This window comes from Pongo abelii, chromosome 5 (assembly GCF_028885655.2).
Source record: "Pongo abelii isolate AG06213 chromosome 5, NHGRI_mPonAbe1-v2.0_pri, whole genome shotgun sequence".
NCBI lineage: Eukaryota > Metazoa > Chordata > Mammalia > Primates > Hominidae > Pongo > Pongo abelii.
Window position 1 is genome coordinate 18,913,162 of NC_071990.2, and position 72,089 is coordinate 18,985,250.

Consider the following 72,089-nt stretch of genomic DNA (forward strand, 5'->3'; position numbering starts at 1 on the left):
GTATAATTTGAAGTCAGGTAATGTGATTCCTCTAGTTTTGTTATTTTTGCTCAGGATGGCTTTGGCTATTCTGGGTCTTTTGTTGTTCTGTATACCTTATAGGATTGGTTTTCCTATTTCTGTGAAGAATGTCATTGGTATTGTGATAGGAATTGCATTGAATCTGTAGATTGCTTTGGGTAGTATGGTTATTTTAACAATATTGAATCTTCCAACCCATGAACATGGAATATCTTTTCATTTTTTGTGTTCTCTTTAATTTCTTGCATCAATGTTTTATAGTTTTTATTGTAGAGATCTTTTACTTATTTGGTTAAGTTTATTCCTAGGTGTTTTAATTTATTTGTAGCTATTGTAAATGAAGTTACTTTCTTGATTTCTTTTTCAAATTGTTCACTGTTAGCATACAGAATTTTTGCTAATTAGTGTATATTGATTTTGTATCCTGCAAATTTACTGAATTTGTTTATCAATTCCAATAGTTTTTGATGGAGTCATTAGATTTTTCTAAATATAGGACTATATCATCTCCAAACAGGGATAATTTGACTTCTTCTTTTCCATTTTGGATGCCCTTTGTTTCTTTCTCTTGTGTGATTGCTCTAGCTAGGACTTCCAGTATTATGTTGAATAACCATGGTGAAAGTGGGCATGTTTGTCTGAACCCAGATCATAGAGTAAAGGCTTTCGGTTTTTCCCCATTCAGTAGGACACAAGCTATGGGTCTGTTGTATATGGCTTTTATTGTGTTGAGGTATGTTTCTTCTATACTCAATTTTTCCCAGGGCTTTTGTCATGAAGAGATGTAGGATTGTATCCAATGCTTTTTCAGCATCAGTTGAAATGATCACATTGTTTTTGTCCTTCATTCTGTTGATATGATGTATCACATTGATATTGAACCATTCTTGCATTCCTGGGATAAATGACACTTGGTCATGATAAATTATCATTTTAATATGATGTTGAATTCAGTTTGCTAGTATTTTGTTGAGATTTTTACATCAATATTCATCAGGGATATTGGCCTGCAGTTTTCTTTTTTTAATGTGTCTTTGGTTTTGGTATTAGGGTAATACTGTTCTCGTAGAATGAATTTAGAAGTATTCCATCCTCCTCTCTCTCTCTCTCTTTTTTTTAATACCTTGAGTAGGATCATATTAATTCTTTAAATGTTTGGCAAAATTCAGCAGTGAAGCCATTGAGTCCTGAACTTTTCTTTGCTGGGAGACCTTATTACTGCTTTGATCTCATTACTTGTTATTGGTCTGTTCAGGTTTTGAATTTCTTCATGGGTTAATATTGATAGATTGTATGTGTCTAGGAATTTATTCACCTCTTATAATGTTTTGACCTATAGTTGCTCGTAGTAGTCTCTAATGATCCTTTGAATTTCTGCAGTATTGGTTGTAATGTCTCTTTTTTTCATCTCTGATTTTATTTGTGTCTTTTCTCTTTTTTCTTATTTAGCCTGGCTCTAGTTTTGCCAATTTTATTTATCTTTCCAAAAAACCCACTTTTTGTTTCATTAAATTTTTGTGTTGTCTTTTTTGTTTCAATTTCATTTATTTCTGCTATGATCTTTATTATTTCTTTTCTTCTACTAATTTTGGGTTTGTTTTGCCCTTGATTTTCTAATTCTTCAAGATATATTGTTAGGTTGATTATTTCAAGTTTTCCTACTATTTTGGTGTAGGTACTTCTTGCTATAGACTTTCGTCTTAGTACTGCTTTTGTGGAACCCCATAGGTTTTGGTATGTTGTGTTTCCATTTTCATTTAAGTAATTTTTAAATTTCCTTCTTAATTACTTCATTGATCCATTGGTCATTCAGGAGCCTATTGTTTCATTTTCATATGTTTGTATAATTTCCAAAATTCCTCTGATTGTTGATTTCTAGTTTTATTCTGTTGTTGTCAGAGAAGATACTTGATATGATTTCTAATTTTTTGAAAATTTTAAGACTTGTTTTATGACCTAAAATATGGTCTATCCTTGAGAATAATACATATGCAGAGGAGAAGAATGTGTATTCTGCAGCTGTTGGATTAAATGTTCTATAAGCATCTACTAGATCCATTTGATCTATAATGCAGATTAAGTCCGATATATCTTTGTTGATTTTCTGTCTGTATGATCTATCCAATGCTGGCAGTTGGATGTTGAAGTCTCCAGCTATTATCATATTGGGGTTGAGCTCTCTCCTTAGCTCTATTAATATTTGCTTTAAATATATGGGTGCTGCAATGTTGGGTGTACATATTTACGATTGTTATACCCTCTTGCTGAATTGACCCCTTTATCATTATATAATAACCTTCTTTGTCTCTTTTTATAGTTTTTGTCTTGAAATCTATTTTGTCTGATATAAGTATGGATACTCCTGTTCTTTTTTGATTTTTGCATGCCTAGGATATCTTTTTTCATCTCTTTATTTTATTTCTATGTGTGTCTTTATAACTGAAGTGTGTTTACTATATGCAAGAGATTGCTGGGTCTCTTTTTATACATTCAGCCATTCTGTGTTTTCATTGGACAGTTTAGTGCATTTATATCAATGTTATTATTGATAAGTAAAGACTTACTTCTGGCATTTTGTTGTTTTCTCGTTGTTGTGTGGTCTTCTCTTCCTTCTTTCCTTCCTGTCTTACTTTTAGTGAAGGTGATTTTCTGAGGTAATGTATTTTAATTTCTTGCTCTTTATTTTTTGTGTATTTGTTGTAGATTTTTATTTGAGGTTGCCACAAGGCTTGCAAATAATATCTTATAATCCATTACTTTAAACCGATGAAGACTTAACACTGATTGTGTAAGGAAACAAACAGATAAGCAAAGAGAAAACTAATAAAAACTCTGCACTTATACTTCATCCCCCTGCTTCTAAACTTTTTATTGTTTCTATTTATATCTTATTATATTGTCTATGTCTTTAAAAGTTGTTGTAGTTATAATTTTTGATTAGTTCATCTTTTAGTGTTTCTACTCAACATACGAGTATTTTATGCACCACAATTACAATGTAATAATATTCTGTGTTTTTCTGTGTACTATTACTGGTGAGTTTTGTATCTTCAGATAATTTTTTTGTTGCTCATTTAATGTCCTTTTCTTTCAGATTGAGTAACTCCCTTTAGCATTTCTTGTAAGAAAGGTCTAGTATTGATGATATCCCTCAGCTTTTGTTTGTCTAGGAAGTATTTCTCCTGCATGTTCTGAAGGATATTTTTGCTGGATGTACTATTTCAGGAGAAAAGTTTTTTTCCTTCAGCACTTTAAATATGTCATGCCAGCTCTCCTGGCCTGTAAGGTTTCCACTGAGAAGTCTGCGGCCAGACAGTTTTGAGCTTTTTTGTATGTTATTTGTTTCCTTTCTCTTGCTGCTTTACCATCCTTTCTTTATCCTTGACTTTTGGGAATTTGATTATTTAATATCTTGAGATGGTCTTCTTTGGGTTAAGTCTGTTTGGTGTTCCATAACTTTCTTGTACTTGAATACTGATATCTTTCTCCAGGTTTGGGGAATTCTCTGTTATAATTCTCTGAATTATCCCTTTGATGGTTTATTTTGGCCATCTTGCTCTGCGTTTCTCTCACTAAGTCCTCAATATTAAGTAATATTCTGTCTATATTCAAGTTTCTTGCATTAGCCTTAAAATAGCTTTTAGTGTTGGTGTGTTCAAAGCAAGATCCAGTTCAGGTTCGCCCATACCATTTGGTTGTTGTCTCTTAATAGTTTTACACTGGGAATCCATACACCCTACCTTCCCCTTTCCTTCCATGCTATGTACTTGTTGAGCTGACCCAAGTCATTATCCTGTGGAAATTTCTACCCTCTAGATTTCTCAGATTGCTTTTTTGCTTAACTTGTTTCTCTGATGGCTGCTGTTCCTGTCAACTGGAAGCTAGGTCTACAATCTCAATGAGGTTCAAGTGAGGCATTTTTAGAATCCTTCGTCATAGGTAAGTCACAAGGAACAGAGGTCTGATTGGTCCACCCTTAGTGATGCTGATATTAATAACAATATGAAGGTGATTGGCATTTGCTTGTACTATATTTTTTGCAGTATTCATACTTCATAATTAGTTTTACTTAATTCTGGACTCGAACTTGAACACATATACTCATCAAATTTTAGAAGTCACCTCTTACTTACATATGTATACATGTGCCATGTTGGTGTGCTGCACCCAGTAACTCGTCATTTAACATTAGGTATATCTCCAAATGCTATCCCTCCCCCCTCCCCCCACCCCACAACAGGCCCTGGTGTGTGATGTTCCCCTTCCTGTGTCCATGTGTTCTAATTGTTCAATTCCCACCTATGAGTGAGAACATGCAGTGTTTGGTTTTTTGTCCTTGCGATAGTTTGCTGAGAATGATGGTTTCCAGCTTCATCCATGTCCCTACAAATGACATGAACTCATCATTTTTTATGGCTGCATAGTATTCCATGGTGTATATGTGCCACATTTTCTTAATCCAGTCTATCATTGTTGGACATTTGGGTTGGTTCCAAGTCTTTGCTATTGTGAATAGTGCCGCAATAAACATATGTGTGCATGTGTCTTTATAGCAGCATGATTTATAATCCTAACCTGCACATTGTGCACATGTACCCTAAAACTTAAAGTATAATAAAAAAAAGAACTCTTAAAGCTAGAAAAAAAAAAAGAAGTCACCTCTTACTTTAGGACGTTGCTTGGGTTGTGTAGAATATGGTATATAAGTGTTTAACCATTATGAAAAGAAACATGCTCTGGAGAGTGTATTTAATTTATCTTTCAAGTCAAACTGAAATTACTATCATTTTCTAATGAGATGTTTTTGATGAAAGAAGAAATAGCCACATCTGGACCACTACTTTTCATTCATGTTTTTCTCCCCTTCAGTGACCATCTATTTTTTTGGCAAACCATATTCCTTTAGCAGCTTCGCATGTGAGCTCTGCCTTACAAACACTTTAGAGTTCACAAGAGCAAATGCAAACTTTAAAGTTTTCTTTTATTCTCTTCATTTTTCTCCAGCACACACATACATATACATATACATATACATATATATACATATACATATACATATATATATACATATATGGAGAAAGAGAATTGAAAAAAAGTAACTAATTTACTGAATTTTATGACATGCTTTTCACCTTATAATGATAATCAGGTTAGGACTCACTATTAATGTGTACATTGGTGTGTGCGTGTGTATATTCATATGCGCATATGTACACACACATATACCTGTAAATATACACATATGTATACCCATATACACACATATACACATGGTCGTACACATATATACATATTTATGTCTGTCTGTCTACCTATCTATCTATCTATCTATCTATCTATCTATTTATCTCCAAAAGCTAATTTGAATCTAAGGTATGCTTTGCAATGGATTACATCTTAGAATCAAGGTAATATGTGAGAAAACCTGGATTAGCTCAATTAAGATGTTTAAAGAGAAATCTCTTTGCTCTATATTCTGTATACTCACATACTCTTCTACATAGTGGTCCTGACATGTTAATAATTTTTAAAGGAGTTTTGCTTTCACTGAGAGTAGCACTTTTACAGCTCTTTGGTGGAGGGACATGTGGCCTGGCTTCACTGATCTGCAAACAACTCCCCCTCTGAGTACTATTATCATCCAGACGGTTTTCTTACTGAGCAGTTATGAAGGTTTATGACCAAGTTATAAACAGGAGAAAGAAGCTTATGTTAATGAGGTCAACACTGTTTCTGTTATGTCTTTGACTTATTAAGCAGTCTCCCAAAGGGAATACCTTTTCCAAATGGGCTAAACAGAGAAAGTTTTACCAGCTGAAGACTTAAACTGCAACTGTGCTTAATTATGTGGAACTGCATCTTCATCTACATGTAACCATACAGTGATACCTACTTTAATACAACTATTATGTTAATATTTATTTATGTATTTGTACATACAATACTTTATATAACGGTATCTTTGTATCAGTCATCTTGGGCTGCCACAACAAAATACTGCAGACTGGGTGGCTTAAACAACAAAAATTTTTCTCACTGTTCTAGAGGCTGAAAGCCCAAGATCAAGGCGACTACTGATTCAGTTTCTACATAGGACTCTTTTTGGCTGCCTTCCTCACATGAGACAGAGAGAGAGACAGATATTGAACAAGCTCTCTGATGTTTCTTCTTATAAGGACACTAATCCTATTGTGAGGGCCCTGCCCTCATGACCTCTTCTAACCCTACAAAATAGGGATCAGGGCATCAGCATATGAATTTTGGGGAGACACAAACATTCACCCTATAATAATCTTTCTATTGAGAGTGAGTGAATGAAAGGAAATACTTATCTCTATTTTGTTGGGTTGATTGGTTTACAAATCATCCTGTGAAGATTTGGATTGTATGTGTCTTATTCTCCAGCCGCTGGCTTCTGTATCAGAGAAGGTGCTTCAGTTATGGTAAGGTTGACACCTGATTAGCTGAGAATGTGCACACCATTGAGTCAGAGTAAGGGCAGGCATTACAGAAAAGTTCAAATATTGAGTGTATGGTTGATTGTCAAAATAGATTAGTTTATCTCAGCACAATGAATAAGAGTCCGCTGGTTGCAATTTTGTGGTCAATGTGTCAATGCTTTATCAATTGGCAATTACAGTCTTAGTCCACGATGTATATAACCTTTGATGGGGAAGTCACCAGCTTGCTACTGGGTGGGATAGATAACCAGACAGCTGCTCATGCATACCAATGAAGGTTTTGTGAATGCAATTTTGGAGAGCCCTTGTAACAATTTAACCCTAAGTGTCTACTTTTAGCTTCTGTTTGATATGTGATATGAGACCACTTAATCAGCAAGTTTACCTCTAATTTTTGCTTCACTTGAATTAAAGCTGGCATGATATTGCATACTGTCACAGATATTAGCAACTTTAAAGAGCAGAAAGAAAGAATCTGAAATTAGATGCAGTCCAAGGGAAGAATCACAAGAAAGTCACTGGTGGTTTTGTGTTGTTTTCAAAATTTCACAAATCTCTGATGAATATTCTGATAAAAGAAATAATTTGCTTCTTCACGGAACACATTTTTAATGCCATTTATTTCCTACTTTGGCAGCTTAAGACAATCTGCCTACATACAAAGGAAGCAAAACAAAACAAAACAAGCTGTTTGGGGAATTGATTCTCCAGCAAATCCCTCTTGAATGAGCCAGTGTCCCCAGTAAAGAGGAAGAATGCTTTACATCCCCTACTTACCACTCGAATGCCTGACCATTGGGCAGCTGAAAGGTTTCATCAACCAAGACGGCTGAAAAATCATTGTTGTACCATTTTGTTCTGGATATGTGGCCAGCCCAGGGGTATGAGCTTTGTTCTTTGTGTGAAGAGAAAGAGAATGCAAGCTTCTCATCTCCCATGTTAGATTATTGAAGAAGTGATTGCTCCATGTATAAACGTAACATTGCTGCTTCCTCTCTGTAAGTCTGGCAGGACTGAATTCATCTGCAGCCCCAATAATGTTGATATCCACATGCCAGTAAAGCAAATTGAGACTTACTCGAAGCAAAGATAGCTGCTTCAGGAGGACGACAAATAGGAAAAGGGATAGTTTCAGTTACATAACAACAACAACAACGACAACAACAACAACAACAGAAAACCCAGAAAATAGCCTATAATTAGGGAAGGCTACCTCTGCAGGAATTTATGGTAATAAGTGATCAAACAAATATTCATTTTGTGCTGGGAAGCATTATAAGATTTAAAGACCTAAAGATGTTAAGGTATTGTCTCTACCTTCAAGGGACTGGCAGAGAGGGAGATCAACATGAAGATAAATGAAAGTGTTATGCAAGATGTAATACATGTTTGTACCATTCACAGGAGAAACTCTTAGGAGAGAGCCAGGCCCCTTCCTGAGGAGGTCAGGAAAGGCTTCAAAAGAGAGGTAAGACATGAAATGTTGAAGGGGATAAAACTTACAATAAATATCACTAGATAGTATATGGTAAATTAACATGAAGGCAGCAAAGATCCTACTTAATAAGAGCTTAGAGAAGGAAAATTACTTCCACTGGAGAAAGATAACATATAGAGGAACATATAGAGGAAGAAACTGAAGTGAGTCTTGAGTTTCTTGTGTAGTTTGAAGGTGAAAGAAATCTTAAAGCTGAACTATGCTTACATTGCCTTGGTCCCTTCTTGTGTACAATCTTTGGGGGTCCAGATCTAGTGATTCTAAGATATTTTGGGGTAACAGAAAGTTGTTCCCTTTTGGATATGTATGGAAATAGGAAACATAAGGCTAAGTCATCCCAAGCTGGCTTTGAAGTAACCATATGCTTTCTTTTTTAACATAGTGCCTTTTGTTTTTGTTTTTAAACATGTGCAGAAATGCGTACAGAACTAGCTTGTCCTTCATTGCAAAATAGCTCCCAGTGAAACAGCAAGAGGTAAAAGTTATATAGCAGGCAACAACATTATAATACTAGAGAAGGAGAAAGGTGAAGTTCATTTCCTTTAAACATAAATTCAGGAGGGAAAAAAAATCTCAGTTTTCATTTTGAATTTGACTCTGTGCCTCTTAGAATATTCTCAAGAATTTTTTAAGTAAATGAATCATTTAGTACATCTTTTAGTCCTCGAATTCCTGAGTGGATCACTTTCCCTCTATGTGTTAAGTGAGATATCCTTACAACTGTGTAAAGAATGGATTCTTGGTTGGGCAGACTATGTGATCATTAATGATCACTGAGGATCAGTTCTCAGTTTGACATGAGATGGGAATAGGTTTGTCAGCTTTCTTCAAAGATGTGTCTTTCCAATTGAGGAAATTTCTCATGCTTAGGCAACCAGCCACCCACACATGCAAGCCCCAGATAGTAATTTCTGAATATGAGTGTCTGTAACTCCTGGATGTGTGTGGCTTTCTGTGGAAAACAAACACCCTGTAAACGGTTTGATGGATTAAATAGAGACTTAAATCGGTATACGACATTGGTTACATTTTCGTTAACTCTTCCCTTTCAATTTTGAAATAATTCTTTCTCATACAACAGTGCATGAAACCATTGTGAGAAGGTTTTATGGTGTGGTAGAAAGACCCTAGGACTGTAGAAGTAGTTGGATGAAGCCCTCATTTCTTAGTTGTGCCTTGAATTACCCTCTGAGACCACAGCTTTATTTCAGGAGCCTTTGTCTTCTTTCTTTATAAATACATGGGAGTGAGCTAAATTAATGATATAAACAAATCCTCCATATTCACTATTCTATGATTCTGGGAATTCTGTAAATAAATTGGAGTGACCTTAGTTTCAGAAATGTGACTTTTAGAAATACCTCTGAAATTCCATCTTTAGGAATACTTACATCTTTGGGTTCCTACAGTGTCTAATTCAACTTGACTACCAGGACACACCTCCCTATCACATCGTCATGAGACTGATAGAGAGTTTGGTAATATTGTTTGGATTTTGCATTGAGTCACTTAGAACACAGATAGGAAGAGATGATTTACATAAGGTCATATTTGTCATGTGCGTAACAAAACCTGTTTCAAGATAAAGCCACCTTTCTCTGCAGCTCTTAGCTGCCTCAGAGAAGCTTTACTTCTGCCATTATTTCTATTATCTGAGTTTATCCTATGATGACAGAAAAATTAATAGGTGATTATGCCCCTTTGGTAATTTCTGGTAGCTCTATTGTGTAATGGTAGGGAGGCTGTCAGGTTGAACCAAGACTTTTTATATGTAATCTTGTGGGAAACCAATTTGCAAGATTCGTCCCATTAGTACTTTGCTTAATTTTCTGTGTATTTAGCCAGTGATATCAACAATTATTTTCACCTTAAAGCATTAATTACTTGCCATTATATGCAAGGGAGTGTTTTAAGCTCTATGGAAAACACAAGAATGGCCCTTTTCTTCAAAAAGAAAAAAGAAAATCTAGTGAGGATGATTCAGTATATGGTATGTATTTATTAATTATTATTGAAAAACATAACTATGTTATGCTTTTTATTCTATTGATATGGTAAAATAATACCTAAGAGACACAGAACAAAATTATAAAGATGTTTGGGTTTTTTATTTATAAGTGATGTTAAATTGTGTGATAGGGAATGACTAGTTATGTTCAGAAACCTAATCTACTTCAGGCCTAAAGGATAAACTTCCACGTGACCCCTGAAAAATTCTTGCATATTAGAGCTACTTTTTTCATTTGATAGAAAGTGAATAATTTAATTTTTTCCAACTTGAAATATATAGGAAAATGATAGTACACTAATTTACTTATTAAGAAACTATAATTATTTGGCTTGCATGATGCTCTGTCATTTAAAATGCTTTCACTCTGTAGCTTCTTAGTTTTTCTAGTCCAATTTCAAGTCGTAGTTTGTAGATATTGATACTTTTGATATTGATATTTCAATTAAAGCTTAGGATGTGGAAAATGATAAGTCAGAAGTATAATTCTCTTTTACTTATAAATGTAGAATATATTTGAACCTCTTTCCAGAGTTTAAAGATGATGACAGGAGATTAAAATTCCTTGTCTTCTAAGAGTAAAGCCTGCAGGACCATGGGCCAAATAAACCTCTTTTCTTTATAAATTACCCAGCTTCAAGTATTCCTTTATTGCAATACAAATGGACTAAGGCATCTGTTTGGGGGAAGATGAAATTGGAAAAAAAAAGAGTCTATACATAGGAACACATTTCAGAATACTGAATGAAACTGATAGCTATGTCTATGTCAGGTCTTCTCATAGTCATTCATCTGCTAATGCTCATTATGAATATCCTGGTAGGGGATACTGTGGGCATGGTCTTCTAAGCTTATTTGACCAGGAACCACCTTTCTGTTAGACATCTATTAAATATGGAAGAAGTAAAATTTTGAGGAGAAGAGTATGGACAATGCTGCCTTAGCAGCCACAGAATTTCCTCCTTAGGTGAGGAGGCTCGCATGCGAAGAAAGATCTGGAAGGCTCTAATGGTGTCAGCAGACAGGTGCTTCTTCCTTTCCTGCTGTAAAGCCTCTGCAGCACTCAGCTCCAGCCTCTTGCAACTACATCAACACTCTCTCCTGCCTCCCTTATCTCCTTTGTTCCAAAAAGAAACTTTCTTTGCCTCCATGAATTTGCTCCAAACTTGCTGGCTTTCTGTCTTTTGGCTCACCTCAACACTATCTGAAGATGGAGTCTCCATGCATGTGGGCATCTCTAGCGTCACTTTCCTAGGATAGTCTTTCTTCCATTCACCTCTCATTTTTAGTCTTGTCTTTGGGAATCTTCTTGCCAGAGATATTTTTAGTGACTTTTAAAAATAGCATTTAAAACCCTTATCTGAATTCATTAAAACAGTTGTTATATTCTGTAGGATTTTTGTGTGTCTATGTTTGCAATAACACCTGTTTTGAACATTTGTCTCCTTTCTTTTGATGCCAGTTTATGAAGTACAGAGCAGCAAATATTAGTCCATGCTTACTGTATTATGGATGCTCATGAATGTGCAGCAAGCTAAGAACAAGAATGGAATTCTGTTATTTTTTTCTCAAAGTATAAGTATGAAAATGCAGTGTCTAGTTTGTCTCTAGGATTCTGCCCCTAACTAGGTCTGTAACTTTGTGGAATGTAACCACTCTGTGCTTAGCATCTTCACGTGAAAAGTAAGAGTAATTGGAAAGATTAGATGAGAAAGCACATACAAAACAGAGGAAGTTGCCTGGTATTCCACAGTTGGTGTTTGTACTTCTCTCATTGTTTTTGCCTGCCTTGTTCACTGATATGGTTTGGCTGTGTCCCCACCCAAATCTCATCTTGAATTGAGGTTCCCATAATCCCCACATGTCATGAGAGGGACCTGGTGGGAAGTAATTTAATAATGAGGGCAGTTATCCTCATGCTGTTCTTGTGATAGTGAGTTCTCATGAGATCTGATGGTTTTATAAGGGGCTTTTCCCTCTCTTCACTCAGCACTTCTCCTTTCTGCCATCATATTAAGAGGGACATGTTTGCTTCCCCTTCCACCATGATTGTAAGTTTCCTGAGGCCTCCCAGCCATGCTGAACTGTGAGTCAATTAAACCTGTTTGCTTTATAAATTACCCAGTCTCAGGTATGTCTTTATTAGCAGCATGAGAATCCACTGATACATTGACCTTGCAATTGATTGGGTTCAGATGACGCCCCGAGTGCTCTGCTGGGAGAATTCAGTTGGTTTCAAAGTCAGATCAGTGCAGTTGGGCTATAGGAAGAAAGCCAATTTCTGGTTGTCTGCTCTAAGACTTCTTTGTGAGTAAAGGCTTCTGTGTGACATGGTTAGTCCAGAGCATGGCTCCCAGTGACAGAGTATTGCAACATGAATCAGCAGAGACATCTCTGAGAGGGACAGCAGTGTTGGAACTATATTTGAAGGTCATAATAACTGGTAGGTACTGGGGTACTGACCGCAGACTAAGGATTCAGGCATAGGCCCATACGTTTCACTGCCTGGTGCAAAGCTGTTGCATAGTAAAATGCTCTTTCACTGCAAAAATGGAAAGCAGCCATTTGAACATAAAGGTGTAGATCAGACAAATTCAAGACCAGCCGGAGGGCCCAGGCTACTTCCTCTCAGTGTTCATAAAGGAATATAACTTTTCATTTCTTTTCATCTACTTAGAAAGTAAGATATCTCAGAGTTTCTGAGATTTAATGGAAGTATCCACCAAATTAACACAGGTAACCAATATATACAAGTTTGTTCTCCAATAGGTTTAGTTTGCTCTCTCTCTCTCTCTCTCTCTCTCTCTCTCTGTGTGTGTGTGTGTGTGTGTGTGTGTCTGTTCCTTTGTGTCTGTCTTTCTGCCTGTTTGGCTACCCTCTCTTTGTGCCTCTGTTTCTACCTTTCTTCATCTCATCTCTCTCTGTCTCTTACTCTCTCCTCTTTCTCCGTCTCTTAGCACATAGAAATGCTGCTTAAAAATCTTTTCTCCAACACCATTTGAAAGAAAATATTCTTTTTTAAATATGCTTTTACCTGTAATTGTTACACACTAAATATCACAAAGCAAGTGATACTTTTCTTTGCCCTAGAGGAAATATCTAATATTTTGGAAATAACAAATTTTTTTGAAAATAATAATTTTCACTTCTGTGGTATTCCTGTATAATTTACAGAGAACATCTACATACCTAATCTCATTTAATCCTTGCTGATATTGTTATCATCTCCACATCGTAAATGTGAAAAATTTAGGGATTTTCAGACAGCTGAATGAAGCAATTTATGTGAAATACCTTAATAAGAGTCTGGAATGTGGTAGGTGGCCCGAATTTCCTTTGTCTTTCTTTCTTAGATAACAGTTCCAGTTTCAATTAACAATTTTCTTACAACAAAGGACAAACTCTTTCCACATTAAACCATAGCCTGTAAGATAAAGCAGTTAGTTGAACTACATACTTCTGGAATAGAAGAAAGAGGAGGTCAGCTATGTGATTTTTTTTCTACTTCCTTGTGTCTGCTGTCTGAAAGCATTTCTCTGTAGATGTAAAAGGATAAAGCCCATGAGTGGGCAATTTGGTAAGAGAAAGAAAATGTATACGCTTTTGATTTGTTTGTAAACTTGAAATGTCAGTACACACATCTGTAGAAAGAAACAGTTTTCTATTTTATTTGCTTTCCCCCATCTATTCATTTAGGTGGACTGCCATGCAGAAAACACAATAAAATACCCTGCCCTGCAGAGCCCTGAATTTGAGACACACTTGGGGATATGAGAGCCATACACACGAATACAATATAAGCGGTGGCACAGAACAGTGAGCGCCAAGTGGTCATTTTTGTTGGAATGCTTCACAGAACAGATGGACTTTTATGAGTTTTCTGAAGTTTGTTATTATAAATCTAAACTGTTGTTCTGAGGATTCTTTTCTTCTATATACATTTCAATATCTCTCCTTGTATTTTGTGCATATGAAATGCAAAGACAGTTCCTCCTTGGAACTGAGCATCTCAAGGCAGAATAAACTTCCCTTGCTAGTCTCTCCAGTAGTATTCACTCCATATATTCAAGCTGTTTGGTTGGGGGAAAAGACTTGGTAGTAGAGTCTGTGACCACACCTTAGGTATTAGTTAGCAGATCTCATAGTACACCCAAAGTTTATCTTTTCTTCATGCATTCTAATCCAAGTTATAGAGGTGCAGGATAGGGGTTGGGGATGGCACTCTCCTCCACATGGTCAATCAGGGATCCAGGCTGACAGAGGTTTCAACATTGCCAGATGAGGCTTCAGGGTTTGCTAGAGCAAGAAAAGAAAGGACCTGGAGAATCATGAACAGAATATCCATTGCCATAGCTCATGCATCATTTCTTCCCAAATTTCACTGGCCAGAAGTAGTCACCTGACCTTGTCTGTGAGCAAAGGGATTGGAAAGTATAGTTTTCTGTAAGTTAAAAAGGAGGAATAGAAAATAGAATTTGATGAACACTGATCTTTTTCTCAGCCTTATTTGATGTTAGGAGAAATAGAAAGTTCAGCATTATTGGGGATTTTGCCATAGGCACACACTTTGCAGCCTTCTCCTTTATTCAGAACAGAAATACATGTAAAGAGGACAATCATATAATTAAAAACATCTATATTTGCCTTAAATTAAAATGACAATTATAAAATAACTAAAATTTCTACATGACAGTCACATTTTGATGGTTATTTTCTTACATTCTCTAAGTACACATTAATGATTGAGCCAGGAAAGACTCTAATTTTCTGGGTGGCCAGGACAGGCCAAGCTGGCATAAACTAGATGTGTCTTTAATATTAGGCTCTTGACATTTAAAAATTTAATGAGATGGGATTTGAAATCAGAATTTTTGCTATTTTCTTTGCTGCTTCAGGCTGAGAAGGGCACTTCTTAGTAGTTTTTTTAATGCATATTTTCACCTACTTTTAAAAATAGAAAAAAATTAAAGGCAAAGTCCAAAAATCTGAAGGTGAAAGGAATTCACTTGTCTCATGCATTTCTGGTAGCATTATAAATTAGTAACTCCTTTGGGAAAATAATTCAGTAAAACATATCAAAAGCTTTGCAAGTGCAGTATTGCTACCAATATGTCAAGAGTCATAAAAATGCTCATAACCTCACTAATCCCACCTCTGGGAACCTAACTCCAAGAAACACAGTAATCCCTTATCAACCATCTCAGGTAACATTCATGAAAAGCAGTGTGGTTGGCCACTACTCCAAAAAACTACTTAGGTTAAGTTGTGACTTGATTAAAATTAATGGATTAGGGATACAGAAAATATGGCATTATATAGATTTTTTCAAAATTGAGTAAATAAACATTCTCGAAAGCATCTATTAGCCAAAATGAACTAGCCTATTTGGCATAGACACTGTTTCTTCCTTTTTTTTTTTTTTTTGCAAGCTGACAATTGACTTTTTAAGTTCCTGTGGCAGACTTACCCAGTTTTCTTTTCTATAGACTGTATCTCTCCATTTTTTTTGAGATGGAGTTTTTCGCTCCTGTGGTCCAGGTTGGAGTGCAATGGTGCGATCTCGGCTCACTGCAACCTCCACCTCCTGGGTTCAAGCAAATCTCCTGCCTCAGCCTCCAGAGTAGCTGGGACCACAGGCGCACACCACCACACCCAGCTAATTTTTTTTTTTTTTTTTTTTTGTATTTTTAGTAGTGGGGTTTCACCATGTCAGGCAGGCTGGTCTTGAACTCCTGACCTCAGATGATCCACCTGCCTAGGCCTCCCAAAGTGCTGGGATTACAGGTGTGAGCCACCGTGCCCAGCCTTATCTCTCCGGTTTTTAAAATAAACTTGTGCTGGTTGGAAATCTAAAGTGTTTTTTGCTTGTGTTCTTGTGTGTTTTATGTCTTAAGTTTTAACTAAGAGGCCTTATGCTCCATATTGGCACATTTTTCTAGGTGAAGTCTCCCATTCGTATATTAAATAAACTTACTGTCTTCATGTTGTGTCTATATTCTGTCACATAAAGAGCAGAAATTATGCTGGGGTTTTTGGCTGTGTTTTGTTGTGTTTTGTTTTGTTTTAGGGGACCAGTTTGAATGGGCTATTTGTACAGTGCCAGGTTAAATTTTTGTTTATCCCTAAACTCTAGTTTGTAAGAAATTACCATTTCATAATTTGGGCAGTAAAGGCTATTTGCCTAAAGAACATTTTATATTTATTTCAGCATTATTTATTTCAAAGGAAATAAGTACCCTTAAATAATAAAAAATACAAAATAATAAATGATCTACTATTAGTATATGAACTGTTATGAAACCAAAATAATTGTTATGATGACGATGACTCACCCCATTAGAATGTAAATTCTAAAGAATAAAAATAACAGCTATTTTCTATTGTCTTTTACTCCGTGCCAACTATGCTGTCTCTTACCCCACCCTCACCCTAATGTAAACATTTATCCTGGAGGAAATTCACTGTTAGATTGACAGAGGGATCTAAGGTGAATATAGCCAGGCTTTGGGCAGCATCTTTCCCTGCCTCCTGAGCATTTCTAAGCCACTCCCCATTTCAGAGTCTCTGGATTCTGGAAAGCTTGGGTACATAGCGAATCCGCCACAGGATAGGACAAATTCTGCTTTCACCTTTTTCAAAGCCCCTAACCCCAAGTCTAACCTGGAGGCCATATCACTAAGAGACCATGATGTTATGGCTTGCTGAACAGCTGAGCAGAAATTTGTTCTACTGTTTTACTAGATACTGTGAGCAGTACGAGACTGAATGTGTAGGTTTACATTGAGGGAAGATCTAATACAAAACAGGAGCTGCAATAATGAAAAAGGGCTGCAATACAAGAGTTATGAGTAACCCAAATTTATTGAATAGCCTGTGATGTTAACAGACATGACAAAATTCAGATTTTTTAACACAAAGACGAACTGTAAGCTAACTGCTTGAAAACACATACAAACCAAAAGCCAGAAGAGGCTTTCTTCTGTAAGTATTCAGAGATCCCTTTGGTTTTTCTGGATTTGGCTTCTTAAGAGATCCCATGAAGCTTCTGAACACAATCTTGCATAAATTTTCTTTCACCACTCTCGAAAGCATCCATAAAAAAACTCACTAATGTTTGAGAATCTCGCTTTATAATGTCCTGATCCTTAATAAGGTTTATTTCTCTTAGTAAAAATCAGTGGAAATCCTGGTTTCCCATTGATTTCATTTTTAACGAAGGTTTAAGCACCTGCATCACATATCTCATACAAGATAGCTAAGGATTTCTCACTTGGGAGCTAAAATGGAGGTTCAGACTCAATGATTCTTTTAAGCCCGGTAATTCCGGTGGTTTCATTTAACAATGAGGAAGACATTGAGCTGTAACACTTGTCACGGTTCTATAGAGCTCTTTCTAAGTTCACATACCTAAATGATTTGATTCAAACATATTTATCATGAGATATGTAAAAATATTGACAACATTTCTTTTGATAATTTTCCCAGAAAGAAACTGTCTCTCCCTCTTATGATCCCAGAACTATCACAAACTCTGTCAAGAATGTCCCATTTAATTATTTACTTGGAATATTTTTGCCTTTCTATAAAGCAAGCACCTTGTTATCTCATCTCCCTATAATTACATTTCCATGAAGCTTTGGTCTAAAAGGATGTATGACAGGCACCACAGAGTCCTAGTGTTTTTTGTTTGTTTGTTTTTTAAGACAGAGTCTCGCTCTGTCACCCAGGCTGGAGTGCAGTGGTTTGATCTCGACTCACTGAAACCTCTGCCTCCTGGGTTCAAGGGATTTTCCTACCTCAGCCTCTGGAGCAGTTGGGATTACAGGCACCCGCCACCAAACCTAGCTAATTTTTGTATTTTAGGTAGAGATGGGGTTTATCCATGTTGGCCAGGCTGGTCTCGAACTCCTGACCTTGGGTGATCCGTCCGCCTCGGCCTCCCAAAGTGTTGGGATTACAGGTGTGAGCCACTGCACCCAAGTCTTAGTGTTCTTATAATAGTAAGCTGAAGGAGCAAGTCTGTTAAATTAATTCCATTTCTATTAGAAAACAGAGAGAGAAAACAATTTTTTTAACGGAGAAGCTGCAAAACTATAATTTGAAAGTGAAGTTACTTATTTGAAACCTCAGTGCCTAGATAAGTGGCAGACACCTTAAAAACATTTAATTTCTGTTTGTTGAACAAATGAATTAATATATGCCCTAAAGAGTCATTGCATGGCATTGATCACCACAGGTGTGAAGGATGCTAGACACAGCAAAGTAGTTATAATCAGTGCAGCTGTATATTTCCATTATTTTATATTTTTGTTTTTTATTTTTTTCCTAAAAAATAAAATATCACCATCCATATTTCTCATGTAATTTTAAATGCCTTTATAAATTGGTATTTGTAGCTATATTTAAGCAAATAGTGAAAGTAATTTTTAATGGATCAAAAAGTAACATATGTAATACAGTGAAAAATCTTCCTTTCTTTCCAAGTAGTTAAGTGAAAAAGAGGAAACTAAAACTAATCACGTGTGTGTGTTATTGGTGTGTGTATGCACTCTCTTCCACTCTGTTGTTGTCCCACGAACATTCACATATTTAATCCTTTCCATAACATGCTGAGGCAGTTACTCTGCTTATTTTCATTTTACAGTTTTTTACAGAAAACCGAGACTAAGATTATTTAAGTAACTTACCTCAAATTATATAACTGAGTACTGGTAGAACTGAGGTTTTAAATCAAACAGTGATTTTGGGACCCATGCTTTTAGCTACTATTCTACATTCTCTTTCTACTAGAATAGTAACACTTCCATAGGTTCTTGGCTAGAATATTACAATTTTAATACTGCGTAGGAAGCTCAGGAATTAAAAAAAAAAAAACAGGGAAACAAAAACTGTAAAAATGGATTTCACTGTGACTCACTGAATTCAGAAATAGTTTCCCAGAAATGTGACTACTGGAATTTATCTTTGGGAAATAAATAATAATCTTTCTCTTTTTTTCCATTTTGCATCCTTAAAAACTCTATTTCAATGTGTTCTCTGAATGTTCTAGTATCTCTGTGCTTTAATTAGCAGCTGTTTCCAAGTGTGATAGGTGATTCATGCTAGTCTTAATATTGTATATAATTGGATCTCTAAGGCAAATTTATCTGTCAGAGTAAAATTGATCTACAAGTAGCTCCCTCTAGCTAATACCTAAATTAGTTTCACCTGGACTCTGCCCTTTGATTCTTTCTGAATTATACCCAAGGAAGGAAAGATAACAGCTGGTGTAGGAAGCAGCAATTTTGTCCTAAAGATTCTAAGGTGAGTCCAAAATGATTATAAAAGGAACAAGAAGACTAAACATATTTATAGGCCAACTTTGGAAAATCAAGCTTACAACCCATTATGTCTTAGAATATTTAGAACCCACTATTCAGAATGGACACTTTGAAGAGTACTGGCCAAGACTCTTACATCAGTGAACAGAAGAAAATTATGACTAGGGGTTTTGGATTCCATTATACCTTTTTTTATGGTGTAAACATAGACCCTAAGTATTTGTCTGTTCCTCATGTTTTCTTCTTAGTATTAAGTAACTCCAAACCTACTTACCCTACTTGGGCAAAGTGCACAATGGTCTCTCATTAAACAGATAATCAGTGAGGCTTACTCAGAGGTAGAATAAATAATGGTTTATTTGTCATGGTTAGAAAAGGCCCTTTCATTCCCAAGTTGTATTATAAGGAGTCCCTTACTTCACCAGGCTGGTGCCCCTGAGCTCTGTGCAAAATTTGTCACCTGGGCTCCATGTCTTTTCTCCTCCCATCACCTGCAGAACCTCCCCATAATAGTCATCTTTCTTACAACAGATATCTCAGTGTCGTTATTGCCTAGAACTGGTCCTGCTAGGTTATAAGTTATCTTAAATTCTCTTTTTTAAATATCTAACTCCCCAAGCAATGATCTCCCAAAAAGGTGAGAATTTTGTCATTACTATTTAATAGAAAGAATGCTAAAGAAGAAATTGCAAGATCCCAACTTTGGAAATTGCATTTGCTCTCTCTGATCATCAGTATATTCTTCTGTCACATGTAAGATATTGGCCTCACTAGTTTTTCCCAATGTGTTTTCTGAAGAATACTAATTTTGTTAGATATTCTGCAAACAAAATGATCTTGCTCTCAAAAAATTTGGAAAATACTCATGTGTTCCTCTTAGACATCAATGACATATGGGAAAGACTCTCAGAAATCCTGTAGTTAAAAAATAATACAAACAGGGATTAGGTTTGTTTCATACATGATTTCCCCCAAATTGTAGACCTCTTTTAAGAAAACATATTAGTATCTTATAACACCAGGATTTCAAGAGAGAATGTTAGGGACAATCAATCTGCAAAATCTCTTCCAACACAAAACCTTCGAAGATTATGATCACTGTGTACCATCCATCAGCATATCACTGTTGAAGTCAAAATATACCTGTGGAGGTAAAATATTAATTGGTTGCCTACTATTAACCTTGCATTTATATTCACCTGAAAAACAAGTTGTTCCATAACCATTATGTAGTAAAAATGATATTAGAACCCAGCAATAAGCAGATGAAATTAGTAGTACTTTACCAAAAGAAGTTTAGATGTAGAAGGAGGAGACCAAAGTGTAAAATGTAAGAAAAGGCCAGGAGTGGTGGCTCATGCCTGTAATCTTATCACTTTGGGAGGCAGGAGGATGGCTCAAGTCCAGCAGTTCCAGACCAGCCGGGACAACATAGCGAGGACCCCTTTCTACAGAAAAAAATGAAAATGAAAATGAAAATGAAAAAATAAAAAAAAATTAGCCAGGCGTGGTGGCAGACTTATTTAGTCCCAGCAAATTGGAAGGCTTTGCTTGAGCCCAGGAGTTCAAGGCTACATTGAGCTATGATTGAGCCATTGCATTCCAGCCTGGTTGACAGAGTGAGATCCTATCTCCCTAGATTTAATAACAGTAAGTATTCTGATGGAACTATATATGGAGTACAATGGAGATACAAGGAATGTTTGGCTAAGTGGGGAATAAACTGACTACAACAATATAAGAAGGTGTGTCTTGAGATGAGCATTAAGAAGGAGCCAGGATTTATCAGTGAAGAACAAATGATTTTCTCAGAATACGATCATCCTCAGGATGGAGGAAGCAAGATGAGATGGAAAAAGAAGCAGCGGTGAAGCATCAGAAAACTGCTGATGGGAGGGGAGAAAAATTCAGGGCATTGCCTACAGGGGATATATGGGGCTGAGATTCTCCTGTTAGGCAGCCTAAAAGGGAGTTGAGAAAGTATGGAAGACACAGACACATTTTCCCTGAAACCTTGGCTGTGATAAAAAACAAAACCTATGTAACAAATTCAGATTTCTAACTTTAAATATCCAGAAGGCTTGCTTTATATGATTTATTATAACAGGGTGACATTTCATTCAGCTGCTTCATAAAAATAGAAAATTACCTTTTGTTTTCTTCTAGGCTTATATATACCTTGAGGGTATCCAAAGTGTTTCAGAGTAGGCTGTATAATATGTTGCCCTGAGGTAGATAAATCCAAAGATGAAGCAAAACGTAACCAGCACAGAGTTACTGCCCTGATTTTAAGAACTATTTTCTAGGGAAAGGGAATGTAATTCATAATATACATTTCTGGGGAGATAGCATTCCCAGCAAAGAGACCTATATTATTGTAAATATCAAGCAAGCCCAATCCTCTGCTTTCTCCTTACAATTTATCCACCTCAGGTTGATAATAATAATAATGCACTCACTTCTACAGCATCTCAAATCCAAGGATTTCCGAGTGCTTTGTAAATGTGAATCATTTCTTAAGACACTCCTGTGAGGCAGGTAAAAACTCTTACTAATATTTTATAGAGAAAGTAATATATGAGAGACTTAACAAGTTCTCCATCATTTATTTCTTGGTGCCTGAGATTCTGAGATGAAAATATGCATGCCTGTGTACACACATACACATACACAGAGTGGGCCCTGACATCTGTGGGGCCACAGGATAGAAAGAGGCATGTGTTTAAAAAAATCGTCGTGATAAAATAGAAGGTGAGTTACAGAATGCAGCCATGACTCCAAGGATGCCATGATCACCGTTGCTTGCAGAAATTAGCATGAGCTTCAAAGGGAACACGCTGTTTGGTCACACTCATGAAGGATGATGAGGTGTTCAAGGCACAGGAGGTGAAGGAGGCAGAAGATACATTGTATAAAAAGCCGTGAAGACATGAAACTGCATGATATATATAAAGAACTGAAAGGAGTCTTGTATGGCTAGAGCAAGGGGCCACAAACTCACATGGCTACCAGCCTAGGCAAATCATGTAAATGGTAAGTATCTGCATGGAGAGTCTGGTGACCCGTAAATCATGTCTTTGCCACAGAAGACAGGGGCTGCTACTCATTTCTACTGGATTGTTGCCCTATAGGACTGGAGGCTCAGTGGTGTCATACTTTCTGCTTTTGCAAGATGAGCCAGACATCAGAATTTTGAAATCCTCCTAGAGTGAGGAGGATGGTATGGTCCCTCCAATTCCACAGTGTGAGATGTTAGGGTCTTGCCTCTCATCGCAACTCACGCAGTGAGGAAGGGTGTTCAGTGCTAGGTGGCTCAAAATGAAAATTTTTTACCCAGCATATATTGAGATGGTGGTATAGACAGTACTCTCATCTTGGCTTAGAAAGATTACTTCTTGTGTGCTTGAAGGCAAGTCACTTAACCTCTCATCTTAGTTTCCATATCTATAAAACTAAAGGGTATGGGCCAGAGGAGCTCTAATAGTCCCCTAAAACTCTCTAATGTAATTGTTTTCATTGGCATTTCCACACATACAAAAAAGTCCACAAACGAGACACAGCTTCCGTGAAATTTCCACAGTTCATAGTCGTTATTAAGATAATATACAAGAATACAAAAAGGGAAGGTTGGAAAGACAAAAAGAATGAACACACAGAAAACATAAAGTAGTATACCTAATTTTAATCACATTACAAACTACATAAAATATTAATGAATTATGCATGCTAATTAAAAGACAAAAATAGAGTAGATAAAATGTAAGACTAACTCTATGCTGTAAGCAAGAGATACAACTTAATATAAAGTCTTGTATAGCCTGAAAGTGCATGGGAAAAAATATATCAAGAATAAATATAAGAAGACTGGAATGTCTATATTAATATCAAGTAAAATAAATGTCAAAACAGTGAATATTACCAAAAGATAAAAAGAAGCATTTAATAATGATAAAAGGGCTAATGAATTAGGAAGAACTAATGACCATATGTATGTATCTACTTAATAAGAGATCCTAAAAATATTGAAAGCAAAAATTGACAGAAATGCAAGGAGAAATGAAGATTTCCACAAGACCACAGGGGGAGATTTCAACTCCCAATTCTCTGAACTAGACAAAGATACCAAGAACATACATTAGGGAAAGGACAGTCTCTTCAATAAACAGTATTGAGAAAACTGGATATCCATTTGCAAAAGGATGAAACTATACCCTTATCTCTTTGTGCTTAACAGGACAACCAGACAAAACAATCAGTAAAGACCTACATGATCGGACAGCACTATCAGCTAACTTGACAAGAAACTACAAAACATATCTTTTTCAAGTGCACATGATACATGATACACTGTCCAAGATGTACTATTTATGGGGTCATGAAACAAGACTCAGTACATTTAAAAGAATTGAAATCATGCAGAGCATGTCCTTTTACACTGATTGCATTAAAATAAAAATTAATAAAAATGAGTTATCTAGGAAACCTTCAAACATTTAGAAATTAATACATTTTAAGTGATCTATGGGTCAAATAGGAAATTATATGCATTTAAAAAATATTCTGAAAATAATAAATATTAAAACAACATATCAAAATTTATGAGATGCAGTTAATGTAGTGATTTAAAAAATGTATAGCTTTAAATGATTATACTAGAAGTGAGGTCTAAAATTACTTGAGATGATCATATGGATTTTGTCCTTCATTCTGTTAATATAATGTATTTTGCTTATTGATTTGTGTATGTTGAATCATTCTTGCATTGCAGGAATGAATCCCACTTGATCATTTTGAATGATCTTTTTGAGGTGCTGTTGGATTGGGCTTGCTAGTATTTTGTTGAGAATTTTTGCATCTGTGTTCATCATGGATATCAGCCTATAGCTTTTTGTTGTTGTTGTGTCTTTTTCTGGTTTTGGTATCATCGTAATGCTTACTTCTTGCAAGGTGTTTGGAAGAATTCTCTCCAATGTTTTTGTAATAGTTTGAAAAGAATTGGTATTAGTTCATCTTTAAATATTTGATAGAATTCAGCTGTGAAGTCTTGGATCCTTGGCTTTTTCTTTTTAGTTTAATTGTTGTGGGTACATATTAGGTACACATATTTATGGGGTACGTGAGGTATTTTGGTACAGACATGCAATGCACAATAATATCAGGGAAAATTGGGTATCCATCCCTTCAAGCATTTATCCTTTTTCTTACAAACCATCTAATTATACTCTTTCAGTTATTTTAGCATGTACAATTAAATTCTATTTACTTTTATTTATTTATTTACTTGAGACAGAGTCTTGCCCTGTCACCCAGGCTGGAGTGCAGTGGTGCTAGCTTTGCTCACTGCAACCTCTGCCTCCCGGGTTCAAGCGATTCTCATGCCTCAGTCTCCTGAGTGGCTGGGATTACAGGCATTTGTCATGACACCTGGCTAATTTTTTATAATTTTTAGTAGAGATGGAGCTTTACTATGTTGGCCAGGCTGGTCTTGAACTCCTGGCCTCAAGTGATCCACCTGCTTCAGCTTCCCAAAGTGTTAGGATTACTTACAGGCATAAGCCACCATGCCCATCCAATTAAATTTGTATTGACTGTAGTCCTCTTGTGCTGTCAAGTATAAGGTCTTATTCATTCTTTTTATTTTATTTGTACTGGGATTTTTTGATGGAAGACTTTTTATTGCTGATACAATTTTGTTACTTCTTATTGGTCTGTTCAGGCTTTCTATTTCATCACAGTTCAGTCTTGGGAGGTTGTATGTATGTAGGAATTTATCCATTTCTTCTAAGTTTTCCAATTTCTCTGTGTATAGTTGTTCATAGTAGTCTCTACTGATCCTGTGTATTTCTGTGGTGTCAATTGTGAGGTCTCCTTTTTCACTTCTGATTTTATTTCAGTCTTCTCTCTTTTTTTCTTAGTCTAGCTAAAGGTTTGTCTATTTTGTTTATCTATTCAAAAAACCAACTCTTCATTTCATTGGTCTTTAGTATTTTTAATCTGTATTTTGTTTATTTCTGCTCTGATCTTTATTACTAAGCATCAGTGAACTGTAAATCAAAACCACAATGAGATATGATCTCACCCCATTTAGAATAGTTATTATCAAAGAGACCAAAAGTAACAAATTTGGGCAAGGATGTAGAGAAAGGGGAACTCATACACTGTTGGTGGGAATGTAAATTAGTGCATCCATTATTGGACTAGCGCATTCATACTGTCCATCTAGTGATGGACAAAAATATGGAGGTTCCTCAAAAAATTAAAAATATAGGTACCATATGATCCAACAATTCCACTGATGCATATATGTCTGAAGGAAAGGAAAACAGTATTTCAAAGAGATATCTGCACTCCCATGTTTATTGCTGCACTGTTCACAATAGCCAAGATATGGAATCAACCTAGGTATCCATCAATGAATGAATGGATTAAAAAATGTGGTATAAATGGGAATGCTCTGCAGCCATCAAAAGAACAAAATAATATCCTTTGCAGTAGTATGGATAGAGCTGGAGGCCATTATGCTAAGCAGACTAACACAGGAACAGAAAACCAAATACCACATGTTCTCATTTATAAGTAGGAGCTAAACAATGAGAACACATGGATGCTAGGAGGGAAACAACAGATCTGGGGCCTACTTGAGAATGGCAGGTAGGAGGAAGGAGAGGATCAGAAAAAATACCTATTGGGTACTATGCTTATTACGTGGGTGATAAAATTATCTGTACCCCAGAGCCCCATGACACACAGTTTACCTATATAATGGATCTGCACCTGTACCCCTGAGCATAACATAAAAGTTAAAAAAAAAAGAATCTTTTAAAAAATGTTATATATACACACACACACACACACACACACACACACACACACACACACACAAAATTGAAAGCTATTCAGCCATAAAAAATAATAAAATCCGGCTGGGCACAATGGCTCACTCCTGTAATCCTAGCACTATGGGAGGCCAAGCCGAGTGAAGATTGCGTCACTGCACTCCAGCCTGGGCAACAGAACAACAATCCATCTCAAAAAAATAATAAAAATACTAAATAAAATTAATGAAATCCTGTCATTTGTGCAACATGGATGAGCCTGGAGGACATTATATGACGTGAATTAAGACAAGCACAAAAGGACAAATACTGCACGATATCACTCATATGTGTAATCTAAAAATGTTGATCTCATGCAAGTAGAAAGTTAAATAGAGGTTACCAGAGGCCGGGGAGAGCAGGAAGGTGGGGAGGATGGGGAGAAGTTGGTCAATGGATGCAAAGTTACAGTTAGGTAGCAGTAATAAGTTCTGGTATTCTATCACACAGTAGGGTAACTATAGTTAATAATGTATTTTATATTTCAAAATATCCAGAAGAGACAATTTTGAATGTTCTCACCACAAAAAAATGACAAGTATTTGAGGTGATGGATATTCTAATTACTCTGATTTGATCATTATACAATGTATACATATATCAGAACATCACATAGTACCCCATAAATATATAAAATTATGATGTATTAAGAAAATAAAATTTAAAATAAATCAATTACTTCAGACACTAAAACAATATAGTCCAATTGGGAGAAAAATCCTTTTCAATAAATAGTGCTGGAATAATATAGAAAAAATAAGCTTCAACCCTTACCTCACACCACACATAAAATTTAATTTGAAATAGATCATGGACTTACATGTAAAGAATAAAACCATAAGACTTTTAGAAGACACATAAGAAGATTTTTCGTGACTTGAAAGTAGGCAAAGGTAATTTAGATAGGTCACAGAACAAAATAACTATGTAGTCAAATATGGTATATTAGTCTTCATAGAATCTACAAATTCCTACTAATAAAAAGCACCTTTAAAATGAATAGAGAAGCTGCACAGTCAGAGAAAAACACCTGTAATATATATTGGACGAGGGACTGAGATCCAAGATTTATAAATAATTCCTAAATTTAGAAGAAAAAAGACAATGCAATTAAAATGAGCAAAAGATTTGTCCATATACTTCCTAAAAGAAGATATATGAAGGACCAATAAGCACAGAAAGAGATGTTCTATGTCATTAATTATTAGAGAAATAAAAATTCAAACTACAGTATGTGTTATTACGTACCTACTAACATTTTAAAAATGGACAAAACCAAATGCTATCGAGGATGTGGAATAACTAGGACTTTTGTACATCATTGGTTGTGATATAAGATGGTTCAGCCTCTGGAGATAAAATTCTGGAGGTTTCTTATCAAAATAAATATACCTACCTCAGGACCAAGTAACTTTACTTTTAGATTTCAACCTAAAAGAAATTAAAACATGTTCACAAAACAAATACAACCATGTGTCACTTAATGATGGGGATATGCTCTGAGAAATGTGTCATTAAACATTTGAAATGCTTCATTAAGTAATTTTGTTTTGTAATAACAGAGTGTACTTACACAAATCTAGATGGCACATATGTATATGGAAAACCAAATGTCCTAGCACCATTACCGAATATTAATCATTTCCCCTACTTGATCTGCAATGCCAATATCAAATGACATGTATCAGGTTTCTATATGCTTCATTGTAATCTTTTTTTTTTATTATACTTTAAGTTTTAGGGTACATGTGTACAACATGCAGGTTAGTTACATATGTATACATGTGCCATGTTGGTGTGCTGAACCCATTAACTCGTCATTTAACATTAGGTATATCTCCTAATGCTATCCCTCCCCCCCCCACCCCACAACAGGCCCCGGTGTGTGATGGTCCCCTTCCTGTGTCCATGTGTTCTCATTGTTCAATTCCCACCTATGAGTGAGAACATGCGGTGTTTGGTTTTTTGTCCTTGGGACCTCTATTGTATATGCTCTGTCATTGACCAAATCATGATTATGTGGCAAATAATTGTACATGAATTTTCACAGCAGTTTTATTCATAATGGCCAAGAAACTGGACATAGCTTATTTATAGAAGAATGGACCAGCAAACTGTGGTATATTCGTATGTTAGAGTTCTATTCATTCAAAAGAAAGGAACAAACTACTGTTACATGAAGTAATATGGATGATCTCAAAACCATTAGGGTAAGTAAAAGAAGTCTTATGCAACTGATAAACTGTTTGATCAGAGTTACATGAAATTGTGAAATGTTCCAAACAATCTTATAATGTAAAAAAGAAAGAATGGAAGGAGGGAAAGGAAGGAAGGAAAGAAGGAAGGAAGGAAGGGAGGGAGGGAGGAAGGGAAGGGAGGGAGGGAGGGAAGGAAGAAGGAAGGAAGGAAGAAAGGAAGAGAAGGAAGGAAAGAAAGAAGGAAGGAAGGAAAGAAGGAAGGAAGGAGAAAGAAAGAAAAAGAAAGAAAGAAAGAAAGGTTGGTTGCTCCTTATGTTCTCAGCAGCAAGGGAAGAATATATTGCAAAAGGGAATAAGGGGGTTTTTAGATTGATGATAATGGTCTATATCTTGATAGGAATTTCAGATATACAGGTACATGCATTTGTCAAAACTCAGTGAATGCACATGTAATATTTGTGCAATTCTTTGAATGTACAGTTTATACCAAAATAGAAATAAAATCAAATATATTGAATTCAGTAGATGATATGCATGTTGAAGTACAAAGACAAAGTGAGGTCTGGTGTAGTGGCTGAGATGGGAGGATTCCTTAAGGTCAGAAGCCCAAGACCAGCTTGGGCAACATAGTGAGGGCTAGTTTCTACAAAATAAACAAACAAATAAATAAAGACAAAGAGAAATAATATCTGCAGTTTATTTTGAAATGAATAAAAATGAATATGGATTAGATGGATAGATAAGCGGATAGATGGATAGATATATGATAAACCAATTACAATGATAGCAATAGAATCAGTGATGATATATGGAAGTTCACTGTAAAATGTTGCTGTTTGAATATTCCCTTAAAAAGTGTGAAAATTAATTTTATTTTGAATAGTAGCAAGAAAAATGAAAAATAAAATTTAAAAATATTTTACGATTACAACAGCATTAAAAAGAAACTATTTAGGAATAAATTTAAAATATATATGTATAAGACCACATACTGAAAAGTACAAAATATTGCTGAGTGAAAGACCTAAGCAAATGAAGACATATGCTTTGAGTCACTGGGGAAATGCAGATTTTAACAACAATGGGATACTACTATACAACCACTAGAAAGATTTAAAAAGATAGAAAACATCAAGAGTTAGTGAGGAATGGAGAGCAACTGGAACTCTCATATATTGTTTGTAAGAATGTAAAATTTTACAAATTCTTTGGGAACATTTAGGCAGTTTAAACTTAAGCATGCACTTACCATGTGACCCAGAAATTCTACTCCTAGGTATCAACCCCAGAGAAATGAAAACGTGTATCTACACTAAAGTCTTTTATCTGAATGTTCATAACAGCTTTACTCATGATACCACCAAAGTAAATATAACTCAATATTCATCAACAGACGAATAGGTAAGCAAGTTATGTTTTATTTATAATATAGAACTATATTGTATTTATAATAAAATTTGTATCTGATAAAACATACAGAATATTGATATACATAACAACATGGATAATTATAAAAACAACAGCAACAACAACAATAAACACAGAATGAAGAACTCTAAACACAAATTTTATTCATAGAAATTCTAAAAAAGACAATAATTTACCACGAGAGTGCACCCGTGATTGCTTAGGGTCATGATTAGGGACTTGGTTGGGAGGGCACAGAGGAAGTTCTTTGCATGATGGAAATGCTCTATAGCTGATTGTTGTGGTGGTTACTTAGGCATATGCGTTTGTATCAAAAATGTCATTCTTCCTTCCAATCTCCATCTACGACCTAATCTCTTTCTAAAATTTTTCATATTAGCAAATGATATCACCATCTACTTGATTGATTGAGCCTATATCCCATGCATTCTTCTTGACTATTTACTTATGCCCTACATCTAAAACACCATGAAGTTTATGCTGTATTTTGAAAATATTATTTAATCTATTCACTTCTTTCTTTGTAGTGCTACTCTCCTTCTAAGTTATCACTATCACTAGCCTAAATTACAGCAATAGCCTCCTCATTGGCTGTGGTCTTCTATTCTTGGATCCCATAGCTCATTGTTTACACAACAGCTAGAGTGGATGTAAAAAAATTACCTAATAAATAAACAAATAATGATTCAATTTTTTTTGTGGCCTACATAGACCTCCTTGATCTGGCGTTGCCTATTTCCCAGCCCCTTCTCCTTCTTCACTGTACTCTAGCCACACTGAGTACTGTATTCTGTCTGTATTCTGAATTTGCTGAGCTTGTTGCCACCTTTGGAATACTGTATTACCATTCTTTCTGTCATCACCCTTTCACAGTCTCATTGAATGGTTCTTTTCCATACTTCAGGTCTCAATACAAGTGTCTCCTAAGTAATGTCCACTTAGAGTATCCTTTTGAAATTAACTGCTCGCTTCTCCCCACTGCACATACCTCTTATTCTCTATCACATCATCTGTTCTTTTTTTATTTTATAGTATTTATTGCTTCTGAAATGACTTATTTGTGTTTTTGTTTAATGGTTTATGTTTTCTGTCACTTGAATGAAAACATGTAGGATAATTGTCAGCCTTGTTTACTGCTGTATCTTGAGAGCCCAAAACAATGCTTTGCACAGAAGACTTTCATAAATATTTGTTGTATGAATAAATATGATGACCAGCACTTTGATTAAGTATAGGAAGAAAATCAGATGAGTATTTAAAAAATTATTACATTTTGTGATGATTAAAGTAATATATGTTCACTGAAAAAATTTGAAAAATATACAAATCATGAAAGGGCAATAAAATCACTGTCTAGAGGTAAAATATGTACAATTTTGGTGACTGACCTTCTCGTTTCTGTCTCTATCTTCCCTGCTCTCTCCCCATTTCCATCAAAAAGGATTATTCTGAATTACCACTATTGGTACTTACCTATATATATCATGAATTTTTTTCAATCAATTAAGTATTTATATAAAGCATGATTTTTAATGGATGCATAGTATTCAATTCTAAGTTGGTATTTACCTGCTTCCTTATTGTTAAACATTAAAGTCTTTGTGCCTAATTTCCTTATTTGCAAATTGAGATAATAAGACCCATAGTTTTCTAGGATTATCATGAGGATTAAAAAAGTCTGATGAATGATAACTGTTTAGAACAGCTCCTGGCACAGCACTCAATAAAAATGAGATGATGATAATAATTGTTAAGATTATTCATTTTTTTAGTCAGGTCTATAAAACTTTTTCTTTTTAGATCAAGCTATAAAATGTCATGAGAAGCATGGAACCTGAATAAGCCAATGAGCCTAGGAAGTACCACATGTGAGGACAACATATGAAATATCAAGGACTTGTGCTTCTTAGTTCTTCTTATTCTAGGGGCTATATTGGTTGACTCTGAGATAGCTTGATGTAGAGTACAATTATTAATAAATAGTTCAAGTCTTTGAAGTGCCACATAAAATTCCAGAGGAAAGTATCTCCAGGAGTCTCAATTTCTCAATTTGGTATGTAATTAATTTAAGCTTCATAGAGGAGAAGCGATGTGGTCACTTTTAACATAAGGCATTCATTGCTGGGGTATTCATTTCTCTCATTGTCTGTCTCCTATAATGTTTAGCTTCCTCTAAAATATTAATTCTCCATGAACGACTTAACATAAATATTTGAGGAAAAGATACTACTATATGGAAAGAATTATAGCAATCCTGACTTTAACTCTTCTACTCTCTGTGGATGGCTTGTTTTGCTTTCTCAAGAGCCCTCTTCTTATGAGGATTTAGTCTCCTCAACAGTCATTACATTGTCTTACTAAGACTGCTTTTCCCATCCTGGAGCTTCTGACCTACAGGCTTTTGGTATCCTCTAAGGACATTTTATATGTGTGGCAAACCCAGATTCATGTTCTGATCATTGTCTGAAACCTCTCATTTATGACATTGAGTTCGTTGTTAATTATATGTATTTGGGGTAGAGTGTTATCTAGCTGATTGCTTACTGCTTTCTCTGTGGGCTGCTGAACACAAGTTTCATTTCATGTTCTTAGTAGCTGTAACCAGGAAAATGGATTAGTGAAAAGGTAACAATCTAATGTAGCTTTATGTGGGAAATTGTATATGGTCCATTTTTCAAACAAGAGAAAAACAGAATCCCTGAATATAAGTACCTTTGAAGGTACTTATATCTAGACTTACAGTTTTAGAAATGGTTTTAAGAGGATCCCATCCTCTGCCTGCAGGGATGAAACCTACCAAAATCCATCCACCACATTATTCATGTTTAAGAGTTCAAGTGCTCCATAGCCACATGTGGGTAGTGGCTACTGTATTTGATGTTTCCATCACCACAGAAAAATCTAGCAGATTCTAGGAGATTCATGGCTTATATGTTTCTGTAAATAATTTGAAAAGCAAGTGAAAATTACTACTGATGTGGGGGGTGCTAATGGGCTAGCCTGTGGAGGAGGGGGTCAGCAAGGCCACTGCTAGTGACAAAAGAAGGTGGAGACAGGACACGAGCCCAAGAAAGTGGGCAGTGAAAGTAGAGCTCACTAGGCGAATGTAGATACTTCGGATATTCTAGAGAGGCAGAACGATAGACCTGAGCTGAAGAATAAATTATGGAAGAAACCAAGATATTGTCCAATTGCAAGTTGGATTAGTGATAGCTTTTTACAATTCCTTTAATAATCTTTATATGGTTAAATAATTTTATATATTATATACGTATTTATAACATATAAAAATACTATAGTCAAAATTCAAAAATAAAAGAATGAGCAACATGGGCATTCAACAGCAATCTTAAAATAATTAAGGCAAGGACAGTGTTCCAAGATTGATTTTAAGACTGAATCTTGTGGGATTCAAGACAGAATGGCCATTTGTCATGAAAAGACTGGTTATGTGCAAAATCAGAGCTTCAGACTGAGCACTAAGTGATCCTTCAATGGATGCACTTGCAGCTGCATTGAGCTGGGGCCCAGTGAGATATGAACCGAGGCTGTCTAGGCATTAACAGACAAGGAAGGAGTCAGAGAAAATATTATCCCACAGAAGTAGCTAATGAGGGTAAGATTCAGTCTGTGACACATAGGCATTCTGAGCCTGGGAGCGGGCATCATACGTTTCTCAACCAATGTGCAATTCCATAGCTGCCTTGGGGCTGAAATGGTGGAGAACAAAAACACTTACTAATTCTCAGGCTTATTTACAAAGGGATACAATTCTATTAGAACCATTTTAACAAGTTCCTAAAAGGAAAGGTAGTATACTGTGTACTTTTGTCACCCAAATCAATGTAACCCCCCATTTCCAGCTCCAACAATGGTACCTTCCCCTTTTCTGAGTCAGAATGGGAGCTGGAATTTTCTATGAGGGTCATTTTGACCTTTATTCCCCTCAGGCACAGACTGAGAAGAAATGAAAGCTCAACTGTATCTCACAGTTTGTGGTTTGGTAACCTTTTCCCACCATCTTTTGCTGGCCCTGTATTTACCATGTTACTACCAAATAATAATAATAATAATAAGCAGATCTAGATGATCTTAAGACTGAATGTGGAGCTAGTGGAAATGGATCTGCTTCTAATGGATTTTCATAAAAATCTGACACACTTCTTAAGGGTGGTGATTCCTATTTGAGAAACTTTTCTAGATTAGTGGTTTTATTTCTTGTTATTTTTAATTAGTCAAAAATATAGACATAAAGAATTCTTTTCAATGGTAGAGACTTGGGTTTTAAATGAAACCTGATAATTTAGTGTGACTTCTTCCATATACTGAAATGCATAAGGAGAAGGTTCTTTTAGTTTATTGAGCTATTTACTCTGTGATACTGTAGTGTTTAGAATGAGGACTGAGTGTTATCAAGAAAAGATCAAATGTTTAGCAAGGATAAAACATGCATGATGTCTTTCAGAAATTTTAATCTAAAATGACTGAAGTATATATTAGCTTTTTAATTATAGAAAAATTTAAGCATATACCAAGGTACAAGAAATAAGAAAAGTCCATATGCCCATCTCCCAGCTTCAACAATTATCAACATATACAATATTGTTTCACCTACAGCCCTTCTCTCTATAGCCCTACCTCCAACTGTTTCAGTTTGCTGGAAAGCCTAGAAATCATATCATTTCATCAGCATGCATCTCTGAAGCAAAAGGACATTTTTTTAACATCACAAGCTTCTAGTTTTAACTACAGAAAATACAGGATAGCACATTAAAGGATGTCAAAAGAATACAATCAGCAAAATTCCCAATGCTAATAATTCTACAGGATGAAAACTCAGTTTCCTTAAAAAATAAATTACGATGGATAAAATAAGATTAAGGGAAAACCTATAAGTGGAAGAGACTCAGACACACATTGATTCTAACCAACAATTATGAGACAATTAAGGAAATTTAAACAGTGACTGGATATTTGATGATACTAAGTGATATTAAGAAATTACCACGTACTTCACACCCCCTCTTTTTTAAAGGTAGGTGAGCTAATGACTTTATGGTTGTGGCAAGAATGTAGTTTAATACTTTGCCATTGAAAAATAATATTAAATCCTCATCTATCTGGACAGGTTGATAACCCAGAATGATTCTTAACTGAAGGGTTGTGGGTAATTCTCTTCTTTCTGTGGTAATTTTCATTTACTAAATAGTAGAAGGAGAAAAGTGACAATGAATTATGAAATAAAATGAAATAAAATAAAATAAGAAATCCTGAGCTCGAAGGTAAACGTACTGACATCTGATTCCTTTTGTTTTGAGAAGCCAAGAGCTGGTATTTTTTTAAGGGTTAAAGAACAGTGCAGGGAAGCCATTGCTATTTAAGTGTTTGTTTGTTTTTTTGTTTTTTTCTAATATATCTAGAAACAAACCTGGAGTTTAGTAGTACTTCTCTGCTTTTATGAGTTTTGCCTTATTAAAAGTAGAGGAACTTGTTATCTTGTGAATACAGTTTACACACCCTCCTCTGTCCTGCAGGGGTGACATAGGCAATTGAAAAAGGCACAGAGAAGATTTCTTGGGCTTTTTTTTTTTTTTTTTAAAGCTTTCCACACCATTCCATATATTTAAATAACAGGCTAAGATAGGGAGTGATGAGTATCTCAAGGAAATAAAGACGGTGCACTCATTAGAAGGCTCATTAAGAATAAAGTGCAGGAAGGGGGCTCTGAGAACAGACTCTCATCCTGGTATTTATTAGGACAAAGCACTCTCTTTAATGGGGCACCTAAAAAGCTCTCTGCTGCAATTATTATTAGGCATTAGCGCTTTTACTAACTTCTTGGGATCGGCTTTGCCCTTCTCTCTGCCTTGGTAAACAGTTGACAACAACACCCTTGTGTTCCAGGCTCCTGTGGCAAATTCATTCTCACTTTCCCTGTCTGTGCTCAGGAGTCCTATATTTCCAGTCTGTGAGGGCACTTGAAAATTGGACCTCCCTTCAGAGCAAATTGAAGGATATCACCACACTTTATTGCTTATTTCTTCTCCTGAGTCCTTCTTTTTTGCCTTCATTGTAGATACAACTCAACTCGTTAGCTCCCTTTTTCTCTCTCTCCCCAAAGGCAGCGGTTGGGAAACTTTTTGAAGTATCAAATAATACAACTAGCAAAGAGTTTAAGCTTTGTGGCCTAGTAGAGAGTTTAAGGGTTTCTGTTGCATGTGGTAGTGCAAAAGCAGCCACCGACCATACATAAATAAATGTGTATGGTTGTATTTCAATAAAATTTTACTTACAAAAATAAGTGGTGGCCAGGTTTGGCCACAGGCTATAGTTTGTTAACTTGTATTATAATGTTCTAAAAGGGAAGTTCTCATTCCACTTATGAAATAAAAGTAGCCATGTAGTATTTTCAAAGTTTTAATTTTGTTCAGATGATGGTTCATCACTTAAATTTTTTTTGTTTTTGTTTTTGTTTTTTTTTGAGATGGAGTTTTGCTCTCATTGCCCAGGCTGCAGTGCAATGGCGTGATCTTGGCTCACCGCAACCTCTGCCTCCCGGGTCCAAGCGATTCTCCTGCCTCAACCTCCCGAGTAGCTGGGATTACAGGCATGCGCCATCACACCCAGCTAATTTTCTATTTTTAGTAGAGACAGCGTTTCTCCATGTTGGTCAGGCTGGTCTTGAACTCCTGACCTCAGGTGATCTGCCCACCTTGGCCTTCCAAAGTGCTAGGATTAGAGGTGTGAGCCACCACACCTGGCCCGTCATTTAAGTTTTTAATACCAGCTATGTGCCAGGCTCTGTGCTAGGTACTAAGAATACAGAATCATAAAACCCGAGATTACCATCTTGTAAACAGTTGGACAGACAAGCAGATAGCTACAATGTGATCTACTTAATGCTATAATAGACATGTGGGTGTATGAGACTGTAGGTTAAGGGAATGAAAGCATTCCTGAGACTTAAAGCATTAAGAAGATTTTACCAGGCAGTGGGCATTTTGAGAGGAAACAGCCTAGGAAAATGCATCGACACCCAAGAAAATAGACCTGTTCCTGGGCCTTTAAGAATTTGAGTGTTACTGCAGCACCAGTATATGTACAGGCTTTGAGGAGGGAGGCAGCAGGGATGGGAGGAGGAATTATTTAGGAGAACAGGAGGCTGAGCAGGTAGGAAAGTCATGCTCTGTGCTAAGGTGTTAAGCTTTTATTTTGTAGGACATGGGTGCCATTGAACAATTTTCATCATAGGAATGCCACAGTCAGGTTTCCCTGCTAATTGCTGGGAAAGAATGTGAAAGATGCAATCCATAAATCCTTAAAGGCTTTGACTGTTCCTCTGGAAGGCTGTCAAGAAGAAGCAAAAGTTTCCAGAACTTGGATATAGAAAACCAGGAAGACAACTTAAATAGTATGAATATCTTTCCTGTTCACTCTCCATTTGAGCTCCTGGGGCCAACTATGTTAGCAGTGGATGGTAAATGTTTGTTTGCTGCAGAAAGGAATAAATCTCACTTAGTTCAGTGACAAGAGGAGGAGAATCATTAGGGCTAATAATTACACGATCTATAGTGAATAGCTTCCTTCTGAGTATGATTTGAGGGCTGCTAGGAATCCCCTTGCCCTGAAATGATATCCATCCAGCTTCTGCATCATCTAAAATTACACAACTGGAGATTTGACTTCTTCAGGTTGAGCGTTGCCTTCTCTAGGAAAGGTATTTTAAGATGCAAATACTCCTAGGAAACATGATATATGATGTCAATCATAACCTAGTGTGAATGAGGATATAAATCTGACAGAGACTCAGGAAAACATAGACCCCTGAAAAGGAAATTAGGAGAAGGCTTTTAAAATAACAAAAAGACAACATAACCAGGATGCAGAGAGCAAAGGACAAAGACTAACTGCCTCCTTCTCAATATGGCCTAGGGCAGCATTGAGCGTAATAAGGTGGACAAGGACAGGCATAAAATAGCAACTGATTAATAAACATGGGCAGGAGAAGTGTGTATTTTTCAGACTCAATGGAATTTTTACTGCTTAACAATTCCAGAGCCAATTTGTAAAGCTGTCTGGGAGTGTTCAGTCTGTGTGAGGCAGACACAGGAAAGGGGAGGGAGACAATTAGGAGGTAAAAGATGCTTCAGACAAGGAATGGGCTGCAAGTGACAACTGAATGAACCCCCCTCTCTCACTTCTGGCAGCTCTTATTCTTTTCCCAACAAGCTCCTACTTGCTGCTTTGTCTTCTGAATGCAAAACTAAAGTGCTTGGGTGAATAAACAAGAACTCTTTATCAAGGAGAGACAGTGCCCAGTTTCTCTGGGCTTGGTGTCTCTTCCTGTGCGAGGCCCATTGATTAGAAGCTGGTGAGAGATGTGAGGGCACATTGCCGCCTTGATGACAAAGCAACCAAGTCTCGGACCGCAGACTGAACTCATCAGAAATTGTCCATCTACTTCTGGCGTCATGATGTGAACCTAAGAAATATAATTCTGAAGCAGGGGCCTGCCTAGATAAGGCCAAAAAACCACCTCAGGCTTTCTTGATTGATTCATTTATACATTGAACATTTAACCACATTTACTGCAGTCCCACTCTGTGTGCATGTCCTGATTAGATGCTGAGGACATTCAAAGCCACATGCGGGGGTGACTATAACAGAAGGCAGGTGTACAAGACTGACGGATAAGTATGCCAAATAACACAGAAGCAAGGTTACCATCTGAGCATAAAGGATAAATAAAAGCTGATATTCCTCAACTGCAGAGGCAACCTAAGAGATGGGACAAGTGTGAAAGAAGAGTCTACATGATAACTTAATGTGCCTAGCAATGTGATTTGAGATAATATGAACAAGTCTGACTGGAATGTGAAATAATTCAGAAAGTTGAAACCAGGGCCAGCTATATAGTTGCCTAGTCCTATGCAAAACAAAAATGCAGGACCTCTTGTTCAAAGAGCAGGAAATAAAGGGCATTTTAGTGCCCTTAAAGGTACCAAAGTGTGAAACGTATCTCTTTCTTCCGTGGTATCTCTCCTGGCCTGTCTTTTTCTTGTCTTTTTGTATTTAATATCATGTTCTTTGGGAACAGGGCTACATGCTGGCTGAGTGCAGGTCCTCACATATGCCCAGGGCCCTGACCCATGACTCGGCACGTAACAGAACAAGACTCACCAGCTGCCAGGTTTTGTGTCCCACCAGCCACCCTACAGAGGCACCCTGCGACGTCCAGGAGTGGGGAAGTCAATCTCCCCTTCCTGTGTGTCTGCACCTTAGCCCATCAGACAGGTGTCCCCCAAAGGATTGCACCCTCCTTTCAGGGACATACTATATCAGGATGGGTGTGGGCAAGAAGCTCAGCCCCATTCCCTTTACTGGGTTGGTGTGTCCATCCCCCAGCTGCTCTGAGCATTGGATCTACTCTTCTCCAGAGTACTGTTCGCAGCCAGTGGTACTGCCTTGACAAGAGACGCCTAGGAAGTTATGCATCCTCTCACCTCAGGATTGGGGTGGGGCGAGGGGGGAGGGGCTGGCCTGCAGGTAATAATTGACTGATATGGTGTTGTCATTGTGCTCAACATGGGACAACTCTGAGGTACCGTTTGCATGCTAGGCTAGACCTCCTACGGACTCAGGCCAGCATTCTCCAAGTGAACCCACATCTTTGTCTAGCTTCTTTCCCCACCATATCCTGATTCTCTCTCTCCTTCAAGTTTCACCTGAAAACACTCCCTCATTAAATCACTTGCACAAGAGCCTCGGTCTCAGATTCTGCTTCTAAGGAAATTCAGCCAGGACAAAGTGAAAATGGAATCAGATGTGCTCACGGTGGGGCTGGGGTCATGTTGCAGGATTAAATAGATAGTCAAAATAGGCCTCATTGAGAAAGTAAGCCTTTCATCAAAGACCTAAAGAGGATGAGAGAAATAACCAAGAGCAGAAACATTTCAGGCAGAGGGCACAATTAGAGCAAAGGCTATATAGTAGTAAGAATAATACACACTGCCCCATCTCCCACTGCCAGATTAGATGTCTTAATCTGCAGAAATTGTGAATATGTTAAGTTACACAGCAAAGGGAAATTGATGTTGCAGATGAATTAGGGTTGCTAAACAGCTGACTTTAAGATAGAGAAATAAGCCTGGATTATCCAGGTGAGCCCAGTGTAATCACAAGCGTCCTTAAAAGTAGAAGAGAAAGGCAGGAAAGGAGGTTGGAGGAAAGTGTGACCACAGAAGAAAGGCATGGAGATGTAATACTGCTGGCTTTGAAGACAGAGGAACAGGATGTGAGCCAGAGAATGTGGATGTCTCTGGAAACTGGAAATGGCAAGGACATGGATTCTCTCCTAGAGTCTTCGAAAGGAAATACCTTGATTTTAGCCCAGTGAGACTCATGTTAGACTTCTGACCCACAGAATTACAAGGTAACACATTTCTATTGTTTCAAGCCAATAATTTTGTAATAATTTGTTATGGCAGCCATAGAAAATGAATACAGGCCCTAAGGCAGAAGAACACCTGATATGTGAGATGACCAGTAAGGAGGTGTATTAGTCCATTTTCACGCTGCTGATAAAGACATACCCGAGATTGGGCAATTTACAGACGAAAGAGGTTTAATTGGACTTATAGTTCTACATGGCCGGGGAAGGTCTCGGAATCACAGCAGAGGGTGAAAGGCACTTCTTACATGTCAGTGGCAAGACAGAATGAGGAGGAAGCAAAAGTGGTAACCCCTGATAAACCCATCAGATCTCATGAGACTTATTCACTATCATGAGAATAGCACAGGAAAGACCGGCCCCCATGATTCAATTACCTCCCCCTGGGTCCCTCCCACAACATATGGGAATTCTGGGAGTTACAATTCAATATGAGATTTGGGTGGGGACACAGCCAAACCATATCAGGAGGCTACCATGACTTGAATCAAGGGAGTGAGAGGAGCATTAGGAGAGGAGGGTAGACAGGTGTGGTGGACCAGGTTGTGGAGGGCCCCATGGGTCATTTCAAGCAAGCAGGGAGGTGTTTTTCTAAAGTGAGGAACCAGCACACAGTTTTGAGTGATAAAATCTGACACAACTGTTAAAAGGTTCCCTGTGACTGTTATAAGACTAGGCAGCAGTGAGCAAGGGAGACTTGTTAGGAGGCCTTTGCAATCATACAGGTAAGATATAATGGTAGCAAGAATCAGGAGGATAGCAGGGGAGGTGGTATGAAGTAAATACATTTTGAAGATAGTGCCAGCAGGATTTTCTGTTAGACTGAATATGGGAGTGTGAGAGAAAGGGCAGGCAAGAGCTACTCTAAGGATTTTTCTTGAGTGACTAGAAGAATGAAGCTGCTATCAATTGAGATGGAAAGGGCTTGGAAGTAGAGCTGGGTTTGAATGTGGAGCATGAGACTGGGTGTTCTTTGGAACTTGTTTCACTGGAGATGTCTGTTCTAGCCAAGTGAAGATGTTGAGTAGGCAGTTGAGGATACAGTTCTGGAGTTTGTAGACATTTGAACTGTGCATAGACATTTAGGTAGGGCCATCATACAGATCCAACTTAATGCCATGGAACTGAGTGAAATGACCATGAGAATGAGGGGACAAGAGAAACAAGAAGTGAGCCTGAAGGAAGGCCAACATTAAGAGGTTAAAGAGAGATAAAGGAGACTAAAATGGAGTGGTCATAAGGTAAAATTAGATTCAGGAGAGTGTGTGGTCCTAGAAGTGAAGAGAAGAAAAAGTAACAGATAGATGAACTGCGTAAAATACATCAAGGAAGACAAGGATTGGTCAGCTACCTTAGTAATAAAGTTATGGGAAACCTTGATGAGAAGAGTTTAATGAAATGGTGGGGAGGAGAGCTTAATTGGAGTAGATAGAAGAGAGAATGGGAAGAAAAACTTGGAGCCAACAAGAATAGATAAGGATTTCTAGAAGTTTTGAAATCTGCAGGCATATTGACAGGCTGGAAACCCAGGGGACAGTGGATATTGCAGCTGGAGCCTGAAGACAGTCTAGAGGCAGAATTCGTCTTCCTCAGGGGACCTCAATCTTTGCTCTTAAGGCTCTCAACTGATTATATGAGGCCCACCCACATTATGTAGGGTAATCTGCTTTACCCAAATTCTACCAATTTGAAAGTTAACTATATATAAAATACCTTCATAATAACATCTAGACTGGTGTTTAACCAAAAGCTAGGTTTCATGGCCAAACCAGTTTAACACATAAAATCAGTTATCACAGCCATGGTGAAGAAAAGTTGTTGTTTATTTTTTTATGATGAGGATAGATTTGTATATCAATGAAAATAACGTATGAGAGAGAAAAATATTAGATAATGTGGAAGACAGATGGGGGAGACTAGCTGGAAGACTGTCCTTGAGTAGGAAAGAAGGATGGGATCTAATATGTTGTGGAGGGATTGAGTTTGGATAAAGCTAGTTCATCTACTTTAACTGGTGGGAACATACAGTCTTCAAATACAAATGCTGCTTAGTGAGGGAAGTTCTTCGAATTGCCTCAAGGATTTCTAATTAAGAAGGAAGCAACATCATGGGATAAAGGCAGAACAGAAGATGATGTAGTGGGAAACTGAGGAAACTGAAAGTGTCTAAAATAATCGAGTTGGAAAGTGACAAAGTGAGTGGACCAGGTATATAGTGTGCTTGCCTGGAGGTATAGAGGCTCGCCTGAAATTCGTGGTCACAAATTTACACTGGTATCAGTGTGGACAGCCACAGGGCTGTCAGCATGAGTAGGCAGAGAACTGTAATTTTGCTGAGTGTGATGAAAAGAGTGATGGCAAGGGAGGCAAGGGGGTCAAGGGTATATGTAAGGAAGTGATTATAATATTTGGCTAGGGAATATAAATGGAATAGGAAGGGAGCCAGTGGAGGGAGGGAATTGGGGTAGGGGGTATAAATGAGCTGGGAAAACCAAGTGATAAAAATGTACAGCCAGCAAATCTGTAGAGATAGTAAAAAGGTGAGGTGGTTGCCAGTGTTGAGGGAGAATGAATAGATGGAAAACAGGAGATTTATTTTTAGGGAAGTCAAACTATTATATATGATACCATAATGGTGGATAGTGCCGTTATACATTTGCCTATACAATGTATAATATACAACACCAACAATCAACCCCAGATAGACTGTATCTAGTAATTATCAATATCAGCTCATCAGTTTTAACAACTGTACCACAAAAATAGATGATGATAATAGAAAAAAACTTGGGAGTTGCTATAGAGGAACTCTGTACATTCCACTCCATTTTTCTATAAATCTAAAACTCCTTTTAAAAAAGGTTATTTTTTAAATTGTAGGACTGAGTATAATTCTCCATGAGACTACTTTATTTTTTTCTGCATCCACTGCAACAAATAGTACAGAGCCAGACACATTAGATAATCAATTGTGAGTTAAACACAGTTCCATTAAATTCAAAGTTGTTTCCTTTAGATTAAAGGAAACAATGAACAGTAAAGAAACAACCTGCAGAATGGGAGGAAATATTTGCAAACTATTCATCAGACAAGGGACGGAATATACAAGGAACTCAAACAATTCAACAGCAATAATAATAATCTCACTAAAGTGGGCAAAGGATCTGAAAAGATATTTCTCAAAGAAGAAATGGAAATGGCCAAAAAACGTATGAAAAAAGGCTCAACATCATTAATCATCAGGGAGATGCAAATCAAAACCACAATGAGCTATCATCTCACCCCAGTTATTAGGGCTATTATCAAACACAGAAAATAACAGATGCTGGTGAAGATGCAGAGAAAAGGGAATTCTTAAGCATTGTTGATTGGAATGTAAATTAGCATAGCCATTATAAAGACAGTATGGAGGTTCCCAAAAAATTAAAAATAGAACTATCATAGAATCGTAGTCCAATTAAAACTAGAACTACCATATGACAAATATTGCATGTTCTCACTCATATATGGGAGCTTAAAAAGTTGATTTCATGGAGATGGAGAGTAAAATGATTAGTTACCAGAGGCTGGGAAGGGTGTGGGGGATGGCGAGGAGGAGGGGATGAAAAGTTGACTAATAGCTACGCATATACAGTTAGATATATGGGATAAGTTCTAATGTTCAAAAGCACAGTAGGGTAACTATAGTTAAAAACAATGTATTGTGTATTTAAAGAGGGCTTGGAATGTGCCCAACACAAATGATGAAAGCTTCAGATGACAGATATCCTAAATACCTGACTTGATCATTACATATTCTATGCATGTATCACTATATCCATGTATCCCATGAATATGTACAAATATTATGTATCAACAAAAGAATTATAAAAAATGTATATACTTATCCAGAAAATCCAATAATAGGAATAAATAATTGTAACATCGAATTTTTAAAATATAGGGTCATGGTTTTAAAAATGAATAAGTAAATAAAACCTATTTAAAAATTAATTTTTGGGTTAGAGAGGCCACACACTCACTTTGTTGGTTTTCAAGTTGGGAAAATGATACAATTTGAATGTTTAAGGGAGGAATGTCAAGGGAGGCTGCGAGCCTGGAGGAAGACAAAATTCGCAAGTCTTGGTCTTCCCGTCCAAAGGAAAAGGCACTTTTGATACCTTCTACACAACCTCTCTCTAACAATCTATAAGTCATAGACCGGGATGATAAGAATTTATTTGAGGCCTAAGAAAAGGACCTACTGAGGCCATGTGATCACCAAACTCTCCAATCCCTTAGTGAAAGGCGTAATCCCTTAGTGAAAGGCGTACATTGCAATTTTACCAAATACTGTGTGTGCCTCTTTCTTTACTGAGGATTTAATGATGAGGTAGTTTTACTTGAAAGATGAAGCTGGTTTAAACATTTTCCATAACAAGGGCTCTAAATGCTAAATTCTGTGAAATTCTCACTTGGCTTAAAGTAAGAAAAGACATGATCGTCAGGATGGTGTACTGGTAAAGGACCTTACACTTTACTGAAAGAGATCATTGTAAATGCAGTCCTTAAGTGATCAAAATGTATTAAAAGGCTTATAGCATGTGGAATAAAGTTACATTAACTAATTAAATAATTTCAGGTGCAATTAACTTGTTCTTTCATAAAATTGTTAGAAAATATTTTCTCAAGTGTTTGGTTCTTTATTCAGAAATCATTGTATTTCAAAAATTAAGTGGTGGAGATGATAAATTAATAGTGGCATTAGATGCATATTAAGTTATCTCTATTATCCACACACACAGGCATGTTAGCACGGACTCATCATTCAATTAATTGCTTTTTGCTACAGTGAGCTTTCAGTCTTGGCAATGCAACAATCACACACACAGAAAACCAGATAAGCTTTTGGGCCACATTTTAGAAATAAGAAATCAGATTTTCACTGCTGATGCATACTGGGTCTCTCTCTGTGTGACCAGCAGATTTTTGTGCTAAATCCTTTCAACTATTGCCATATGTTCTGAAGGAACATAGTAGTGAGGCCAAAATGGGAAATTCTCCATAGACTGGAAGAGTATTTAATTCCTTGTTTGTTTGTTTCTATTAGATTAAAAACCCATTAGGGTGAAGGAGGAGATGAGAGATCATCCATTCAGTCCTGCAAAGAATCTGTCTTGTTTTCTAAAGTGCTTTAGGAAAGGAACTTGCCCAATCTCATTTAGGATCAGATATTTCAGGATCTCATGCTGTCTGGTAACCTTTATGTATGTCTCATTTAACTGCCTCATGCTGCTTTTTAGTCTGTCTATACTTTGCTGATTATTGGAAGTGGAGAATAGACTTGTACCAATCTCTAAGTGAGAATCTTGATATATTTGAAGATTTGTTATTAATGCCCTATTCATTTTTCTTTTTCATGGTCCAATTTTTCATTGTTTAGGCTTTGAATAATTATCTTTATGGCTTGCTTTATGTTGTTTCTCAAAGTCTTCTGTGTCTTCCTATATTGTGGCATTCAAAATTAGACAAGTTTAGGGAAATGGTAAAAACCTAGCTCTGATGGACTGCACATATTTGTAAACAATAGAGCTATATTGTTTAGAAGGGGTATATTCTAATGTCTTCCAAAGCCCCCTCTGCAGTAATAGTTCTTGATCATTTCCCCATCTTTTATTTTTGTCCTTTGTTTTTATGTATATTTATTTCATAAGTTATTGAAAGACAGCACCATTGCTTTTAGACAACCTTGTATAATGTGAGCAATTTCCCATCTGTAATTGTGAAATTCAGTGGATTATTTCCATATTTCAATATTAAATCTTTGCAGAAAATATAAGTAGTCCTAGAACTTTGTAAAGGCATCTTTAGGTACAAGTTAGAGGCAACCATAAAAATACAGATGTACCTCCTGTTCTTTCCGTCAGTCAATAAGTAATTATTGAGTGCCTCTTATGTATCAGGCAAAGATCAAGATAGGCATTGTCTTTGACTTTATCAGATGGCCTCCTAAAGAAGTATATTGAAGTATATCTTTATAACTTGGGTCATATTCCAGAAATAAAAGATCACAATGTAAAGAGAAGCTTGATGACTCTTTTGGATGGGGGGAAAAATGATACACATTAACTAGGTTTTATAACTTAGTGTTAACTTTCCATCCATATAGTAAGCACAGCATGTCAGGATGTAGCATCTTGACTTTTCTCCTGAAGGGACTAGCTGTCTTCGAGGCACATAGTTTGTGTCGGTTGCACACACTAATTTGTAGGATAGTGGTTTTGAATATTGTACATGAAAATCTAGTGAAAGCCATGGATTCTCATTTCAGGAAAAACAATGAACTTGAAACTTAGGATGTTCCCGTGGTCCTTGGAACCCATTTATAGAGTCTAGGATAGTAACTATTGACGGCTCAACATCTTTGTACTAAACCCACTTTCACACCATTTCAGCTGAAGGTGGACAATATCTCAGATGGGTCAAAACAAGGCTTCAGGGGCCAATATGGGACCTCAAGGGGAGAGTTATAATCTGGCAGAAATCACAAAAATCCATTTTACCTTCCTTCAGGCATGAAATGGTAAGATGGAAGAATCAAAGAGGACTACAGTGGAGACTAGGGGGAGGTGTTACACAACTCAAAGTTCAGGCTTGCTTCTAGTCTAAGTTTTGAGCTACAGGGATACAGATGGCCTTTGAGTCTCATAATATTCTAACTGGCCCATTACTAAAACAGTACATACAGAGGAAAATTAGGAGTCAAATCTCAGCTATTCCATTCATTCATCAAATATTCATTGAGGGGCTGAAATATCCGAAGCTCCTGTGGAGACCCAGTACCTGGTCTCACAGAGCTCATTTGTTCCACCCCTTGTGATTCACTGATGCAGTGGTAGTTTTTTAAAAAAACTACTTGGAGATACAGAAGCTCCTGATCTTGGTCAGCTCCGGCATAACCATCAATAGGTACTCAATAAATACTGGTTGGTTGATTGGTTTATTACTTTCCCTGATGCATTCTTTTTGTTACAGAATCAGAACAGCTGGGGTTAATAAAAAGAAAAGTTTAGTTTTTAGAGGAGCACAAAGCTACATATACTAATTATAATAAAATATTAAAAAGCTACTTAGGGTAACATAGTTATGAACTTGAAGTGCATACTAATGTGAGATTCATTTTGATGTAAAGCATTTTCAAAATCAGCTATCTATCCTCAGAGTGGCCAAAATAGCAGTCCAGAGACGGACATGCAGCATTTCAAATTCAGCAGTATGCTCTTATTGGCCCAGGGATGGCAATAACACAAGCAGCAGCTGGTAAGAATCTGAGTCTATTCTGACTAGATCATGCTGCCTGAGAGTCTAATTTTGCTTCAAAAATAGTCTAATTTTGCTCACAGTGGAAAAAGTGGTATATTCCTTTAGTGTCAACAGACCAGATTGCATCTCCAGTTTGTTTGATGGGAGAACTTGGTTCTGTTCCCAGATACGGCTCTCCTTCATGGATCATTGAATTACACTAAGTGTTTTGAACAAAGTCAGTTTCAAAACATACTGCTTTCCTCCCAAACCTTGGAATTTCTCTTCATACCAAAGTTCTAAGAGCCTATGCTAGTAGGAAGAGAATCTACAAATACAGGTCATTTCGGTTCCAGCCATCAGCTTCTTCATCTGTGGATAGGTAAACCCAAAAGACCCTTCAGGATCTAACATTCTAGGATTTTATAGTGAGTCCTAGAGTTTCTGATATACTGAAATTTGTGTGAAGATACGTGGGTTATAAATCTACAAATTGGTGGATAAAAAAATGTAAGTCATTTATGTCAAAAAAAAAAAACCCAGATTTGAGTATATTATAATTTGGCTTTCAGTGAGGAGACTTTTGATATTGTTCTGTTTATCTTTATCTTCACATTTTTTCAGGCAGTAACTATATGTAAAAGAATGTATTACTTCATCAGTTTTTCTTTTTTTAGAGTATTTCTAAGTGAGGGCCCATTACCTGCTTCTAATTCACTTAGTTTCAAACTCTCTGGTCCTAAGTAATGAGCCATGAAGGAGACCAGGTTAGAGAATGACCCGGGAAGGACTTGCAGCCTCCCCAGGGCTCAGGCTTGTTGTCTGGGTGAGGTGCCCTTTCTTTCCAGCATGTGCTCCTCTGTGCAGCCGCCTGTAGCTGCAACAAATCCAGGAACCTTGCTCCAGGCAGACCACATTCCACTGAAAACCTGACTTTCTTAAAAATGAACCCGGAAAACTTTGCAGATGATGTATCTTTCCCTCTAACCCATCCCCCAGGAGCATGAGACTGAAGGAAAACTATCGGGGGGATTGATGAGCAGCTCTATTTATATTCTATTGATGGGCTAATCTTGCACACACCTGGAGGTGATCTGAGTTTCTACCCCCACAAAGGGATCCTGATGTTGGCTCTGGTACTAACAAGTCCAAACTGAGCTTGGGCACAGCTGAGCTGGAATGGGTAGGTGTATTACCTGGATTCTCAGGGGGACCCAGCTGGGGGTACTCTAGCCGGCAGTTGATCCTGTGGTAAGGGGTGGAAAGAATGGTAAGAAAGGGATGACAGTTCCTAAAAGGAAGCTCCCTGTGACAATTTAAGAGAAAAGAATTCCTCGTTCCTATTCCTCCATTAAAAAAAAATCCCATTATGTTTCCAGGGTTTTGGTTCTTTTGCTTTTCTCTTTAATTTTTAAGAGTCAAAGTGTGTCACTTAGCTTCATTATATGATAAATGAAGTTTTATTTTTCTTTAACAACGTCTTACTCCACTTGGTGCCATCCAGAATAGGAGGTTCCCTTTATGTAACACCACCTAGAGGTTGGATTTTACTCGATCCCATGTCTGAAATCCACTGAGTATTTAGAGTTCTTAGCTTTTCTTCAGAATTTCTGGTTGGACTGGGCTTACTCACAGGGGGAAAGCCTTTGGAATGTGATAGAAAGCTGTGCTGTGCTGGCTGTTCCCTTATGACTCATTTGGATTGAATAAAGCCAGCTACAGAAGTGGGTGAAGCTATCCCTCATGCTGACATTTAATTTACCTGGGAGTACAATAATCTGAGGAAGAATCAAATACTTGAAAATTTTGCTTCAGTGAGCAAAAGCTAAATGTTTGTACCACATTGAAAAGTGATACTTTTCTTTGGAATTTAAAGAAAGGAAAAGAGTAACACATTCACTGATGAAAAGCCAGAGGAAAGAGCAGAACTCTTCTTTGGAATATTCACAATTATGAAGCTGGAGAAAATATTGAAATTTTGCACATAATAATTTTTCAGCTGCTGTTTGATAGAACAAGGTCAATGAGGTCTAGATAAAGGATGGGGTGATAAAGCCTTAAAAGGAAAGGGTGTTTTTAAATGTGGCACAGAAAAGAAAGCAGCTGGAGTTAATATCTGATAATATATGGGAGGTGAAAACATGTTGAATCTTGTACAGAAGTTTGATCAGAGAAAGAGTGGATAATGTTGCTGTCCAAATCAAAATAACCATTCATAATTAGTTCCACCTGTGCTAAAAAATTATGCTCAGACTGTTCTCAATTCATTGAAATTTATAATCATACAATATTATGAGTAATAGTTACTTCTGAACCAAAGTTAATATGCAGCTCTCTATTGACAAAACTTGAGTCTATATTATATTCCTCTTTGTATCCTCAGCCACTGACACCATATCTGACACCTAGTAGATGTTCCACATGCTGACTACTTGAATGAAATGGCAAATCTATAGCACACTTAAGCTCTCTGGTTTCCCTTTAATATATATCTGGCTAGTCTTAATTGTTTGCTGTAATGAGTTGAGTCACTATTTTTGTCCATGGAAATCTGGCACTGTATGTCATATTTTTTGCCATGCATTAATAATCGGGCATTTGAAGCTAATGTCTGCTTTAGATCAAGCTTACAAGGTAGTCATCATGATGGCAAATAGAATATTTGGATGAAATGACCAGATTTCCAACATGCCAAAGCAAGGATCATGGCCAATACTTTTTTCCTCACCTGTATTTGTGTTTCATGGCCACATGCGCATTTAGGATCACGTTTCCAGAAGGTAAGAGCCGGTGTTCCAGCCACCACTCCATTGCATACCCCTCCTCTCCCATCAAATGTCTTTCCCTATGTCCTGGACCTCTGGCGGTGGTTTGTGGTGGCATACCAGACTGTCTCATAATGGCACATACTATCTCCCCACAACTCTCCCAAAGGTGAGTAACTAGACTTCTTACAACAGCTTGGAATATTTCTGATATAGCCAAGATCTACATAAGTTATGTAGAGACCAATTTCACAACTGTCCTACACATCAGGAATGTTAGCTCTTCAGTGTGAGACATGGAGTAGTCAAAACTTCTGATCTCTTAGCTATCTCAATTGCTGACTAAAAAATGAATCTGCCTAACACATAAGGCATCAAATGCAAAAAGACCTGAAACTTAGCTGTACATAAAGTTTCAAGGAATGTGTAGCCCTAATCTATGCTGAAGCAATATATCAAAAAAGTTGGCCAGGCACAGTGGCTCATGCCTATAATCTCAGCACATAGGGAGGCCGAGGCAGGCAGATCATAAGGTCAGGGGTTTGAGACCAGCTCGGCCAACATGGTGAAACCCTATGTCTACTAAAGATACAAAAAATTAGCCAGGCATGGTGGCATGTGCCTACAATTCCAGCTACTAGGGAGGGTGAGGAAGGAGAATCGCTTGAATCCGGGAGGTGGAGGTTGCAGTGAGCTGAGATCACACCATTGCACTCCAGCCTGGGTGACAGGGTGAGAGTTCATCTCCAAAAAAAAAAAAAAAAAAAAAAAGGTTAAGAGCAAAGATTTTGGAGCTAGACAAACAAGCTGCGGGACCTTGCACAAATCACTTAGACTCTCTACATTTCGGTTTTCTCATGTGTAAAGTGATAATTTTTAAAAATCAGTGGTGGTGTTGTAAGGATTATTTGAGGTAATGCATATAAAATGCTCAGCAGAGCACCTGGAAAATAGTCATCAAAAATTTTACACCATCATCCTCACCACCGTCATTATTTCATGATAACATAATCTATGAGAATTCCCAGTAGTGCCATGGTAACTTGAGTCTGAGTTTGCAAAGTGAAAGTTTCCTGGAGATGGAAAAACACAAGAACTGCCTCAGATGGTAAGATTACCTTGGGTCTCCTACTGTTACCGTCACACACACCAAAAGGAGACCCTTGCTGGGCAAAACTTGCAATAAGTGGAAAGCAGTGGTAACAGCACTTAATAGCCACTCTGCTACAGTTATTTCCTTTGGGCTGCAGTATGTGTGATTCATAACAAAATGCATAAAACTCTCCCAACAGTGAAAAAGCCCCATTTGGGCATCTGATGATCTGTGAATTGAACCAAAGAAGTAATGATATAATCAGCCTGTAAAATGACCAACCCATTTTAAGAACTAAAAATCTATTTTTTAAGCAGAACTGAAACCCATCAACTCTTTACTGGTGTCCAGATTAATTTGCAGCTACAGAAATCTGTGGACAATGATAATAATTTCTTCAAGACCACAGAAAGACAGAAATAAAAACTCAGAAAGCCTTATAAATAAGAAAACCTTACAAATGAGAATGTTCAGAAAGTGCTTTACTCAATGTCTTTATGCAAACTGCACTAATTAATCTCATACAAACATGGATATTTTTGCAAAGCATAAGCCCAAGTGCCATTTTATGACCATATAATTTACAAGTCCTCAAATTACATTAAAATCACCACACACAGTGTTTACAGTTTAATTGCATGGTTATTTACCATTCCCAATCAAGTGTTATTCATTCAGTACCTCTTTGCCTGATCTTACCTAAAAAAGAAGACACTTTTATGCTGGATTTGAGTGGTAAACATTCAAACATGGTAATACTCAAAGGCAACAAAGATGTGATTTGCAGTAAACAAATTCCATTGACAGAGATTTCAGAGAATGTCCAGGGAGAAGAAATGAAAAGAGATCAACATTTACTAAAATAACATTTCTTTGATTGTTTCAGTTCTACTGAAAAAAGGAAATTTCACTATCTACTGCCCAATATTTATGTAAAGCCAGTTAGGACTATTATCCATATTTTACATTACAAAAACATAGTTCTCCAGTCAAGAAATGTTTATTAAGTGCCATACACATTCCAGATTCTGGGGTAAGAGTAAAGTGTAAAAATAAATAAAGCATGGCCCTTTGATGAACCCATAGATTAGATAACCACTAAATGTGTTATAGGCATTTCCACAGGTAAGAAATATTTACTTCTTATCATCCTTTTGTCACTTAACAATACCATCCTGAAATTAGAAAGTCTCACTACCTACCACCATAGAATATCTGTCTTCAGGAAACTTTCTAAGGCTTAGTTTGTAAAACATGGAGGTGGGGAACATAATAGTACCAATTTTCCTTCAATGGTAATATGATTGTAAAGGCTGAGTAAGACTAAAAACTCTCTACAGATTCCTTCTTTGGGATCTGCCTCTGTAGCTGACTTACATTCCTACCCAGGCAAACTGAAGCTTTATTTGCTTTCCTACGTTGCCTAGCAACTCACAATGCCTCACACCCCTGTTAGGATACTAGACAGTTATATCAGGAAACAGTTATTAGATAAATTAACTAGAATGACCCTTAATTCCTAGGATATAACTTTGAATTTTGTCTCTGGGGAGCTAAAATTTTTAATAAAGCGATCCTCATTATGAAGTCCTTGGACCACCTGCATTTACATTTTATCACATTTTGAAATAGTCTTACGGAATAGACATTATTATCCATATTTTCAACGTGAAAAATTGTTAAACCAGTTAAATAACTTTCTAAAATTTAAATGATTAGAAACTTGGATTCAAACTGATATCTGCCTGTTTGTCCAGCACATAACCTTTGTACTACATCATGTCACCTTTGGAAAAGTCAGTTTTAACATGTTGATGATTAATCTAATTTCCCAATTAATTGCTCAATTTTCATTAGGCCTCAGCACCTATGTAGATACTAATATGTTTTATTCAATATTAAATCACAAAAAAATCTGTAGACCATATATAGCATGCATGTAATTCGTATCTATACAACCACACACATTTTCCTTTAGGGAACTAAGAATGATACATGTAAAATGGTATTTATGTTCTTCATTGTCAATTTTCAAAACAGTGTCCCCTTCTGTCTGTAATACATGCAAGTGAAATGTAGCAAACTAAGGTGATTACTTTTGGAAATTGTTGGCCCTAAGATATAGATATTTAAATGACTTTCAATCTGGAAAGTACATTAAACATATGACATGTCATTACCATCCAACAATTATCCAAATGGATCTGAAATATAAAATTATTTCAAATGCTAAGGCTTTGGAGAAGCTTTGGAAAGATATGCGTAGAGGAATATAAGTCCATTTTGTGCAGTGAATTTTGATAATTAAGAATGTAGTTACAAATTCTATATCTCCTACTTTATATCTGGCTCTAAATCAAAGAAACTATAAAATGAGAGCATAGGATTTAGAGACTGGCATAAAACTGGAAGAAAATAAAACACAATAGGCACAGGCCTCACAGTTTTTGTGGAATATCGGTAACTGAGGATTTTCTTTGGGCTCTGGCTGTGGAATATTAGATATCCGTACATCCACCGGGAAGTTATTTAGTTGGTAGTCCTTTAGATGATACATGTATTATAAAACATGCATGTTTCAAACATGTACATGACGGCTAAAATACAAGATAAGTATTAATATTAAAAAACCCATACAAGATTTTTAAGGATGTAATTTTTTTCTAAGTATGTGTTATCAAGAGGAATTTATGGATAAGGTGTTGTAGATCATGATTGGAACATGTCATTATTAAAGAATGATTAATATTTTAACCCAGTAAAGGAAAATTACAATTAAAGTTTTCAGAGCTGGAACACCTCAGAGGTGATCTTTTCTGACTCTTTGATTTCACAAGTTAGGAAACAGATTCAGGAAATTAAATGATTTGTCTAATGTCATTCAGCTAATAGATGGAGGAAGAGATGGGGCTTGAATGATCTTTCTGGAAGAACATTCTTTCAAGTTCACATTTTTCATGTAAATGAGTAAATAAAAGAAACAAAACAGCTTTTATCAAAACTAAATTTAAAAACTACAATTTCTTACAGAAAAGTCTTTTTGAATCCATACTGTATGCTATATGAATAGATATATCCCCCCAAATTTTACTGGATGTTAAATGGCTAAATTTCTACCTCTCATATTAAACATTACCATGTATATGTCGAGTACTGCACCGTTAGAGCAGAGAAAACAGAAGTTAATACAAATTGTGTTTTTCAAAGATCATACAGTAAGTGAAAAAGCTAGAGCTTCTATTTAGGACCTTGTGATTCTAGAACACACACCCTTTCTGCCTGGCTATGCTACCTTTCACAGAGATGGACTAGGAGAACAAGAAACTTATAATACAGATCCGGCTAACAAAGTGATAATTTTAAAAAACATACACAGAGAAAACAAAGAAAAATAGAAAGTGAGAAAAGAGCTGGGGTAAACATAGAAGACAGGGAGAATGATCCAAATGAAACATAATAGGCTTTGTTTGTCTTTATCATCAAACATTTTGTCATCATATAATTCATTTGAAGAATCTCAGTGTTGTGCAAAAATGTAGAATATTACAATCAACTTAGGAATTATCGTAATAAAACCTCTAGGAAAGATTACAATTAACTTGAGTCAATTAGATTTCTCAAGGATCCCTGACTCCAGCTCTGGCTAACAGGAATCCTAATGAGACAATTAATATTAGCTAATATCAGTATGATTGATTTAAAGGGAACATATAATTATATATTAAAGTATAGGTTTCTGTATGACTGTGCTTTACATCTATTCAAGTATTCAAAATTCTCAAAATATTTTGAAAGCATGTAAAGATAAGAGAATTCTCATTCCATAGATAAAAAGCTGAGATTTGAAAATCATGCATACTAGGGCTCGGAGGCAAGGTAAACAGCCTTAGAAAACCAGGCTTTTGTGTGAACCAGCCTATTGAAATGTCAGTACAGTTAAGGAGAGAGTTTGGTGAATATTGAGTGCCAACCATGTATCAGTCACTTTCAGCAAATTATCTCCTTACTCTTCACAGTCTCAGAGGGAGATGTTGTTATCCCTATTTTACAGATTAGAAACTGAAGCTAAATATGCTTAAATAATGACCAAAAAGAGTGGTCAGCACTGCCGTGTATTGTTGTATACTGCACAACAGCAACTGGTAGTGAGGAGAGGCAAATTGGGTCTGCCATAGGTTTGTGCTCTGCCTGCCCAGAGATGATCTCTGGCGTGGGGCTGTTATTATGGAGAAAGGAAGTGCCATTTTCTAATTTGCTCAAAGGTCAGCGGTCTCACAGAATTACAGAATAAAAATTTGAGCCCATTTATGTCTGAGGCATAGATCAAGCTTTTTCTACCATGTCTTGAAGCCCCTTGTCCCTCTCAGAAAGATGCAATCAGAGTAAGTCATGAGTAGCTGCAGCCCATCTCATTCTGAAAGGGCTGGACAATCTGAATCTTAAAGAGTTACTGAGGACAATGAAGGAAACTCTCATGGAATTCTCCCCTGACTCTTTGAGACAAAACATTATCTGACCTTGAGATCTGAGTATAGATAGAGGGGGAGGAAAAAAACACAATTTAATTTTGATTGAGCTGTTTCATTTGTACGATTTTCTAAAATAATAGAGTCACTGTACCATAAATCATGCTTTGTGGTTTCACAAATCAATGACAAGAGAATTGGCCCCATGCCTGGCACATAACAGGCACTCAATTCACGTAATTATCAAATTGTACCAAAGGATTTCTGATGTTCTCATCAGTAAGAAAAGTGCTTGAGGATGGTAATGTAAATGGATGTATACTACCATTGATGCTAGAGACTTCATATCTGGCTAATGACTAAACTCACATGCAATATGAAAGTCACAGTGGCTGTACAAGAAAAGAAAGCCCAGGAAAAGGACTGGTGTTCACACTTTTCTCAGCCCTGGCATCTTGGCTTTTTCTGTCTCCTCCACTAGTCAATAAATTCCTTGGGGATAAGGCTCATGGAGAATCTAGTTTATCTTCAGCAGTTCACACTTAACAAGTGCTCTGTGCATAGTAGGTGCTTAGTGAATGCTATTGAAGATATCAGTGTTTCTGTGTGCTCCCTCTCCTAATACTCAGAGTCATAAAATTGCCCTCTGGACACTCAGACCTCATATTCTATGTTAGAAAAGGTAGACAAACGTTATGAAGAAAGTCTGCTTGGGGAACAAAATATTAAAGAGCAATAGAAAACAGACTGTGTTTATGTTCTGCAATGCATGATCCAGAAATAGCCAGGATTCAGAGAAGAGAGACATTCCAAGAGCTCAGGCTGCTAGAAAAGGTCAAATTAAAACTTAAAGATAGAGATGATGGGGACAAATTGTGCAGGAAGAAAGAGCATCATAAGTGTAGAGAAAGGGGTTGAGAAGAATGAGTGTTCAAGAAAGGACTGTGAGAAGCTATTGACCTGGAGTAGAAAATCCTCATTAGAGGTGTTAAAGTTGGAAATTTAAACCTTAAATCCATGGGACCCTTAAACTTGACCTTCTATCTATAGTGAGAGGAGTGGAGTGGGGCTAGGGGTGAGCCACAAAAAGCTGAAGTGCTTCAGACAGTTTTATTTATTAATGTTTCAAAGTTTTAGATGATATTATGTTTTGCTTAATATAATTTTACTCCACCCAGGTTAAATATTTCAATTTTAACAACAACTTTGTAGGAAATAATGTCTCATCCCAAAGTCAAGATGATAGTCTGGAGAGGTGAGGAGGAAATATTTTTGAGTCTTCGGGCTTTTTGGAGTTCTTTCAAAATCATACTTTGAAAGGGAAAGTCTACTTGTAACTATGTACAAACTACTCTAAGTTTTCTTTTTTTTCTTTTTCTTTTTTCTTTCTTTTTTTTTTTTTTTTTTTGTTTTTTGAGACGGAGTCTCACTCTGTCACCCAGGCTGGAGTGCAGTGGTGCGATCTCGGCTCACTGCAAGCTCTCGGCTCACTGCAAGCTCCGCCTCCCAGGTTCACGTCATTCTCCTGCCTCAGCCTCCTGAGTAGCTGGGACTACAGGCACCCGCCACCACGCCCAGCTAATTTTTTTTTGTATTTTTAGTAGAGACGGGGTTTCACAGTGTAAGCCAGGATGGTCTCGATCTCCTGACCTCGTGATCCACCCATCTCGGCCTCCCAAAGTGCTGGGATTACAGGCATGAGGCACCGCGCCCCGCCTCTAAGTTTTCTTAAATTGAATCACAGTGTTGGCACACTATATCAGAGGCAAGATGTGCATGGATGTGGAGTGACATATTGGTATTACCACCATAGATGCTGCCAACAGCCTGAAAAGTCACAAGAGATCTGTCTGTTCCAAGTTGCACTTCAGAAGCATTTGTCTTTGCCTTCCTGCTTTTCAGTTAACCCATGGCTAAAATGGTTTTCACTTTTATAAATTGATTTAAAGATGATAGGAATACAAACAAGTCTAGTCCCAGATCAGCAGTCAGTATCAAATAATGTTGCTCTGTTGCCTGCTAGAATACTATGTTATTATAAAGCCAGATGTAGGAAAATGAATGCTAGCTTGGGAGGGTGATGACCCAGGTTTGAATCTCACATCTGTCATAGACCCACTGCCTGGTCACTGTGTAGCGCTGGCTGCCAATAAGGATTAGTATTAGAGCTTTTAGTTGTATCATTTCAGGGAAGGTAATCCAATTCTTTTCAGATCTGTATAGCAATGTTTTGTGGTGAAATATATTTCCATGATAATAGATTTGAAATCCCAGTACACCAGAAGAAATATAAATATAATACAGACTGTTGCCATTGGGCATTGGTTTTTCCATAGATTTGCTGTAGGGTCCCAGAAAGCAAGTTGCAGCATATACTGGTTCTACAAATGCAGTATTGACTGACTTGGGATAAACTGCCCCTTCATCCTGTATTTAGTTGCATGAATCACAAATTTATCTCTTCTCTATGACCTTTCTTTCTTTCTGAAAGGGAGGGAAGCACAAACTGTAAGTTTTATTAGGCAAAATGATATAATACATTCCAGAGAAGTAGGTTTATTCTTCGATGGACATATAGAAGTATTAATCTTTGGAATCATTTAAGACAATTTTAGGAATTGAAAGATTTCCAGATATAAGATATAAGACTTGTCTGTGATATGGTCAGAGTATGTTATAGGTGGGGAAGACCCTAGATCCTTTTAGGACTATAACTAGTAGAAATCTCTAAATAAGCTTGGGACTCAAAGGCAGAGAACTGTATTCTTGTTTGAGCTTTGCCATTGTCTCTGATACCCTGGACCAATCACTTAGGTCTTTTTAGTTTTAATTGTTTTAAAATTGGGGAAGAAAGGTTGAAAACACTGGGTTAGATTATTTAGTTTTAACACTTGCTGTTTTAGAGTCAATTTCATTTTTGGATGGGCAAATAAATAGATCCCAATAAAATAAACTTTAACAGAATTATGTTTGCCCTTAAATAGGGTCTCTTGTCAACTTACATGCCACCTGTTGATCCTAGACTCCCCAAATTTCTCAATATGAATGCTAGTATTATTCTTATTATATAGTATAAGTATCAGTCATTTTCCTTGATATCGTGGTCTAAATGCGCTGAACAGGTTTTCTTTTTTTTTTTTTTTTGAGACAGAGTCTCACTCTGTTGCCCAGGCTGGAGTGCAGTAGCATGTTCTCAGCTCACTGCAACCTCCGTCTCCTGGGTTGAAGCAATTCTGCCTCAGCCTCCCAAGTAGCTGGGGTTACAGGTGTGTGCTACCACACCTGGCTAATTATTTTGTATTTTTAGTAGAGACAGAGTTTCGCCATGTTGGCCAGGCTGGTCTCAATCTCCTGACCTCAGGTGATCCACCCGCGTCGGCCTCCCAAAGTGCTGAGATTACAGGCATGAGCCACTGTTCCCAGCCCTTTGAAAGTTTTCTATATAGACTGTGGCCTATACCTAAACATAGTTTTTTGTATGAAACCCCTTGGGCACTTTCTGGTCTCTCACCTGTGGTGTGCTTTCTGCAGCCGTTGAACACATTGAAAGGTTTTGCTGTTATAGGATGATTTGTCCAAGTCACACTGTTTCTCCCCTAAGGCTTGTCTCTTCATAGCACATTCAGGTGTGTCTGGCTCTCCTGGGAGCAGGGCAAATAGCTGGTTGGGGTTATGTTTTTCTTGGAGGTAAGATGAATGACTGTGTTGTTTGTCTGTGTGGTTTGGTTATCATCGTTCTTTTTTAACCTATTATTTTATGAATGGCTTCCCTGTAATTAGCTTGTCTAAAGGTTTTACTTTCCAACAGAACTGATTTAATGTCCTCCCCATTTTTTGTGGTTTCATCACCTACCACTAGAGCAGTATTTTACCTTATTCATGGTGACCTAGGTTCCATGATTATTGAAGATAAAAGGAAAATGGAGATAGCATTCCCTGGAAATGCAACCTTGGACCACGGAGCTCTTGAAGCTGGTTTCTCTATTCTTCTGCTATGCTTTTATGGAGCATATGTGAAAATTAAATGGACAAGAATGATTTCAAAAGTATGCCTGCACAGAAAGTCCAGTGTGAAGCAGAGCCTGGAAAAGATTGAACAGATGTAGCAGGTGTAAACATGTTTCCTTATCTTGGTTCCTGGATTTTACATCCTCCTAGAAGACTCTCTGAACTGCAGAAAAGGGTTATTGGTACAGATGGTAAACTGCTAAAATGCCCAGAAGGTTCAAGCTCATCTGTGCTTTTAAAGAAGGGGAGGTTTGTGTGTTGTCTGACTCACAGGTGTTTGGAAGGCTCCAAATTACCTTCAGGTTTTTCTGTTTTACTTTGCTTTAACAGATGTCTTGGGTTATATGTTGGAAGCAGCCACTCCTTATGGTGTCCAAGTGTTTAAAATTGGAAAGAGTGTCCCAAGAGCAAGCGGGTGGAGTTGAGCTATTGGCACACAAGCCTGTGCAGTCATTGCAAATTGAGGCTCTGGGCCTTTCTTGTCTCTGGGCTTCTGCCACTAATTTTTTCCTCTGGTCACTGGCTCTTTATTTTCCTGCATTGCAGAGTTTGTATTGTACAATCTTCTTGGCATAGACACTTCATTATTCCTGAACCTTAATGTGTCTTGTTCCTGTTTCTTTCTCAGCCTGTGGCTGCAACAGGTGCAAACAGGCTATGACCACATGCATTCAGGTGCTCTGTTAGAGTGATTTCTGTGAAGCTAGCTACCCTTCTGTTACAGCCAAAGACTAGCACTGAGATGTATTAGCTTCCTTTCCCAGAACAGGAAACTTTCAGTGAAAAAGGCAAAGCTACATTAGACTAACGTATAGTACAACAGCCTTCATTCTAAAACCTATGCCAATTCTATCATTCAGCCTGAATGTTTGTTCCTGCCATTTATCTGTTCCTACTTTGAATAAGAAGGTGTAACATTTCCAGAGAAGAGCATTTTGTAAAATGTATTCCATGGGAGTTTTAATATGTCATATTTGGGGAAAATTCTATGTTGTCAAAAAGTTGAGGAAGTCCTGTATTACATAAAAGTAAACATTTTTTTAAAAAAACTCTAGGATTTCTTGGGGCCTTTAAATATACTAATTTGTGAGTTGAGATCTTGATAAATGTATTATGTAGGATTTATCATTATTTGTTTAAACAGGAGATTTTTTTTAGTATGTCATGAGACTAGCACTCCTTAGGATACACTTTTGAAAATATTTGCTTAGACAAAACAATAAGGCCCAGGAGACCCACATTTAGTAGCAGTTTGCCCTGGGGAAACTCAACACACCATTAATGATGTTTTTTAAAATCATCATTAATTTGATGGGTAAAGGGAACTTTTAAGGGTTTAAGATTTTTTTGGATTTTCATGAACATTTTGGTTGATTCCCCAATACCATTCTCCCCTGTACTTTTGTAGTCATGTTATTTGAAAGAGATTGTTCCAATTCTCAGCTGCTGTTATGGGCTGAATTCTGTCCTCCAAATTCATATGTTAAAGCCCTAACTTCCACTGTGACTATATTCAGATAGGGAACCTTTAAAGAGGTAATTAAAGTTAAATAAGGTGGTGAGATGGGAACCCAATCCAATATGACTGATGTCATTATAAGAAGGGGGAGGGACTAAGTCCTTATAGACAGACAAGAAAACAGAAAAAAATACATTTGGAGCTCTCATTAGTCCCTGCCTGAAGGCTGAGGTTTTCAATTATGTGAACTAAGAGTTTCTTCTATTACTTAAACCACATTGTATTGTTTTATCTGGAATGAAAATCACTGTAACTGATGTACAGTTTATATACTATAGGGGCCATAGTGAATCAAGCTTTGATATCAGGTTATATGCCTGAATTTGTGGTTTTTTTGGGTCTTTTAATTAGAGGAAAGGCCAGGTGAGGGCACGGTAGGGAAGTATCATCTGCGTGCCAAGGAAAGAGACCTCAGGAGAAACCAGGCCTGCCGATGCCTTGATCTTGGCCTTCTAGACTCTGAAACTGTGAGAAAATAAATTTCCATTGTTTAAGGTACCCACCTAGTCTATGGTACCTTGTTACAGCAGCCTTGGCAGGCCAATACAGTGCCCATGGGGCCTGTACTGGAATATCAGGGTAATCCCTCCTATCACCCCACTGCAGCTGCTTTATGTAACTCTGACCTAAGCCAGTCAGTCTCAGGATATTTCTTTGGACACAAGGATTAATATAGTGGTACTATTATTAACATGATCCTTGGACTTTTGTTTAATAGTGTCGAAATATACCCTTTTGTTCCCCATGCACGCGACTGAGGAAACACAGCTTCAGGTGCTGTAGGCAGTCATCTTGTGAAGCTAGTCAGAGGGTGAGGGATGGAAGAGACACAGACAAGAAAACAGAAAAGAAATGCATTTGGAGCTCTGATCAGTCCCAGCCTGAAGGCTGAGGTTTTCAGTTATGTGAACTCATAAGTTTCCTCTATTGCTTATGCCACATTGTATTGTTTTATTTGCAATGAAAATTATTCCAGCTGATACACAGGCTACACAGGGTCCATAGTGAATCAAGCTTTTATATCAGGTTACATGCCTCAATTTGTGGTTCTTTCAGGTCTTTTAATTAGATAGATTTCTAAATCCTTTATAAGTAATTAAATTGTAGGTTTCAAAGTATGATCCCCTTAATGGGTATAAGGCCACTAGACAGTCTAATAGTGGACATATATAGGGGTAGGAACTATGTCTGTTAAGATTCAGCCGGTTATTAATAAAATCTGGCCCTGGAAATGTATAAGATGAGAAAGTATGTCCCACTTAGGCTATAGAAATTGGGGTCTTCTGAAGACATTTAACAATATGAATTTCTAAGACCTGGGTGGCCCTTGATGCTGAAAAATGCATCTCTACAGCTTAATTCCTGGTTTCACTTGGGTAAAGCTGGCAAACTGGATCCATCCACTTTGGCTTTTCTTTTAAGCAAACCACACGTAAGCTTTCCTGAGCTTAAAAACAGAAATGAGGCCACCACTGGAAGTAGACTGAGTCAAATTTCTCACAGGAGAAGGACATGTTAGCTGGACAGTGTCTTATGCACTAGCAAACACTGCTGTCTCCAATTCTGGCTTGGCAGCTCACTCATTTTCTTGGAATTGGTCACTTTTTCATTTCCTGGATCTAGGTTTTATCAACTGTATTTGTCAATTTTTGTCAAAATTAATGATCCTGACTCAGGTTTTGCCCACAGGTAAAATTCAAAGGCTAGCAATCAAAACTTCAATCAATAAATATTTATTAAATATTTACTATGTGCCAAGCATTGTTATAGGCACTGAGGTATGTAAAACAGATAAAACAGTACTCACAGAATTTAGAATTGTGTGCGTGTGTATGTGCACATACAGGGGTACGAATCTATATAATTTAAGTATACAGTGTGTCAGATGGGGAAAGGTGTTAAACACTTGTAGGGTCTGTACTGTGTCAAACTGCCTAAGCTGGAACAGTGTTTCCCAGCACCCCTTTCCTCGTATGGTTCCTGGGTAGAATTGGCCAAAGTGGATTTTCACAAGGTTTGGAGGTTGGAAATGAAGCAGCAGCCGTGCTATCTGAACATCATCATGGCTACATGCTGTGAAAGACAGATGCAGAGGTGCCAGAGGCTTCTGCCTCCTCCTCCCCCCTTGCCCTGTGTCCAGCTCTTTCTCCTGTCTGTCCTGCTGACCTGCGGCAATCTCAGGCCGACCAATAGAAGCAGAGGCAAGAGCCTTCTGCTGACTTTACCAGCTCTTCTATGCTGCCCAATTCCAGCTCCATGTGCCTCGCCACCAGTATCCTTTTGGAAAGCTCCTATTTGGCCATCATCTGCAACAGTGCTTCAGGAGAGTTGCTTCAGGACATTTCTCCGGCCTCCCGGTTCCCTTCTTAGAGTCTTTGTTCCCCAGTTGTTCTTTGTGTAAGGCCTTATTTCTATAATACACCCATGTTTCATCCCACTCTTAGTGGTCCTGCTTCCCTAGCTGAACTGTGACTGATACAAGCATTACGGAAAAGTAAGTAGGGTCAGAAACAGGAAGTGCTTATGGAAAGTGAGCTGTACTTTTAAATAATATAATTGGAAAAGTCTTCACTAAGAAAGAGATATTGGAACATAAAGCCAAAGTGGTAAAGAAAATAATTTTTAAAAATCCTTTCTCAAGCACATGAAGACTATTTGAAGTATAATCAAAATAATAAAAGATTTGGCAGAGCAACGCCTACAACTTTATAGATCTTATAATGCTGCATAAATATAGTAATTGCAAAAATACTCTATGATTTTCTTCAGAGGCTTCTTTTGAAGTTGTATTTTCTTAAACGTTATGGCATCTTGCTGAGGCAAAATCAAGACCAGAATTGTTCTTTGAGGTTTTAGAAGGAAAAGAGCTCTGCAGGTATGAAGCCATAAGGATAAAATATCCTCGTTAAGTCACATTGCTCCCTGACTACTGGAGCTCAGCCATCTATTTTCCCAAACACACTCCTCCAGCTTTGTCTCGCGTTTGTAAGAGCAACTATGAAAAGCAAACATGAAGAGTGTAAGGAAATCAGGGGAGACAGCCCCTGAGAAGGAGAAAGTGATATAGGAAAGTGTCTCCATTGGGATTCGTGGAGATGAACTTCTTGGCTTTAGAGTGTTAAGACAGGATCTGCACTCAGCTGGTGTGCTAGAGAGAGACGAAGCCGCCTAACCAAACAATGCACAAAAAGGAGACCCTCTGCTCCTGTGTTTTTCTATCAGCCCCACCAAGGGGTTGGTTTCCTGGCAACCTGCCACGGTGCCTTCCCTCCGCGGAGGCTCGTCTGCCCCTAGGGGGAGCCAATCGGCTGTCAGCCTCCAAAGAGTGCCTTCTCATGGGATGGCAAGCTGGCTCTCTTGCAGAACGCAATTAAAGCATCTGCCAGGAAAAGATTGTTTTGAGGCAGGTATGCATTTGACAAATTGGTGTTGTGGGCATCCCATGCCAAAGTATCGACGGTTGCTAATGGACAATTGTGAACTTTCTTCAAACTCTGAAGTCTTAAGCTAAATACAGGGCGGATGTCTAAACACAGTACTCTTTAGATCGTGGCAAATAGTACACTAACCTATTTGATAATAAATCTGCCAAATTCCTATTTTGCAATGAAAAATGCTTGTTTCATTCTTGGTTTGGGTTTTTCTTAACTAGCTAAAATTGGTTGAAATGAATATGTAATAATTTCATACATTTTAATACTTCAAAACGTATGACATTTTGCACATGTATTTCCCTACTTCTAATGTTCTCTCTCTCTCTCCTTTTTTTTTTTTTTTTTTTTAAATAGAGACGAGGTCTCATTATGTTGCCCAGAATGGTCTTGATCTCCTTTGCTTAAGCAGTCTTCCCGCCTCAGCCGCCTAAAGTGCAGGGATTACAGGCACGAGCCATCATGCCTGGTCTCGAACGTTCTCTTGAGGAAGCAATATGTACAAACTAGAAAGTGGGCAGACAGGGAACAGGAGTTTTCACTTTGAGAGGTAAAAGCTGAACATGACCTTCCATGCATGTGGAAGGCAACTTGGCAAAGAAAAATGTGTCCTACCTACATTCTCTGTTTCTACAACTTCACTTTTTGGACCCACTAACATCAGCTCAGAAGCAAGTTCTCCCTACACACTGTGGATGTAGCTTAAATCAAGTCAAAGGGAAGGCCTAAGGGCTAGAGTAGGAAAGTGCCTAACCTTTGCATATGACAACTCACCCAATGACTCGCCTATTTAGAATGGTTCCCATATACTCAAAATTTGGAAAGAAAGAAAGAAACCAAGCCAAGTTCATGGCAAAGTTCAGCACTGGGAAGAATCTCTTTACTTTAGTAATCTCCTCCCATCTTCTTGATTTGATTTTTCACACATTCATTTATTCATCTTACATTCCAGAGAAACTTCTGGTGTAGGCCAAGACAACATCTATAGTTTCATAGACACTACTCATTGAATCGAAGTAAACAAACTGGAAAGCAAAAGCCAAACAAGCTTGTCCAATCTGCGGCCTGTGGGCTGCAATGTGGCCCAGGGCAGCTCTCAATACGGCCCAATACAAATTCACAAACTTTCTTAAAACATTATATCTTTTTGTGAATTTTTTTTTTTTTTAGTGTATTTTATGTGTGGCCCAAGACAATTCTTCTTCCAATGTGGTCTAGGGAAGCCAAAAGATTAGACACCTCTGGTCTAGTATTTGTCTGTTTAAACTGTTTCACAAAAGCCAGCAGGAGATACTAGCTGTATTATGAACATCATGTAAATGTTTCTTATCTGACCATACTGCTCAGATATGTTGATTTCCTCCCCCATATATAGTATAAGCTTGCTCCTAGGACAGAATGGGAAAATATCTAGTATTATCCTTTGAGTTCAGAAACCTCACTGTGCGCACTCATGTGCTAGTTTTACATCTTAATGTGAAAATCTAAACCTTCCCACCTATGATAAATACACATAACTTGACCTGTAACTAGATACTTTTCAAATAACAGTGACTGGGCATTCGTTCTTTTAAAAAATCCCTCTTCAGTGCTAGCTTCTTCCATTCCTTCTGTAATCACTTGCATATGGGAAATGAAACAGTCCATTGCCTCTATTGCGTTACCATCAGGATCCCACAGGACTCCCTCTTTACCAAACAAGCAAGGACTATATAAGTAAAATGAGGGCAAATTTTGTAGAACAGCAGGAGAGAAGAATATGAAGATATTTTTTCATCTTTCTTTTTTTTTTTTAAATTCTTATTTGCAAGTTTGCAAGTCTTTCCTTATGACCGAGTAGCTGGAACTCCATTTGGCATACAAAGGTTTATTTTTTGTCTTATTCATCTATTGAGAATTAGCTTTAGAAAGGAAAAAAATATGTATCTTCTTGATATTAAGTTAGTAATGTACTGCTCTAACTAGTCATAATTTATGCTTGAGTCAGTTTGTATCACAAGTATACTTAGAATAAGAATGCCTTACAAGCATTTACCTTTCAAAATAAAATTGTTTTATGATTTAAAAATATGACATTAAAAAATAAATTCTAAAAGAAAAATTATTTTTACATTTTCCAAGCTCTCCCTAGCTCTTATTTTAATGTTTTATGATGTTTACAAGGCTAGAGTACCAGAAGCTTGCTTTTTTTTTCTTTCTCATAATTATTCATGAAATTCAATTAACTTGTCATCAAATGAACTGTTATGTTATCTTGGTCTTTTTGACCCTAACAGTCAGACATCCTATAAGATACCTGAATCAAAGTTTTACCTCATTTTCTTCTAAATTTTATTCTTCATGGAAGTTAAACCCTTTATGAAGACATCCAAGCATCATTTTAAGCAAACTATTTACAAATCAGCAAAACCATTTATAGCAACATTTAAATAATATAAACGTAACAATATATTAAACTCTCTATCCTAACCCTATTTCTCACAGAAAATTTTCAGAAATCGCTCGTAATTTATCTCTGATAAAAAACAACAACACCACTTTCTGGGCCTGTGTATAACTTCAATAACATTTTTGAACATTTTTGACTTAATGTCAAAAACCCTCATAAACAGTGTCTCTTCAGCTTCTGCCCTGCAGCAGGAAGGACATGCATCTTCTGCTCACCTTTTAAAAGACACAAAGACCTACTTGCCTTTCCATATTTCCCTGATTTTCTCCCTGTTCCCCCATGCAAAAAAATAAATAAGTAAATAAATAAAAGAAAGAAAAAATCTCAGAAAGAATAAATAAAACTACAGAAGACAATAAAGGATGAAGTAAACAGAAAGCTTCAAAACAAAAAGAAAAAAAATATGCAGCAGTGCAGTGCTGCTGGTGTGCATGAAATACCCTGTGATAGCCTTTTCCTAATCATTAGGGAATAATTTTTCCTTCTCAAGTGAGAGACCTCCTTAGCCCTTTGAAACCTGGGTTGATGTTTACTAATTAATTTATATAGAATGGTCCCTTAGCAACCATTTCAAACAGGATCTGTTACCTCTGCTCTCTGGGTTTAAAGGAACGCTTCCTTTTTCAAGACAACCGTGCTTGTAAAGGCCAGCAGCATGCGGCAGTATTCTAGAGACTGGTATCAAGTGATACTTCCACAACACTTCAATGATGAAAGAACATCTTAGAAGTTGTGATGTTGCTATTTGATGGTGAAATAAGCTTTTCATATCATTTAATTTGTAGTTATTGTTTTACCAGATGGGAAGACTTTTAAATCAATAAATAATCACTGTCTGCCAGGCTGTATATATTTACTTATTTACTGGCTTATTGTCATCTCTCACTTACTCTAAAGTATATAAGCTCTACAAGGAAATGATATTTAGTCTGTTTTGTTCATTGCATTCTCAGAATCTAGTCCCTGGCATAAAGTAGCCACTTAATAAATATTTGCGAGCTGAATAAATGAATACATGAATAAGGATTTTCCCGTATTTTGATAAGAGGATAAAGGACAAAGATGAATAATATTTACAAATTTCTTAAGTCACTGTTTGAAGGGATTTTTAATGAATGATTATAAGTGCTTCCCAGGGATTTACAATGGGAATTTGATTTTATTTTCACTGTAGTATGTGTTATGATGGGCTCCTCCTACTGTGAACCTTGTCACCTAACCCATATCTCTCTGCCCTTACTTATAATGTCTTTTTTTCTTTTAATAGATTTTATTTTTTAAAAGCAGTTTTAGGTTCATAGCAAAATTTAGAGGAAGGTACAGAGATTTCCCATATATCCCCTGCCCTCACATATGTGTAGCTTCCCCATTACCAACATTCCTCGGACCAGAGTGGTACATTTGTTACAAACAACCTAAATGTCACATCATAATCACCCATAGTCTACAGTCCACATTAAAGTTCACTCTTTCCATCTGGTCCAGGGGTTTATTTGGTTGATAGCTTTTTTTTTTTTTAATCACTAATTCAATTCTGGAATTCAATATTGTTCTGTTCAGGGTTTCAATTTCTTCCTGATTCAATCTTGGAAGATTGTGTTTCTGGGAATTTATCCATTTCCTCTAGATTTTCTAATTGTGTGCATAGAGGTGCTCATAATAATCTCTAAGGATCCTTTGTCTTTCTGTGGGATTATTTGTAAAGTCACCTTTGTCATTTCTGATTGTGCTTATTTGGCTCTTCTATCTTGTTTTCTTTGTTGATCTAGCTAGCAGTCTATTGATCTTCTTTATCCTTTCAGAACACAAACTTTTGGTTTTGTTGATTCTTTATATGGATTTTTGGATCTCAATTTTGTTCAGTTCTGCCCTGATTTAGTTCTTTTCTTCTCTAGATTTGAGGTTAGTTTGTTCTTGATTTTCTAGTTCCTATAGGTGTGATGTCAGATTGTTAATTTGAGATTTTTCTAACTTTGTGAGGTAGGTGTTCAGAGCTATCAACTTTCCTCTTAACACCACTTTTGCTGCATCCCAGAGATTTTGCTATTGTGTCTCTGTTTTCACTGATTTCAAAGATTTTTTTTTATTTCTGCTTCAATTTCTTTGTTTACCCAAAAGTCATTCGAGAGTGAGTTGTTTAATTTTCCTGTAATTGTGTGGTTTTGAGAGGTCTTCTTGGTATTGATTCCTTTTTTTTTTCTTCTTCTTTTTTATTATTATTATACTTTAAGTTTTAGGGTACATGTGCACAATGTGCAGGTTTGTTACATATGTATACATGTGCCATGCTGGTGTGCTGCACCCATTAACTCACCATTTAGCATTAGGTATATCTCCTAATGCTATCCCTCCCCCCTCCCCCCACCCCACAACAGTCTCCAGAGTGTGATGTTCCCATTCCTGTGTCCATGTGTTCTCATTGTTCAATTCCCATCTATGAGTGAGAACATGCAGTGTTTGGTTTTTTGTCCTTGCGATAGTGTACTGAGAATGATGATTTCTAGTTTCATCCATGTCCCTACAAAGGACATGAAGTCATCATTTTTTATGGCTGCATAGTATTCCATGGTGTATATGTGCCACATTTTCTTAATCCAGTCTATCATTGTTAGACATTTGGGTTGGTTCCAAGTCTTTGCTATTGTGAATAGTGCCGCAATAAACATACGTGTGCGTGTGTCTTTATAGCAGCATGATTTATAGTCCTTTGGGTATATACCCAGTAATGGGATGGCTGGGTCAAATGGTATTTCTAGTTCTAGATCCCTGAGGAATCGCCACACTGACTTCCACAATGGTTGAACTAGTTTACAGTCCCACCAACAGTGTAAAAGTGTTCCTATTTCTCCACATCCTCTCCAGCACCTGTTGTTTCCTGACTTTTTAATGATTGCCATTCTAACTGGTGTGAGATGGTATCTCATTGTGGTTTTGATTTGCATTTCTCTGATGGCAAGTGATGATGAACATTTTTTCATGTGTCTTTTGGCTGCATAAATATCTTCTTTTGAGAAGTATCTGTTCATATCCTTCGCCCACTTTTTGATGGGGTTGTTTGTTTTTTTCTTGTAAATTTGTTTGAGTTCATTGTAGATTCTGCATATTAGCCCTTTGTCAGATGAGTAGGTTGCAAAAATTTTCTCCCATTTTGTAGGTTGCCTGTTCACTGTGATGGTAGTTTCTTTTGCTGTGCAGAAGCTCTTTAGTTTAATGAGATCCCATTTGTCAATTTTGGCTTTTGTTGCCATTGCTTTTGGTGTTTTAGACATGAAGTCCTTGCCCATGCCTATGTCCTGAATGGTAATGCCTAGGTTTTCTTCTAGGGTTTTTATGGTTTTAGGTCTAACGTTTAAGTCTTTAATCCATCTTGAATGAATTTTTGTATAAGGTGTAAGGAAGGGATCCAGTTTCAGCTTTCTACATATGGCTAGCCCGTTTTCCCAGCACCATTTATTAAATAGGGAATCTTTTCCCCATTGCTTGTTTTTCTCAGGTTTGTCAAAGATCAGGTAGTTGTAGATATGTGGCATTATTTCTGAGGGCTCTGTTCTGTTCCATTGATCTATATCTCTGTTTTGGTACCAGTACCATGCTGTTTTAGTTACTGTAGCCTTGTAGTATAGTTTAAAGTCAGGTAGCGTGATGCCTCCAGCTTTGTTGTTTTGGCTTAGGATTGACTTGGTGATGTGGGCTCTTTTTTGGTTCCATATGAACTCTAAAGTAGTTTTTTCCAATTTTGTGAAGAAAGTCATTGGTAGCTTGATGGGGATGGCATTGAATCTGTAAATAACCTTGGGCAGTATGGCCATTTTCACGATATTGATTCTTCCTACCCATGAGCATGGAATGTTCTTCCATTTGTTTGTATCCTCTTTTATTTCATTGAGCAGTGGTTTGTAGTTCTCCTTGAAGAGGTCCTTCACGTCCCTTGTAAGTTGGAGTCCCAAGTATTTTATTCTCTTTGAAGCAATTGTGAATGGGAGTTCACTCATCATTTGGCTCTCCATTTGTCTGTTATTGGTGTATAAGAATGCTTGTGATTTTTGTACATTGATTTTGTATCCTGAGACTTTGCTGAAGTTGCTTATCAGCTTAAGGAGATTTTGGATTGAGACAATGATAGTGGGCTTCATCCCCGGGATGCCAGGCTGGTTCAATATATGCAAATCAATAAATGTAATCCAGCATAGAAACAGAACCAAAGACAAAAACCACATGATTATCTCGATAGATGCAGAAAAGGCCTTTGACAAAATTCAACAACACTTCATGCTAAAAACTCTCAATAAAGTAGGTATTGATGGGATGTATCTCAAAATAATAAGAGCTATCTATGACAAACCCACAGCCAATATCATACTGAATGGTCAAAAACTGGAAGCATTCCCTTTGAAAACTGGCGCAAGACAGGGATGCCCTCTTTCACCACCCCGTTCAACATAGTGTTGGAAGTTCTGGCCAGGGCAATTAGGCAGGAGAAGGAAATAAAGGGTATTAAGTTAGGAAAAGAGGAAATCAAATTGTCCCTGTTTGCAGACGACATGATTGTATATCTTGGTATTGATTTCTATTTTTATTCCACTGTGGTTCAAGAGTATGGTTGGTATGATTTTGATATTTTTGCATTTATGGAGACTTGCTGTATGACTGAGCATGTGGTTGACCTTAGAGTATGTTCTGTGTGCAGATGAGAAAAATGTATGCTCTGTGGTTGGTGGATAGAATATTCTGTTAAGTGTCTATTATGTCCAATTGATTGTATCAAATTTAAGTCTAGAATTCTTTGTTATTTTTCTGCCTCAATGCTCTAACACTGTC